The 71,633-nt window shown below is 41.5% G+C and overlaps 4 protein-coding genes across 8 annotated transcripts; 1 reads left to right on the top strand and 3 right to left on the bottom strand.

The window, feature by feature from the left end:
• Positions 1–34,854: 34,854 nt before the first annotated feature.
• thap1 (THAP domain containing, apoptosis associated protein 1) lies at positions 34,855–38,055 on the bottom strand. Its single transcript, XM_038734485.1, has 3 exons — positions 37,925–38,055; positions 36,696–36,885; positions 34,855–36,346 (listed from the first exon to the last, which is right to left on the bottom strand). The coding sequence occupies exons 1-3, from the start codon at positions 37,993–37,995 to the stop codon at positions 35,921–35,923; spliced, it is 687 nt and encodes a 228-aa protein (XP_038590413.1). The 5' UTR covers positions 37,996–38,055; the 3' UTR covers positions 34,855–35,920.
• Positions 38,056–39,132: 1,077 nt separating this feature from the next.
• On the bottom strand, positions 39,133–43,775 carry ccdc82 (coiled-coil domain containing 82). Its single transcript, XM_038734484.1, has 2 exons — positions 42,889–43,775; positions 39,133–42,560 (listed from the first exon to the last, which is right to left on the bottom strand). Exons 1-2 carry the CDS (start codon positions 43,453–43,455, stop codon positions 42,387–42,389), a joined length of 741 nt encoding a protein of 246 aa, XP_038590412.1. The 5' UTR covers positions 43,456–43,775; the 3' UTR covers positions 39,133–42,386.
• Positions 43,776–44,058: 283 nt separating this feature from the next.
• Positions 44,059–65,514, bottom strand: wdr91 (WD repeat domain 91). 5 transcript variants are annotated; one of them, XM_038734481.1, is made up of 18 exons: positions 65,409–65,514; positions 63,352–63,488; positions 63,102–63,281; positions 62,813–63,014; positions 62,595–62,695; positions 60,141–60,250; positions 52,468–52,639; positions 51,712–51,897; positions 50,532–50,707; positions 50,260–50,314; positions 50,076–50,171; positions 49,409–49,503; positions 47,367–47,520; positions 46,950–47,058; positions 46,133–46,245; positions 45,833–45,940; positions 45,107–45,196; positions 44,059–44,778 (listed from the first exon to the last, which is right to left on the bottom strand). In XM_038734481.1, exons 2-18 carry the CDS (start codon positions 63,472–63,474, stop codon positions 44,614–44,616), a joined length of 2,235 nt encoding a protein of 744 aa, XP_038590409.1. In that variant the 5' UTR covers positions 63,475–63,488; positions 65,409–65,514; the 3' UTR covers positions 44,059–44,613. The 5 variants fall into 5 exon arrangements, with proteins under 5 accessions (XP_038590409.1, XP_038590411.1, XP_038590408.1 ...); XM_038734483.1 differs by having other exon boundaries at positions 65,296–65,433; XM_038734480.1 differs by lacking the exon at positions 65,409–65,514 and adding an exon at positions 65,203–65,393.
• Positions 65,515–65,674: 160 nt separating this feature from the next.
• LOC119914933 (sperm-associated antigen 16 protein) lies at positions 65,675–71,046 on the top strand. Its single transcript, XM_038734477.1, has 3 exons — positions 65,675–67,708; positions 69,505–69,609; positions 70,285–71,046. The coding sequence occupies exons 1-3, from the start codon at positions 66,680–66,682 to the stop codon at positions 70,930–70,932; spliced, it is 1,782 nt and encodes a 593-aa protein (XP_038590405.1). The 5' UTR covers positions 65,675–66,679; the 3' UTR covers positions 70,933–71,046.
• Positions 71,047–71,633: the final 587 nt, after the last annotated feature.

Raw genomic sequence — 71,633 nt, 5'->3', positions numbered from 1 at the left:
CATCTCTGCTGTTACACCCTAAATCAGGGGTGTCCAAACCTTTCCTGCAGGGGCGACACAGCAAAAAAAAGTATATAGTCCGAAGAGCATTGTCACATTACATTTCAATAAGCTCCAACTGCATGTCCCCCTGTTTTCCTTCCGGATCAACAGAGAAAAGCTCTGACAACAGGTAATGTCCTTCTCAGCGACAGCCAAATCTTGAAAGTCCTGGTTAAATTCCATGATCAGTGCACAGTCACACATTTCCCCATTCTCACAGAAATGTTTGTGTTTGTGCATTGCCATCAGAGGTGTGAAGTAACAAATACTTCATTACATAAGTAGGTTTATTCCACAGTATTTTAAGTTGTTGCCTTTTACTTTTACTTCTCTACATTTCTAAGCCCAATACTACTTACTAATATACTTCTAGTATTTTTTACTCCAATACATTCTGCAGGATACCTTCGTTACTCACTAAAAAAAAGTGGAGCAGCATTGAAAAACAAATGTGTAACTGATAATGTTAACTCAGAGTGAATCAACGTCGCCCAGCTGATGCGACACTGACATACACAGTGATACTAATCAAGTCACTCTTGTGATGTGAGTCGCAGCCACTTTGTGACAGAGTCGTAACGTGGCTCATAGAGTTTTGCAATATAAACATCTAAAAACTGAAGGGCAAACTTGCTCTGTTTGGGACTGTGAGGTGCACTTTATTGGAGGTGCTAAAGTTAAAATTTGTGGTGAGATTTCTGTCTGTATTAAGTTTCCAGTTTCAGTTTTTTACTTTTGATACTAGGGTACTTTTAAAACCAGGTCCTTTTTACTTTTATTTGAGTAGTACTTTACTGGACGATGTTAACTTTTACTTAAGTAAAATTTTAGTGTGGGTGCTGTACTTTTACTTACAGTAAGTAGTAAAATGTACATTTTCTACCACTTATTGCCATCACTGTCTTGGCCTTCAAAAAGCTTCCCAACAAAATTTTATGTGAACACGTTGTTGTGGCACGAGCACATCTTTTACTTGCAAGCTTTTGATGATCTTGTTCATGTCCAGTAAGATTAACTTTAAAAGTGAGACCTGCCAACCACTCTGCTCAGTTCAACAGTCAATGCCAGAGAATATATAGCTCTAGCACAGTCCCACGACTAAGCCAGCACACATCTGCATGGTCCCTTTATTGCCAATTGGCATATTCTGCTACAGGTATCATCATCATTCTCATATGACCTTAGTGTGGAACTGTGAGATGCTGCTAGCTGCTAGTGGTGTGTTTAAGTTGAGGTCATTTTCCTAAAGAAGAAACTTTCATTGTCAGACTATGTGGTTTCTCCAGCCTCTATGTTGTTGTTGTTTGTTCCTCTTTGTGTTTACTGAGCTCAGAGTCTGCAGTTACATAAAGCTTCTGTCTCAGTGAGGGTCTAACAGAGGGGTCCGGACAGGTACATTCCTCGGCTATCACAACTCATCAGATTCTGCCACACTGTGATGCCATGAGTCGTTTACCACGCTGTAAAAGGTGACGGTCCTACGGAAACTGCTTTAAACTTACAAAGGGAAAAATATAAATGCTTTAGCTATTATAAATGGACCTGCAACTCTTTGTGATCTTAGAATTATAAGATTCTATATGACTTCTTTTAAATTTACTTTTGAGCATTAATAACACCAGGTGTTTGGAGTGAACACAGGAGGATCAAACAGGCTCTGCCTCTTTGCCGCGTCACCTCATGGCTCTGTGACTGAGGTTAAAGAAGCTGAAAAAATAATTAAATGTTGCACAATATAAATACATGTTTAGTCAGGCTACACTGTTGGTTAACCCCATTGAGGTTGTACTTGTATAACGCCTTTCTAGTCTTTTCAACCTCACTCAAAGCGCTTTTACACTACATCTGCATTCACCATTCACACACTGAGCCTAAGGGGGAGCCAGGGATTGAACCGCCAAACTTCCGATTAATGGCCAACCCGCTATACCCCCTGAGCCACAGCCACCCCAACAAGGAGGTAGCAACCAAAACCAAGCTCTTATGAGTGAAGCCATCCAGACAGTAACTCAAACCTGCATTCTTTCTAACAGCCAAGAGGTGGTTTCAAAAAAGAAGTCCAGGTGCATTGGAAATAATGATTAAATGAGCGTTCTTCTCAGCAGATTTATTACCCTCAGTAAACACTTTCCTAATGAGTTTATGGTCTCAGTCGCTCTTTGAAAGTCTTCTTCAACACAGATTCATTTAGTAAATTATGTTCCCATTAAGAGGAAAATAGACCATAAAGCAGGGGTGGCTTTAGGGCAGGACTACCTTGTGATTGACAGGTCACTACCATGGTGACCTGTCAATCAGGATAGAGGTGACTTGTTTCCACTGCACTGTGTAAATTTAACCAGCGCCTTTGAAAAAGATTATTAGGAGTCTGCTGTTCATTTTTTCCAGTAAGTACGTTTTGGTTTTAGCTTGTTTTTAGCTAGTCAAAATTAGCATCCCGGTTAAAATCACAGTTAAAGTAATTACAAATGCACCTAGCTAACCAATTTTGCTTATATATATATAAATATGGCCATGTCCAGTGCCTGGTTTAAAAAAAATCAACATGGATACAGCCAAATGAGGCTTTAAAACACCAGTCCAGAAACCAATGGGTGACTACACAGCGTCCACTTGTTTTATACAGTCTTTGTATAAAACGCCAGTGCAATGGGTGGAGCTCTCTCTCGTAAGTTTTGCCCCACCATGTCACTCTGATTGAGAAGAGGTGGCATACCGCCTGTCTCACATCATTTCAATGTATAGCTTTAAAAGTAGCAATGTGCTGCTAGGTGAGAGGTTGCCTCACTGTTTCACACCTTGTTATTGCTCTTAAGAAAGGAGACCATCAGATTAAAGTATGCACCTTGTTTTCCTTGTTGATGTTAGCTGCACATGTTCCAGTATTTTCCTAGCATTTGTGCAGGTGCTGTTTGCGTGCAGAGCTAGTTGGATGTATTGTCAGCTTTTCACCGGCAGAGTACAGTGTGTGTGCCGGATGATCACATGAGGGCACATTGTTTGGCTGTTTTGGCCATGATGTTTGGCTCTGATGTTTCAAATCGTAGTGTTTACATATTATGGGTAATATCTCCTTTATGATCTGGTTCTGCTGTACTAGTCAAAGGTAATTCAGTATAGCCACCGCTTTTTTTCATTAGCCTGTTGTATTTGATTTTTGTTTTTACCAGAAAAGCTTGACTGACTAGTCTCTTTATTTTTGGTTATTCTTGAGTTGCTTCTGTTCATTTTTGTTTTTTTTGAGAGGGGGCCTCTCACCTGTAGGCAGCTTGCTGTAAAGGACTTTGCTTGTTGCTATGTACAGTGGAAACCACTTATAGTGATTATATCTGTCTGGGTCAAATTGATCATTATAAGTGGTTGATTATTAAAATAATAATAATAATAATAATAATACATTTTATTTGTGGGCACTCAAGGACACCTTACTTAAATTAGCATTTTTTTCGTTTTCTTTATTCCTCATACAGTTTACCATCTAATTTACATTTTTATATGTGAATACTAATTAATGAAACCTGCCAGTTTTGCTATTTACTGATTTAAACGTGGCCCATTCATACAATACACCTGCTTCTGGGAGAGAGCGAGGACAACAATTAGGCACTGTAAAATTCCCAAAACGTCAGCAGAGCAGGTACGGGAGGGCAAATAACTCACTGAGCCACAGCGATTTGATTTCTGGACAAGGCCTATGAATGGCAAGCGATCAGAGAGAAAAGGGTTAACAATAGGACTCAGTTTAACTGGAAATGTACAGCATAAGTTACCGTGAGTAATAAATAGAAACCGCAGCTCTGCTCCTCTCAAGATTAAAGCAGAGCTACTGTGTGTTACAAGCTTTCCCATCAGCTGTGATGAAGAATAACAAACAGTTATGTTCCCCCTACAACAATAGATGAAGTGCAAAAATACACATTCAGATGGATATTTTTTTACAGCGTGGTGTGTAGGGTGTTTCATCTACTGAGAAAGAACATCTGACCTGGAGTGTCCCCGCCTCATGCTGAGACAAGAGGTCAGAGGTCACAGCAGAACACAACCCTCCTCCTCCTCGTCCTCCTCGTCCTCGCTTCACCCACACGCATTACTTCCTGCAGGCATTAGGTTTGTTTTTTTCTCTCTAAATAACAACAGCAGCTCATTCTTCAGTCTGAGGAGCAGATTTGGCTGCTGGGACGTCACTCTGGATTAAACTGTGCTGAGGTCCGATCTCATTTTAGCTCTGACCTCGGGGCTCCGGCACACATCCGACAGTCTGCTTCCAAAACACCGGCGTCCATGCTGGAGGAGGAACCCAGTTAGTAGAGGCAGACTTTATCTTCAGGCAAACATAAAGTCCCAGAGGGTCCTGATTAACTATTTTTTTGAGATATTAACTGACTTTTCATTTAAAGCTGTGACCCTAAAGTGGACGTTGCAGTCCTCAGCTGGTTTTACTCTGATTATCTCATCTCTGACTTGTGTCATGATGCTGGAATTTCTGTCTTACAATAACCAAGTCGTTTTTGTGCCTGAACCTAATCAAACCTTAACCAGTGTTGTCAGATCAGAAAACTGTTACAAATGATGTCATTTGTACATATGGAATATTTTCATGAATTCAAAAGCTAAACACTTATTAAAGGAAATTGTCCTCACCAGAAAAAAAACACAGTATAGGATGCTTGTGCAGCACGTTAATGCAACCCATATTTACGTTTATTGTGGCAGCGACCTCTAGTGGCCGTACAACCATAGCGAAGGAGGAAGTTGGGTGCCGTATTATAAATAGGCAGAAAGTAAGGAGGTGGATGGGGTGGTGTGATGAATCACACTCTACTTTAACTTAGGAGAATGGCATTTGAGTGCCCCGTAAAACCAAGTAAATGTTGAGTTATATTGAGATTTAACTTAAACAGCATTATTGACTGACTTCCGTTATTGAATTACGTCACGTGAGTTCCGTGATTTCCTTCATGTGACTTCGATAATGTAGTTACTTTAACCCAAACTGCGACTGTTTCTGTCACGATCCTGTCCTGGGCTTGTCTGGATTATATTATTTTGGCCATGTCTTCTTTGTGTTTTGATTTTGCTTTCTCTGTGTCTGGGTTTTGGGTTTCAGTCCTGTCTGTGTGTCTTGTTGGGGAGCCTGGGTTTTTGTTCCATATCTTGTTTCCTAGTCCTGTGCCTTAGTTCATGTTGTAGTATTTGCTTCTAGTTCTTTCTCTGCGTGATTTTGGTTTAGTCTGCTCGGTACTCTGTGTTCTAGTTCTGGGTTCTCGTTTAGGTTTTGTCTGTTATGATCCCTGTGTTAGAGTTGGTTGGTGTTTGTCTGTTCACTTGGGTTTCTGTTAGTGTCTGAGTTAGATTCTTGTCTGGTATTTTGTTACATGTGTTCAGTCTGTGTTGGTTATTATTTTGCCCCATGTCTGTCACTACTAGTGTTCCGTCTGTTCCCTCAGTTATTACTCTGTCTGCCTGCCTCTTTGTTCCCCTTTGCTGTCTCTGCCTGCCTCTCTGTTTCCTCCAGTAATCTGCCTGCCATCCAGTCTCTCTGTTTTCCCCGTCTGTCTCTCTGCCTCGTTACCCTGATCCCAGTCACCTGTGTCGCTCCCGCCCTGCACGTTAGTCCCTGTGTATAAATGTCTGGTGTTTCTGTTCATTCCCTGTCCGGTCATTGTCGCATGTATGCCCTGTTGTATGAAGTTGCTGCTCTTGGATGTTACCAGTTTCCTGTACCTGTGAGTTCTGTTTGTCATGCTTGGGATTAATAAACCCTGGAACTCAATCTCAGCTCACAGTGTCATGCGTTTGGGTTCTCCCCTGCTTTGCTCACCCAGCGATCCTGACAGTTTCACAACATTAACCACGTTTAATGTCACGTGACTTGCATAACGTAGTTAACATGTGTGCCATATGTGTTGTTTTGGGAGGCATGAATAAACTATAAATACAACTGCATGCAAGTTAAAAATGATATAATATTCTTTATGTGGTGCATCAATGGTGATAAATGATCTGAACATCCCTTGAGGTGCGGACAGCTCAGCACAACACCAGCATAGCTGGTGCGCTGTCTCTCTGCCTGACCACACACACATACACACACTACGCCCCCTTCCTTAATGGGTCGGGTAACGATTTATTCATGCACTTTAAAAAAATATATTAAAAGCTTCAGCATTATATGTTGATATTTACATCATAATAGGCTGTATATTAACTTACTGGGAGAAAACTGGTAGTTAAAATCAGACATTGAGCACCCCCATGTTTCCAAAATGGTATGATCCTTGTTTCATAACGCCGCTGCGAATATTTGAGGGTGAGATTGACAGTTGAATCAGGCTCCGCCCTTCGAAGCTTCCAATCTTTGACTGTTCGGGGTCAGCCCTATCAGTGTCAACATAAAACAGACCAGGACTAAAAAGGAAACAATACAGGAGGGAAAAGCAACTTAAGAAACAATGTGTGGCATACTGTATTATGTCTCTATTACTATTACTATTTGCTTTCTTTACTTTAGTTTAGGAACCATGTTCAATGTGTGGTCTGCAGTGATTTGTCTTTCTCTTGAACATGAATGTCAACTGTCAGAAGTCTTTATGTACCATAAAACTTTGATTAATATGAAATGACCCTGCCTATATTTGGGGCAGGCGTCCATATGGGACAGATCTTCAATTCCTCTTGCATAAAACTGAAATAGACTACTATGATATTGTTTATTTATTTCAAAGAGAATATTACTTGTATAAAAATTATCCAATAATATCAAATACACGTCATTCATTTGATCTAGCTCCAACAGATGGCTTATACACTTTTATTTTGAAGGCAGCAACGTCACGAAAACAACAACACGGTGCAGGATGAGAGAAGTTAGCAGACAGAGTGATGGACTTCACATTGCAGAATTCTCAACTTGGATTCATTTTTATGAAAAGCTGTTTTGATTCTTTTGATCGGTGGACCCTTACAGACTTAAGGAATATGTTTAAATATATGTATTTCATTGAATTGTGGAGAATCTAATCAATCTAACGATGTGTAGCAGGTCCATATTGACAACATTAATGTTTGTATTAACGATCTAAACAGCAGAAGCAGCTAAAGCGACCCGGCGGGGTTTAAGAGATTTTATACATCCAAAGAACTTCTATAAAACCAGACCAGGCGTTTAATGGAGACCTGCGTTTATTTGTCAAAATGTGTTCCCACACCAGGCCAGTAAACGGGGTAGGCAGCTATTAGTTGAAGTTTTACGGTATATATGGTATTATCATGTGTCATGTGGAATCATGGGTGTAATTTCCACTGGGGATGGTGGTGCGTTCCCCCATTACTTTTCAGATTCCTACTTTTGTCCCCCCCTCACATTTTCAGTTTGATTGTTCAACGTTGATACTAGTGTAACGTTAGCTAGTTAGGGTATGTGTTGGAGATGAGTAATTCACTTGAAATATATTTAACTAGTTAAATGGTTAGGGTTAGGGTTAGGGGGTGACAAAAACAATCGTGACTAGTCGACTAATCTAATAAATATTTAACAAATTAGTCAACTACAAAAATAATCATTAGTTGCAGACCTACTTTGTACAGCTAGCAGGACACACCTTGTGAGAGGGGGTTTCTGCTATTAATGATACTGAAAGCTGCATGAAACAGCCTCTCATCTCTCCTTTTTGCCTTTTAGTTGAAAGTGGACCCCATTTGTAAGCACCCTTTATCCCCTCCCCTGAAACCCACGGTTTACACTGAATAAAGGGCACAGCTATTTTTTAAGAATCCAATCTCTATGTGAATGATTTTAAAATTTTGTCTGTCTTAAAAACATGTTTTATTAGATTCCACTGGGACTGATATGGAATAATCACTGATCAGCTGTTTACAACCACATTTCAATCCTTGTTTTTTTAGGGGATTATTCCTTTTAAAAAGATCTTTCCAGGTTGACAAAGTACAATATTTAAATTGTAAAATCCCAATGTCACATTCAGTTACAAACTGCAGGAACACAGAGAAAATAAAACAAATAAAAAGTTAAAACAAAATTAAATGGAGACATTGATCTGAGAGCAGAAGAGTCAAATATGAAAATGAATCAGTAGATATATTTTTATTCATTAAACCAGTAAGATTTAATATACTCTGTGTGTGTGTGTACGCGCGCGTGTGTGTGTGTGTGTGTGTGTTATTCACAGAAGTGTGTGTAGATGTGTTCAGACAGCTGCCGTTTCCTTGCGGCTACACTCGTCGATGCCTGCAGATATACACACACACACAAACTGTATACAGCGTGTGGCCTGACAATGTGTTGCAGGATAGCAGGCGCTCTGGATCTGTTCTACACTGTAAAAACACAGTTAGACAGATCTTATTAAAGAATAAATCTAGATTTTTTTTGGCCAGTCGATGTTGATATATTCATGTGGTCTTAGCAAGTGGAAGGTCTTGGTCTCAGTAATCCTTCACTACAGTGCAGAACAGCTTTTTCCCCCAAGCTCTCAAACTCAAATTCATCCTCAGCACTGCTCCATTGATCATTGAATATAGTTTATTTCTGTTTACCATTTTTATAATTGCTTCTGTATTCATACATAGTGTCTGCTATGTAGCAGAAGGGAGTTACAAAGATCAGTTTCATTATATAACCTGTTATATTGTGACAATAAATGTACCTACCTACCTACCAGTGTGAGCTAACCAGTCCAGTGTAAGGCCAGAAACATGGTCCACACAAATATGTGACTCCTGGCCCACACACCAGTGGAGGTAACAAATGTCGGTCCACATGGGGGTGAAATGGAGCTAATCATTGAGACAGCACTGGTGAAAATTACAAATGACCTTCTAGTTTCATCAGACAAAGGACTTGTAACTGTCTTGTTAGATCTTAGTGCTGCATTTGACACCATTGAACATCACATCCTATTACAGAAACATTTAACTGGCATTAAAGAACGTCCCTAAGCTGGTTGATCTCAGTTTGTACATGTACAACGATGACTCCTCCATGCACGTCAAAGTTACTCACAGTCAGTGTTGGGCAAGTTACTCAGAAATTGTAATATATTACTAGTTACTTATTACGTCTTAAAATTATTACTTTAGTTATTACTGGGTGATAAAAGTAACTAGTTACATTACTCAGCGGGGGGGGGGTATTCTAACTTTGGACAGGTTTGTGCAGCGGTGTTCACAAGAGGGGAGAGAGAGAGAGAGAGAGAGAAAGAGGGAGTGAGTGAGGAGGTGCTGCTCCTCAATCAAATACGCCTAGTAAAAAATTTGAAAATCAATATGTGGCGGTCCGTGTTGATAATTATTCAAATTATAGGCTAATTATGGGAAACACTGCTTTCACTACCACTCCCCTTCACCCCCAGATAAAGCTGTCTCTCCTGACTTTTTAACTAATAGGCCTATCATAGTCATAACAGCAGCAAGGAGTATGGTTTTTACAAAGCATATAGCCTAGGAATAATGCTTCTTAACACCAGCGACTGAAATAAAAAAATAAAGCAAGTAAATCCCGACTTTTAAAGAGCTGTTTTTCTGCACATGTAGCCCGTTCATAAGAGCAATATTCAGTGGTTACAAGATGCTATATTAAAGCCACTCTCTCCTGACAAGTCCATGCATCAGTGGCAGAAGCTGCCGGAGTGTCTTTCTGTAAGTTTCACGATGCTGTGCTGCTTCAGCAGATGCTTCAATAAATCAGATGTAGAAATGTTCGCGGTTGAAAGCTTTTTGTTGGTTGGAGTTTACACTAGACGACAATGTTCTTTGCATCTTAGACTGTGACACAATAATGGCAGTAGCTACTTACAGCTGTGGAAAGAACGCCTCTCTCCCTCGTTCTCCATTTTTCCTTTAGTATTTGGCTAACAGCGGACATGAACAACAAAGTCAGGTGCCGCTGAGCTGCCGCAGTCGTGGATTCACGTCAAGGACGGTGCGTTCAGTAACGAGTAACGCAGCGTTACTTGCATTAGTAACTAGTAATAATATTACTGTTTTAGAAAAGTAATTAGTTACACTACTTAGTTACTGGGAAAAGTAATATTATTACACTAATGCGTTACTACATATATAAAGTTACTACATATATAAAGTGAACAGGATTGGTCCAAGCTCAGAACCTTGTGGAACTGTGAGCAGTGTACACTGCTATATGGGACTATATTTAAGTTTTTCAATGAAATGAATCAAATTTTCATTACTTCAATGGGCTCAAAAGTCACTTAGAAATAAAGCACACGCCTGTTTTCTCCGTTGCTTGCATCAGCCACTATTCTGCTTTTAATGTGGGGACACCGGATCAGATTCAGCCCTGTGCGCGCTCCCGAGCCTCTCTCAGACTACAGCGACAACACGGCAGTTATCGACATGCAGTCCACTGACACCATAAAACAACCGGCTCACAGCAAAACACAGGCTCCACGTAAGGATACAAAACAACAATAAAGGTGCTGAAGCCCATCAGACCAAACAGGTTCAGATGATGTCGAGTAAGAACAAAGTGAGCATTAGTAAAGCTGGAGAAACACAGAGAAAGTCACGTTAGCTCGCAGGCTAACGCCGAGCAGGTGCTAATGTTATCCGGTGCAAAGTTATATAACATTACCACATACCATGTTACTATCCTGTGTACCACTGTTGATTTAGCCTGCAAGAAAGGATGTAACAGTAAAAAGCAAATGTGGATCGACTTGTTTACTAACGTTAGCCTATAGTGATGCAGCCAGGAACAGCCAGCTAACGCTACAGTAGCTCGGACCTGCCGCTGTTTGCTTTGTAACATTCAGTTTATGTTTATTGTGGTTTTTATATACAGTCTATGGGTTTTACCAGTAACGTTACTCAGGTACACAGTTTCTCCACCTCAGTCGCTGTAACTAACGTGACCCACATAACATAAAACACTGCAACAAAACAGCCACAATAACCTCACTAGTTTCATTCTCATTATCATCCAATACATGTAGCTGTGCTGACATTGCTGAGCCACCGAAAACAGATTCACAGTATTGTGCCGATATGCGGCTCGCTGCGCTGAATGAAAGGTACGGCGTCGGTGTTGGTCCGCCTCTGAGACGGGAACGTTGAAGTAACAGAGCCTGAACATGTCTGAAGAAAAGCCACAGCCTGCGTGCTGGTGTTGCTGCGTTTATTGTGGTATTTCTGTATGAAAGTGGTTGTGTTTCCGATTCTGCTCGCTCATGAATTCAAGCAAGCACGCGTACGAGCACACGCCTGGTTGCAATCTTAGATTCGCACTGCTAGTGGCCGCTGGAAACTACATAATGCCCCTTTAAGCCTTTTTTATTATTGAAAATCGTATACCGTGACATTTTAATTGTATAATCACACTATTCAATACTGTAATTAATAAATGAACATAAACACGGACCACAGACATTAGAACAAGAGGATTCAAGCTAAAACATGTGATATCTGAATATGAGAATTGGGGTCTCATTGGGGTCTCATTGTCATTACGTGGAAGGAAAGTGGAGACACTGGTGCCCACAAAGTCTAAAAGTAACGATGTATAATATATGTCTGTAATATTGGCTGTAAGGTCAGATAAAAACACATTTCCCTCCAGAGAAAATAATTACAGATTCTCCTGTGTGGAGATATGAGGTTTCCATCTCTGTCATTAGCATTAGTGTCGGTCTGAACGCAGCACATTAGCTACAGGTTTTACTGCGCTATAATTAATCCTCTTCACACTCATCTATAATTCATGGAGGTGTTTTTTTCTTCCTGGATTTGGAAGAGAGAAGAGCTTATTTAAATTTTACACAGTTTGATGAAAATAAGATGGTGGTGTGGGGTGGCTCTGTCTGCGTAATTAAACTAGCTTTTAATGTTTAATTTTGTTTTTTAATCTTAATGTTTCCCCCCACTATATGTCTCTTGCCTGTGGGGGGAAATATTTTAAACTTTAATCCTCCAGAAGACAGAAAAACAGTAAAATCCAGTGCAGCCCAGGATAACAATCCTGATATGATATCAAGATTTGATTCTGATTAAAGATGCAGAAAGACAAACATCCTCTGTGTTCAATCCCTTTGTTTTGTTTTGTCCTCATACATATTTAACATCAAAAAGCCTTTTTAGCCATGTAAATTTAAACAAACCTTCGTTTCACATCAATCTGATGACTGTAAAATTAGGTTGGCTTAAATTTTTTAGAGAATTAAATCTGTTTTATATACATTGTTATGCAAAAATAGAATGGAATTCTTTTGATGGAGCCTGGCTAGCAGTTTCTCCTGTTTGCCGTCTTTGTGCTAGGCTAAGCTAAACAAGTCCTGGATCCATCTCTATACTGGATGCACAGAGAATGATTTGCTAGCCTAACAACAAGTGAAAACAAGACTAATGCTGCGTACACACATTCATAGCCAAAGTAGCAGACAGTCTGCGGCAGGGGTCAGGAGTTTTTATTTTTCAGTTTCTGTTTTACTTTATGATCTGAGACCGCGCCGGCTGGTCAGTCTGCTGCAGCGAACGCTGTCTGTGTCTGATTGGGCCAAACCAATACTTTCAATATGCAAGGGGTGTACGAGCGGCCCCTCCCAACTTGGACCGATCTTCGTTTTTGCTGAAATCTGATTGGCTTAACGTTTGCGTCAAGCCCTACCCCCTACTCTGCCTCTGATTGGTTGAACCTGACCCTAACCCTTTACTTAACCAACCCTAACCAATGGACATAACAAGTACTAACCAATCAGAGGCAGAATTATTGAAACTCTGGCGGGGAAAAAATAACAAGCCGCACTACACGTGAAAAAGTTGTTTATTTCCTGCTGCATTGTGTTTCCTGAGTAGAGTAACTCCTCCTCTTGTGGAGACGAGTAAACAACTCTGTGCTTCAGTTACTGCTGGCATTAAAACAAAGACTGTTGAAGCACCTTGGTAGCCCAATGGTAACAGCGCATGCCATATAACGGCAACATCAGCATTCTGATTCCAGCCAGCAACCTTTGTTGCATTTCATGCCCCTATCTCCCCCGATTTGTATGGTGACTCTTCACCTCACTCTGTCCAATAAAGCAAAACAAAAAAAAAGATTTACAAAACCAACACGGTTGGCTCTCTGATTTGTCATACAGCATTGGTAACTTTCTCCTGTAGTGTTGCTAGGTGCCTTTAGCTCAGGATAAGTGATAACCTAATGCACACACAAGACACACACAAAATATGCAGATTTGGACCTCCTGTACAAGATAATAACATGTGCGCACTAGAGATGGATCTAATACTGTAACTTGCACATGCATCTTTCTTGCAGGATAATATTTTGCACACACAACATATAGATCTAATATGTCTAGATATTATTTATAAATATATATATATTTAAAAAAAGATTATTTGACCAGAATGTATCTCTGAATGATCAAATGTGTAATTGAGAAAATAATAGACACTTGTACATGCTGGATCCTGTAATTAAAAACACATCAGGTTAATAATTGTCTTTTCCCAAATGACTGCTTAGAAATCAAACCCTGATGCTTTTCTTGTCATCTGAAGCCCCTGGGAGCAGATCAGAGTCTAATCAACATGGATGTTTAAAAGAATCACTCTCAGAAATGCTCCAACATCCTCCTGTTCTGCGTTACAGAGCTGTGAGTCACTCCAGTGAAGGAACCCAGCGAGGGATGAAAGTGGTATTAGTGCCGGTTAATTCGTCCTGACAGTTGGAAATGTTAAATCCTGCAGGGGGCTCAGCTTAGCGCGCTCGCTCTCTGCCTAAGTAGGTTAAATACAAACCAGTGTGATCAATCTGCAGACACTAAATAAATCCGCACAGCCGAGCCAGACACCGGCTGGAAACTTGTAAGGTGGAAACAGAAGGAAAGTGAAGGAGTAGCACCAATACCACAAGTACCACCAGGAACCTCTTGACAGCCAGAGGACTCTGATAGCCAGGAGCCCCTGCAGCCAGCGGCCTTTGACCACTAGGACTCTCTGATAGCCAGGAGCCTCTGACAGCCAGGGCCCTGTGAAAGCCATGAGTTTCTTATAGGAGAAAGGAAGTAGGAAGAACAGAGGGAGTGCAGAAAAGAGAAAGAAAGAACAAAGATACAGTGGGAAGAAGCCAGTTGAAGGAGAAATGAAAGACAAAAAAATGAGTGAAGACAGAAGGAAAGAAGAGAAGAAATAAAAGGGGAGGAAATAAATTCAGAAGGTGAAAGGGAATAAAGAAATTTGGAAGTAGATGGAAATACTGGACAAAAAGTGAAGGAAATATAAGGAAAGTAAGAAGATAAAAGACAAAGAGAATGAAAGAAAGAATAGATGAAAGAATGGAAGAAGGTGAGGAAACAAGGAACAAAGGGAATAACAGAAGCAAAGAAGGGAAGCATAAAAGTTGAGTTGTTGGGCTTTTAACTTTGTTTGAACTTGAACAGGACTTAAATGTGAAATGCTCCAAATGAACTGTCAGCTCATTTACTTCCCCTTTTTAAGCAAAAACACAGATGTTACTAAAGGCAATGGGGTTTTTTTCAAGTAAATGAAGTGGTCCATTGATAAACTGCACTGGAGTCAAAGTGAAGTAGTTGGCGTGGACCAACAAAAGCACTTTGGTGAAAATTGCATCTACAAAGTAGGAGTTGCCTGAGCAGCAGCATCAGTCCCCCCATCACAGGATGCATTCAGGCACATTATTGAGTGTGGGTCACCTGAATTTGGCAGCACAGAGAGCCGAATGCACAATCACTGTAGTTATGTGTATAAAATGGACAAATTAGACTTAAAATTTAATAACACGCTTTGGGTTGCATTTGCGTGCACAGTAATTAAACATGACCCATACTGTGGCCTGTATGTATTGATTAAAATAGAGGTGTATCTGTTCCATCAGGTGCATGACACGGACTGAAAAACCCAGCAGAAACATTTTATGGAAAAGACACCATAAGATTAGGAAAAGATCATGGTTTAGGGCAGCGGCGTCGTTAGCCCTATAGCCCCGGATGTTTTTTGAAAAGCCCCGGATCTCAGAAGGATTTTTAAAAACAAACAACAAAAGGCAGAAAATTGAACTTTACTCGCTTAACTAACCAGGGGCGTTTCCAGGCTCTTTCTCTCATTGGGGGCTTTGCCCAGCACAGAAATCTTTCATGTTTTAACCCCCCACCCCCATTGCCGCCTACCCAAAGTATGTCTATAAAGCAACAGTAAATTATATATGTAGCCTACATTTATTATGAATTTTATAATTACTACTGATAATAATTAATACTGATAACACTAAATTGAGGGGTCTGGGGGTCCTCCCCCTGAAAAATTTTAAACACTAAATTTCCTGAATTCTGGAGACATTTTCTGCACCAATTTATGGTGGAAATGTCTTTAGCTTTATAAAGGGAAGGACAAAATTTAGATGTCAGGTGACTATTCAGAATCTAAAAATATAATAGAATGTAATGCAGTAGCTTATTATTATTTTTAGTCTGGCTATATATCGGTTATTTTCGCGCATTTGGCGAATTATTATTTTTTTGACCCACAACACAAGAAACAGCTCGAGCAGAGGGGGAGGGAGTGGGTGCTCTAAGAGATATGATTGGGCCAGTCCAATGTCAGTATAGGCCTGATGCTTTATGGGCCGATCGTTGGCCCATTTTTTAAAAACAGTTAGGCCTATATAAATAAATAGTTTGACTTGTAGCCTACTCGATGAGAGGAGCGCACTGCCCTTCATCAGAGGAAGAAAACCAAAACTGAAAACACTTGTGATCAGACAGAAATATCACCAAAATTCCACATAAATGTTCACTTAAGCACCTCTGAAAAAGTGCAGATCACATCCGCTTTAGAGGGAATGAAGCATCCTGGAGCAGAGAGACAAACAGAGCAAAGTGTCTCTGAGCGAGTGGGAGAGAGACAGCAGGACACAGAGGACAGGTGTTAGTGTCGTCAGGTGTGTCATGATATTCTCTCACTACTTTGCGGCGTTACCGTTTGTGTAACAAATACACTGACTTGACACTGACCGACAACATTTATATTTAAATGTATTGATTACAATTTTGCTAGGGACAATTTAGAAGTCGCGGATAAGCCCTGAATCTGTGAGCAATGTGCGCTCTTTCTCTGTCTCCCTCTCTCTCCTCTCTCTCTCTCTCCTCTCGTGCTCATTCTAAACGCAGGCGGGCTGAGTAACTGTAAACAAAATGTAGCAGTATTATTGCGAGTAGCCCCCCTTCTTTGAATACCTGCGAGACAGGCTGCATCATGAAGATTATTGCATATTAACATGGAAAATATTTTTGTTGCTGTTGTTGAGTTACACTCAGGGCTACAGTCAGTACATCCGGGGTAAAGCCCGAAATAATGAGCGAGAGAGAGAGAGAGAGATTATTGTTATTATTTATTCCCCTGCAAATTAAAGAGAATAAGATGATCCAGCTGTAGCTCTGTGTCTGTCCTTTCTACTGCACCTGAAGCTGTGAGCTGCACTTTATCAGAGGCGCTGAAATGAACTTGTGTGGATTTGTGGTGAGGTTAATCACCGGATAGGCAGAAGAGGCATTATATATATTTCATTTCAAAATCTATGTCCCCCCCCCCCCTCTTTCCTGATGTAGCGTTTTATTTCACATTGCCTTCCTGGCTCAGGCGATTTCGGAGCTGGCTCATATAGGAGGCGGTTTACTAAGTGACCAGTCAATCACTCACACACTCCACATCAGTCGCGGACAAAACGTATACAAATGTTGAGGGAGAAAAAGTTGCTTGAGGCCGGTGCAGCTTCTTCTTTTGAGCTGCTGTTACTTCTAGCTGAAGGCAGCAGTGATGATGTCTGCAGCAGAGGTGGGTACATCTAATGTAGGACTACATTTTCCATTTCATACCTTAACCAGTCTGTAATCTGCATTTTGCTTCATTAACCGAAATGAGCTCATCCAGGCTGTGCGCGCAGTTACGCAGTAAAGCGCTGTTGGGCGCTTGCCACAGTCACAGAGCAGGGCAGATGCAAACATTTAGAAAATCAGGCAAATATCTTTTCAGTTTTAGGCTTTATTGTTCTACTAATACAACTGAAATCTAGTGAGCGTACACCATGGCACTGGTGGTCTGTTGGAAAGCAGCCAGCGTCACTCTTTCAGGAGCCAGCAAGTGAAACACTGACTTTCCACTGATATATTAAAAGTGTCCTGTTGTTGAACAGAGCATCGCTTTGGACATCAGCCTGTTTCTTTTCTTTAATACACATGGGTTACTATCTGTGTTATAGCGATGTCCGACGGTGAGTCCATAAACAGAATGTCGCAGGTGAAACTAGTCTTTCACTCAGCAGCTACCAGCTGTTATTTATTTTGGAGATGCACAGAGAGAGAGAGAGAGAGAGAGAGAGAGAGAGAGAGAGAGAGAATATGGTGGTAAAATAGTCATGTTGGGTTTTATGCACAGCATCCTCTGTATGCAGGTTTACCTGCTTCAACAAGGAGCTGCTCTGGTGTTACTGCCACAATAATTCTTTGCCTTCTGAACATTATTTAGATATTTAGATGCTTCAGGAATAATCACATTGTATTGGCAGCCTGTGCTGCTGCAAAACAAATGGTTTGGTTGGCTACATCTCCATAATAAAAGGCACAGGTAACAAAAGTTGGCTGGGCAGCAAAAGTGATATTTTAAAGTGATCTTCATGGAGACTTAAAAAGGAAAATAATTGTAGAAATAGCTAAATTACAGATAATCAGCTTCATCACTGCATTTGCAGGAATATTTTAATGGGCTATGGGAGAACATCCAAACTAGAAGCACAGAAAGGCCGGGGCAACTGGGGTTTGAACCCACTACCTTCTTACTACCACCATGGCACCAAGTTACAAGGTCATAAAATATCAAAATGTTCTTAAACATTCACCACAATTCAGCAACAAGGATGATCAAACGAGTAATCAGTCATAACATCTGAAGGCAGAATTGCCAGCCTTCAAGTCATTTAAAAGCAACCAGTGAAACCGGCTCACAAAGATTCAGCCACCTGCGGGGTACCTGAATTTTGTGTGTCCCTTTACATAAATAATTTCCACAATAAATTGATGCAGAAAAACACCAGAATGCAGGAAATTAAGTGTTTAACACTCACAGTTTTTTGGGGGAGTGTCCCCAGACCCCCCGGTTCATGTCGCAGTTTTGTTGTTATATTATTAGAATTAGACACATGACATTACACTTTAGCAACATCAAAATGAGATAGTTAATAGTGTTGTTGTGGGTTTTGTTGTGCCGTATAAGTAGAGGATGTTTACTGTTGCTTTATTGCTTTACAGACTTAACTTTGGGGTGGGGTGGGGGTCAATTATTATGCGAAGATATGAAGACCACATTCACCCTGGTTCAGGGTAAATGTTGACAAACACAACGTGTCTCCAGTCACACACCCGTGTGGCTTATTCACACCTTCAAGTCACAGGAGAGATGTAGGAGCTTTGGACACACTGGCATTTACAACGACAAAATCTTGTAGTGAAATCAAAACATTCAGTGGAATTGCAGAAATCGGTGGATGGAATGAACCATATCTGTCGGTGCATAAACTGCCCCACAGAAGAGGCGTGCTTTTTAGACACTTATGAGACGGAGTCAATGGTACAATTGTGCAAGGCTGCCCACTCTCAGGCACTGAACATGAGACATAATTAACACTTTTCACACGCTGTTAGGTCACACATAAATTTTAAAGAGGTTACTCACCACACAAAAGACTAAATCATGCCTGCATGTGTGCTAAGCAGGGATGATATTAAATTAAAAAGGTTTATCTACAGGAGAAAATCTGAAAGCAATATAGAATGCCTTACTGCATGATATTCTGTTAGACTTTAATATTTGGAATTGTTACCTGCTGCCTGAATTTTCTGTTTGCCTTTATAATAACAAAGATTTCCACCATAAATTGATGCAGAAAAGGCAGACATTGGTAAAGAAAGTGTTTAGTGCTCAAAAGTTTGATTATATTTCAAAGATAAAGAGTACATTGATTTGTTCAGTCATGATTTGATTTAATGCCTTGCATTCATTTCTTCAATCAATGTTTGATTTACTTTTCTCTAATCACTCAATTATTGAAGGGCATTTTTATGTCATTTTGTTTTGTTTTAAGGTAAAATGAAGAATATAACTGTCACATTCTAATTTAAAAGAAACATGTTTTGAAATAAAATGGACTTGACCTTTTGTGCTTTACAACGATATTGAGTATAATAATGCAAAACAGAGCCTGGTCTGAATGGGTCCATAACACTGAATTTGGATTTTGGTTTGTAGAAACCATCTGTGTTACTATAAGGCGAATGGCCAAGAGCTTATTTGAAACTCTATTTTGTTAGCTGCGGTGTTGTTGCTGTGTGGAGTTCAGAGTTCAGAATCAGAAGGCAAGAGGCTCCGGAGCGTGCCACAGCCTACTAAATTCAACCTGATTTCTTCATATAGGAAGAGGCATACAGGCCACCAGAGGTATCTGAAAAAGCTGACAAATGGATCATTTTTATGTGAGGTTACAATCCGTTCACAAATAGGCAAAGTGATTAATTGCATTAAAAACTACAACTAGCCCTTTCGCCATAATCACTAGTAGAATAGATTAAGCTTCATTGTCACTGCACGCAGTAAGCACCAATACAATGAATGCAGTTTTGTATCTAACCAGATACAGATAGAAAACACTAGCAAGTGCCTATAGACAGAAGTAAATGAATATATTTGTAGAATGAGTAGTGTGTACAGAACATGCAGAATGAACAGTTCATCAGTGGGGTATTACAGCAGAAGGGATGTGACAAGATAAACAGAAAGCAATATACAAATTGGGTGGATGCATGTAGAGAATGAACAGTAAAACAATGAGTAGTATGGTTAGTGTGATAGACCATAGACAGTGTGTGCCGAATGTAGAATGAGTCAGATATACTATGTACAGTAATCACTTACGTAGTGTAGTAGAAAGAAAAAAATATGTAGCTTACAGATCAATGTTCACTAACAAAGACCGTAGAACGTAGAAGATTAACAATGGTTTATCGCTTGTAATGGAGCCGAGATGGATTGTATGAAGAGAACGGATCGAGTGCCCGGAAGGTGGGCTTAGGGATGTAGGGATGGGGGAAGGGGTCGAGGTGTGATGGATGAAGGGTTGAGGGGAGGACAGGTAAGGAATGAAGGGGAGGAGTCGGATCCACGCCGATGGATGCGTGAGTGGAGAGCAGACCGGTGTCTACTGGCGAGAAGGTGTGCAGGAACCGGTGGAGTCGAGACTCAGGGTGGGCCGTCTCTTGGTCCGCGGATGTGCGGAAACCCCCAAAGAACTTCAGGTGGAAAGGTGCGCATGAGCATTTCTGATATCGTTTAGGTCGTAACGGATGTAAAGGAGGTATGCTGGTGAGGACCAGCGGCCGAGGATTTGATTATGTTGTCTGGGATTCCCTTCCTGGAGACGGTGGAGGCTGCTCTGATGCGGAACGGATGCCCAAGTAGAATTTGTGGAAAAGCCGGATTTGGATAGAATTTTGCGGAGGAGTTGATGACACCAGAAGAGTGGCTACTTCCCTGTCTCTGTGACGAACAGAGGATCATGGGGGGGAAGCGTGGCTGGCTATTATCGAGTCTACGTAGAGTTGTATGGTTCATACGGAATAGGGTAAGAATCGAGTCGGAAGAGATAGATGGGTTGCGGCAGACCGGATTGGTTAGTTTTGCTGCGTTTGGGGTGATAAATGTGTCTGTGGATGGTATGGCGATATCGGGCTACATGGCGTATAGACTCGGATGGTAGTTGAGGCTGGAGGTGGCGGACTCTGGGCAGCGTGAGAAGCTGAAAATGTCAGTAGGAACGCGGATTCTAGGACTCTGTCCGCGTATGGAGTCAGGCGGCCCAATCTCAGCGAGACAGAGTGTCGGCGATAGTGTTTTCGTGGCCTGTGATATGGGAGGCTCCGATGACGAATGCCGCTGTGCTGAAACCGAGGTGCATGAATTGCATTATGTCTGGGCAATGGGACCATCTCTATTAATTATGTCTACTACTGCACTAAGTCTGAGTATATTGTGATAGTTTCTTAGACAGTTTAGACCCCAAAGAATGGCTGCGATAGACTAGGTAGGAGTCGTCGATGGTAGGGGAAGGAGGGAGGGCTTGAAATTCGGGTAGCCGGTCCGCTGTGGACCGACTACCGCCGTGGTAGCCGAAGACAACAGAAGGGGCAGTGTCTGTGAAGGGCTGGATGACTTCTGGCTTGGTGATGTGCTTATTGTGGAGAGGGGGATGCCGTTCCAGGATGAAAGGAAATATAACCGTTTAGCTTCATTGCATGCGCCGTCTAGTTTGATGTGGTCATGGAGAGATGGGACGGAAGTGGCTATGGAAAGGAGATGTGTCGGGATGGTCCGGGTGGTGTAGGTAAGTGGCCTAGTAGTGAGAGAAGACGGCGTTTGGTGCAACGGTGGCCAGAAGGAAATTTGAATTAGCGAGGAAATGCGATGGGTTTTCTCAGGGGGTAAGGATGCCTGGAGTGACCCTGGGACTCCGACTTTGTGGAGTGCGGAAGTCGAGATGTTGAGGCCATGAGATGGTGGTGTAGAGGGTGGCAAAAGGTGAGGGAGTCATCTGTGGCGTTAATATATGTTAAATATATTATTCAATATATATTAATTAATTTAATTAAGTTAGATCTTATGTTTATTTATATTTGTTTGTTTATTAGCGATCTAGTTACAAGAGAAGGCGTACGTGTCGACTGAAGTACTGTATTGACTGGAGACGTTACGATTATGTATGATGCCAGGCTGTTTCCGTTGATACCGTAAGGTACAGAGTGGTAGACATAGAGGGTGCATGCTGAGACCAGATCTGATGGTGCGCCGCAAAGGTTGCCGTTCGAGGGCCGTGCTGCAAAGACGCGGCAGTAAGCTTGGGTTCTAGGGTGCCCCAGTACGTCCCTTGGTTGAACTGCTGGAAGTGGCCAGCGGCTTGAGAAGAAAAGAGGACGTGGTAGATGTGGAAGCCGCTGCCGCAGGGTTATGCGAGGATGGATTAATCGGTGGAGCGAGTTCGATGTGGTTGCCGCCGAGAATCTTTTTTCCTGAAGAGGGTGACATGGGGGATGGTCTGGCTGGGCTCGCGGGGCGCACCTGAGGTGTGAATGAACGGGTTATGTGAGGATGGATTAATCGGTGAAGAGAGTTTGGTGTGGTTGCCGCCGCACTAGAGGTGTTGTTTCTGGCTAAAGTGAAGTGATTAGACGGGGGTGGAAAAGTGGAAAGAACCGGTCGGCGCAGCAGTGGGTGGAGAAAAGGATGCGTTAGAAGAGAGAAAAGTCACATTTGATGCATTTGAGATATGGGGACGGAGGGATGCATGTGCTCAGGTTGATAGTGACGCTTGAGAAGTAGAAAACGGATGGAAAAAGAGGTTGGGGCGCGTTAGAAGAGAAAAATTGCATTTGATGCATTTGGGATATGGGGAGAGGGAGGTGGGTAGGGACGGGGGTAGGTAGGGGGAAAGTATAGACAGGAGGAATAGTCTGGTCGATGGCGTTTTCGTAGATCTCGTGTGTAGGTGCGGTCTATGGGCGGCTGCAGTAGCCGGTATCGGGGGTCTCGTGTGTGTATGCAGTCTGAGCGGTTGTTGTTGCCGCCGGTATCGGGGTAGGAAGGACCGATGGTGCCAGAAGAGATGGGATAGGGAAAGTAGGAACAAGGGAAGAAGAAAGGATGCGGGGATGGAGGGATTCATGTGCTCTGGGTGATTGTGACGTTTGAGAAATAGAAAACGAATGAGAAAGAGATTGAGGTGCAACTGAATTTGATACAACCTGGCCCTGTGTGAGGGCTGATGTGGGGTTGTAATGCTTCTTTCGCCGGGGGACGCGCCACGGAGTCGTTGGTGTTGCCTCGGAAGTAGCGCTGGCGAAGTACTGGGGAGCTCACCGTTGGAGAGTTGTGTGCGAGTCCTTGTAGAGTTGGAAAAGTTTCGATTTATTGTCAGAGTGCTGGAAGGAGATGTTTCTCCGGTTGAGTTCTTTCTGGAACCAGACGACTGTCCATTCAGAGATGTTTCGAGTGGAGGGATGACTGGGGTGCTGGCTCGGAGGTCGCTTGGGCGCCGGGACCTTGAGTGGGCCGGCAGACGGCGGCTAGTCGAGGCTGGTTGCTCGGAGCTCCCCCTGGAGCTGCTGGCGGGCGAATGCCCGACAATATTCGAATTGTCGGGGATCGTAGGCTGAGATGGAAGCTGAGTAGCTGAATGCAGCCGACGTTTCGGTCGAAGTTGTTCGGGAGAAGGCGAAGGCTCCGGTGTATCTGACGTTAGATGCTCGTCGAACGTGTCGCTGTCCGAGAGATTGAGAATGAGTTCTGAGTCCGTCGTTGCAGGTAAGTGGTTTCGTTTGTTTGTCACGCTCATGAGTAAGCCGAGACGAGGGGAGGTGTGGAAAAGGAAAAGGTGTGCTTAAGTACTAGGTGTGTGGAAATTGGATGAGTTTGAGGCGTGGCCTTAGTTCCCGAATCTAGTTTATAAAACTTCATTTGTATCTGTAAACTTCATTTGTCATTTGTATCTGTGATGCGTAACATTTACTACTTTAAAAAGTACACTACTTAAAAACAATTTTAACAGGTGAAAAACCTGCTGTCACTTAGGCGGGTGAGGCGCAATAATTGTTCAAATGGTAATTATGGGGCAATCTTTCAAAGACAGGGTCAATCAGAATCAGGGCGTTAGATTTGTTTGTCCACAAGAAAACTGTAAAATGTGAAGTAGTGAGAAAGTCCAAATTTTATCACGTCTAGTTTTTAACAGTCTGGATCAAACACACAACAGGACTTTGGCTATTAAATAGTCTTTAACGAGATGTATATTTGCATTCAACACTTCTATTTATGGTTGAAAAAGTCTCATCATGTGGTTTTAATGCACCATTATTTATTTCGGTTGATGTCATGTTTGCTTGAGCTTCATTATGGAGAAACCTCTTGATGTACATCTTGCTACCTGCTCAGCTGGGACTAGGAAGCGTAGTCAGACAGTCGGACGGATGTTGGAAGAAAAGGCCCTGCAGCTGCTCTGCTGCATGAAATTACAGAGAAAAACACTGCGAGGAAATTTATGCTGCTGCCTCTTTGTGTTCACGCTGTGAGAGAACAAGCTGAGCGGAAACTGATCAGATCTGATCAGAGCCACGCTCAGGACGAGGCCAGCGGTGCAGGGCTGACTGAGTGTGTGTGTGGGGTCGGGGGGTGCACGTTCACACAGCCATAAACTAATTTCATCCAGAGTCGTGGTCGCAACTCGTCTAAAAATACTAACGCCTAACATGTTGTTTTATCTTCAAACTGGAGGTCAGAATCAGAATCAGCAGCAGCTTTCAGTTCTTTACAGGAGCTGTCCTACATTTAGAATTCTGGTACAAGATTCTGTTTTTTGTGTCTAATGTTTTCATTCAAGTGACGTCTGATAACATTTCTATAGACTGACTTCCATGCAGTTGAATTCCTTTTGTGTCTATATATTGTGATACATTTTGTATCTACACTTCAGTTTTTCAATACTGATTTTGAAATCAGAGAATATCTAACATTTTTCACACATGGTGTTTTTCATTCTGGACGGCAAAGGTCATCACTGGGCCGCTTGGCCCACTAAGCTGCGATTAGTCAGTCAAGGTTGAAAATGATATTTAGAGAAAAACTTCAGGCGACAAGCTAAAACCAAGTAGCAACAATATGACAACATGCCAATAAAACTTCAGAAGGAAACAGAAATGGGACAGAGCTGAGAGAGACTAAGGTACCACTGACACCAGAAATACATTTTAAGGACCTCACCTCTGCTTTTACATGTTTGTTCACTTTACAAATCACACCATCAGGAAGACAGTATACATTTTTATTCGACTTTATTAGTTGCAACCCACAGAAGACAATCCACAAATGTGTCCCATTATCCACAAATATCTTACTATCCACAAACATGAATTATTTTATTTGTATTGCGTAAAATCATATCCACAACGTAGGAGGGAAGTCAAAAATGCCACTTAAGCCCCAAAGAGACAGGAAGCAATCCACAATTGTGCAAAACCAGTTTCACATGTAAGAATGGATCCACTTTCATAGGAGTAAAGGAGTAAAGAAAACCAGAATTCATATTTAAGAAGATAGAATCAGACTGAGATATTAAACCGAATAATTGCTTGACAATTAATGTAATCGCTTACAACTGATCTACTAAACACTGCAGCTCTAGTGAGCACATTTCAGATAGAACCAAAGTAGCTTTGAGGGAGATTGAAGAAACAGCAACATTCAGATGCTGAGCTGAAGAGACTGAAGATATTATTCATTTATCCAATAGAAACAGATTGAGGCCTGACCAATCAGCAGCCTTAGGAGAGAAATAGCACCTTTATTTCCTGCAAACTTTATGTTTGCCGTTTGTGCAGTTTATCTTGTAGCAGATTAATGTTCCTGAATTAAATCTGACAAATCCCAAGGAAATGAGTGACTGACACAGATGTGAGTGTGTGTGTGTTGTTGTTGACATACATATTCAGTGTTGATTTGTTACACTGTCTGTACCTACAGATTATTATTAGCCACAAGGCTTAGGATGACACACACACACACACAAATTATTTATTATTTTATTCACATATATTTAAGTCCTAAAACTAACAGACTAAACATAACTTAGAATCCTGTTTTGGGTTCTTGTAATTTTATGTACAATGTAGATTTATTTATCATTTTTATAATTTGCATTTTTAACACAGAGACGTATAAGGAGATGAAGTTGTAGTTCTCTTTACACTGCTCAAAATATCAAACATTATATAAAAAATGATATACACTAAATGGGTGAATGGATAATAAGCCATAGAAAGTTTGTAGTTTGTGGTACAACAGCGGATATCTTTTCTCTATCTCTTGCCAGATGACACCAGGGTGAACAGGTTTACAAGGTTTAAAAACAGACACCTATTTCCAGGAAAAATGCCTAAAATAACATACCCAATATGAATCAGTAATACGTCCTCAACCATTAGGCCTAGATGCATAATCCTAAAATCTATATTTTAATAGCAATATCACCATCAAAACCATCATCCAACTTATTATAATGCAACAGTATATCTTCTAATACACCTGGAATACAACTGTAACTGTAAACTTGATGAAAATAAACTAATATACAACAGATATTACACAATTTTCAAAAATATACCAGGAGAATGTCCATGTTTTGGCCATATTTACAGTTTATATGTTCACTTTTATTAGGAGTTTTCTTCCAAACACTTTCTGTCCATACAACCACGTTCCAAATAACATAATGCTTCCAAAACACTGAGATATTGATAAAAGAGTGAATATTGATCAATATTCCAATAACCAAAAGCATTCCCATGCTTTAAAGGCCCATAACTTGAGAACATCCCACAGGGCTCTATCTCTTTGTCTTCAACAAACAAATCGTTTGGTATATTGGACGTCTGTGTAGCTCTTACTGGTCGGCCTGTAGACGATGATAAAGACTGTCTATTTCAAAGCAACACTTCACTCCCAACAGCTCGGCTATTGCACAATACCAAGATGCCGGCCCTGGGCAATCTTTTCACACAGAGAAAACAGCTGGTTTTGGACTGAAAACAGCGAAAACTGCACCTCCAGTCACCAGTCTGTCAAGCTCCTCAAGTTTGCGGATGACACCACCCTCATTGGGCTCATCTCTGGTGGGGATGAGTCCACTTACAGGTGGGAGATCAACCATCTGGTGACCTGGTGCAGACCTGGAACACTCTGAAGACCGTGGAGATGGTCGCAGACTTCAGAAAGAGCACAACCCCACCCTCCCCCATCATCGTGTGTGACTCCCCAGTCAGCACTGTTGACTCCTGGGCACCATCATCATCTGGGAACTGAACATCACCTCCATCATCAAGAAGGCCCAGCAGAGGATCTACTTCCTGAAGCAGCTGAAGAAGTTCAGCCTGCCAAAGACAATGATGGGGCACTTCTACGCCGCCATCATTGAGTCCATCCTCACCTCCTCCATCACCATCTGGTACGCTGCTGCCACTGCCAGGGACAAAGGCAGGCTGCAGGGTATCATTCGCTCTGCATAGAAGGTGATTGGCTGCAACCTTCCTTCTCTCCAGGACCTGTACGCCTCCAGGACTCGAGCAGGAAAGATTGCAGCTGACTCCTCCCACCCCAGACACAAACTGTTTCAGACTCTCCCCTCTGGCAGGAGGCTGCGGTCCATCAGGACCAAAACCTCTCGCCACAAAAACAGTTTCTCTCCGATAGCAGTGGGCTTCCTGTACAAGGCCCGGGTCCCCACTGTCAGTGACTCTAATGCCCCACTCCCCACACTCGCACTCTCCTGACCCCACACTTTACAACAACGTGTAAACTGTGTAAACAACTGTGCTTTATGCTTGTGTTGCCAACTTTTGCACATACTTGACAGCATTGTATTATAGTATTATTGTATCTTTTTATATTTTTTGTATACTTGTAAATTTTTTCTGATCTCCTTACTTTTTATATATTTATATTACTATTTATGTTATGTGTGCTGTAAGCACCAATTCATATCATGTGAAAATGTACCTGGTAATAAACCCGATTCTGAATCTGATTCTGAAAACGGCAAAAGTAAGTCAGCAGTTGTAACTGTATATTGGTGCATTTGTTGTTATTAATATCTGGCTAATAACTCTGTGAGTTTGGTGATTTGGGTGATATGAGTTCCACAGCTGATCAGAGTTGGAGCGTTTGTTTAGTCTCCTGGGAAGAGATGAAAAGACAGCATTGCAGCATTGTAGGTGGGGTTAAGTGGTGTCACAGACCTCCTCTCCTGATGAGGGATGGTTTCTCTACTTGGGTATAAATGGCTACTTTGACTCCTCCATCAGACCATCTGTCCTCCCTGTCCAAAATATGTATATTGTTGTGCTTAAAAAAGTGTCCCTTTTCCTTCAAATGTAGATAAACTGCTGAGTCTTGACCTGAGGAGTTGGCCCTTCGTTGTTGTACAGGTCACTGCATTGGACAGCGTGCACTAGATAAGAAATGTTAAAGACCGCTGTCATGACATCTACTTAAAAGTGATTCGGGATTTTATTCAGACATGAGACTAACATGTAAAATTACCAGAGCACTAATAGAACCAGGTGCATGTCTGAAAGGAGCTCTACAGAAGAAAACAACTTCATGTCAGTTAGTTTATTAATATTAATGTTTGTATGAACACAGCAGCTATAATCAACTGACACAAAGTGATCATTGTTCATATGGAAAACTAATATCAAATATTTCAAGACATCTGTAATTTGAGTGTGAAACAGATGACAGACAGACCTTGAAGTAGTGAATATATGAGAGTGTGTTGTCTGCGTTTTAAAGTCAGACTTTGCTGCCTGTTTCCTTACAAACTTTCTCATGACATCATGCAGGAATTAAACTGTCAGACGTGACTCAAACCAACAGCACACACCTCTGCTGTGTTAATGTTGATTCACACAAAACACACACATATAGAGGAGGTGAAACCGCGTCGTTATGGTAATGATGTGTAACAGCAACACCCTTTAAACCCCAGAGGAGTGATGTCACATGGTCACCACCCGAGAGTGCGTCACGGTGACACCAGCTGACAGAAACACCGGCACATTAACAGATTTCTGTTTCCTGAGCTGATGAATACACACTGACACCCTCTGAACCTGGACTATGTGTGGAAGGTTTTTCAAGATATTCTACTGACTGAGCTCCAAATACTGTAGTTCCAAGCCATGATGGATTTATGAGGCCAGGTTTAAGAGTGAGCAGAGACACATTTGTAAACTCAGTACAGGTCTTAAGCGCAAAGTCCTGATTTTCAATCTAGCAATTAACAAAGTATGTTGAAATTCTTTTACTATACTTTCCGTAATAGTGGTAATACACCAAAAATGAAAACAAATGACATTTAAACCTACATGTTGTTATTAACTCTATGGGATTGTATTTGCACCCTTACAGCAAAGATCACTTTGTTTTAGTGATCTGATAAGCTCATGCATGATTTTTAATTGTGGAGAAGGCAAGGTGCTTCAAACCTCCAGATTGTAGTCTGTATGTAGCCAGAGAGGAGAAACCAGGGGTAAGGTAAATCAGTAAATCACCAGTTGCAGTTCATTGCTCTGTGGCTGCAGTAATGATTGAAGGTGACTCAGAGGAGCGTTACATATGTATGATCTCGCATGTCCTCGACTCTGGATTTTGGCAACTGGACGGCCAGAGGAGACTCTTAAGTGGGGAAAACAAGCTGAAACTGTGAAAGGATTTTGAACAGAGAGGGGGACTTGTCGCCCCATGCCTAGTGGAAATTACCCATGTGCACTTTGGTGTCTCTACCTGGCTGTATACCGAGGTGTCAGCAGTTAGATTCAATCATCTTGCAATTAAATAATTCTAGTGAACAAATTACATCATTCTTGAGTATAAATTAAGTCATTGTGGAGCGCAAATGACTAATTAGCGCAAATGACTAATTAGGAATATTCTACAGTTTGACATCTGGTTTTGGTGTCCTCACGCCACTGCTTTGCTCAGCACATCTGCAGCATCATTGTTGTTTCCTTCACCCTCTCCCTCCTCTCTGGGATTTGAACCGACAGCTCTCTGCTCACTGTTAAAGCTTGTTTCCACCCTCTTCCCCCTTGTCTTCCTCCCCCACCCTGTTTCCTCCCCCGAGGCGCTTTTTAGTGTTCATGAGGATCATTGGCAGAGAGATCAGACAGTATTATAGATCTGATAGAAGCTGCCAGGCAGATTTGAGATTTATGGCAGTGTTTATATTTATATACATCATCATCATTATTATCATGTTCGTCCCGCTACCCTCCATTTACTCCGAGTCCTTGGCTCGGTGCTCGAGGCTGAATGCTGTGAGTCCAGACTGAAGAGAATAAAACGTGAGCTGTGTAGTTTCTATCTGGGTCAGAAGATGAACAGAATCACATCAGCAAAGTCTAAACAGAAGAATATTATTTGATAGAAGAGACTCTGATGTGCACACACTGTTTTCTTTAACCTCAGGGACCCTGATTTCCCCCTTAAATGACATTTAATTTTGTTTGTTCCTCAAAATAACATTACTGCCAGACACTGATATATGAACACACTGTACTGTATCTAATATATATTTACATACTGTATTTTAATCTGATATCTGTTCACTTCACTTACAATAAAATTGTGCTACTAGCAGAAAATGTATTATAAACAATATTCATATTATGTTAACCATACAGTCAACATGTGTATTGGACATGTTTGATATTACATTGCTTAATATATGGACGTACATATGCTATACTTACAGTTTATCAACTAAAATAGTAGAAAAAATGAAAAAAATATTATCCAACATGTTTCTATTACACAGAGGTAAAGGAACCTCATGAGAAGAAGGTTTACAGATCTTCTTGCAGCTAAATGATGTTACACTGAGTGAAATTTTCAAAGCCGGTACTAAATAGGTCAATTGTCATATGCCCCTAAACAAATTTCGATTCCCCAAAACGACAAAACTTTAAATATTAAAGTATTATATATTTCACACAGGACTTGAACACCTTCCTCTGGATTAAAGGCCAGAATTTATTTGACCCGTCTATCCATCCCAACGATCTTACATAGATTTTGTCGCTTTTAATACTATTATAATATGGCCACTAGAGATAGTAGCCTAACAAATTCAAACATTTTTTAAATTACCCATTTTCTTCTTCCCAGCAAGTTTTTTTTTTTTTGCATTTGTATATTTAAAATAATCTTGTTATTTATATTGTTTGTGTTTCTTTTTACTGCTAAACAATTGCTTTAGTAATACTAGACATTCCAGTGTGTTAAAGAGACAGTCTGTGGCATGTTAAGCATCTTTACTCACAATCATATAATTATATACATAAATAAAGCAGGAAAACAACTCAATCTAGGCTGTGTTACAGACGACCCGCATGTAAAAAGTAATTAATTAGAAAAAGTTCTCTCCATAAAAAAGTACCGTATGTAAAAGCCAACATTACCTTGTTTTTTGTTTGGTTGCTGGTGGCAGCAGCAGCAGCAGAGCATGCTGGGAGAAGCAGGTCATCCAGGTGTTGTAAATCAGAGTAGTCAGACTGCAGCCTGAGGTGCGTTACAGTTAGGACAGGACGACCTTGGTGCTGCGCCAGGGGTCGGGCAGAGCCTCAGCCCAAACACGTCCACCTGGATCAGATTCAGCCCCGCAGAAGTCTGTTCACCTGAGGAGGGTCGAGGTCAGTGAGCAGGTGAAGTCTGCTGTCCAAACTGAAACTCAGCTGAGAAAGACTGCCGTGTCCCCTAGAGCTGTACGTGCTTCACAACCGTTTAGAGTCGTGACCCCCCCCCCCCCCCCCCCCCCCCAGAATAATGAGAATAAGCATTCAACATGTCTGCTTTAGGCCCGGAAGAATAGATAAAAAACATTCTCATTTTACAGAGGTAACTGTTAACATGTATAATAACAGAGTATATAGTGTTTTGAGTTCTTGTCCCCTGTGTTGAATGTCATTAAAAGGTTGGTATAGCTGAGAGCTGCTTCCTGTCTCTTTCCATGCTGCTTGCCACAATATGTTATTTTATTCTCCACAACCATCTGGTGGCCCCTGCAAATGATCTCGTACTAGTAAACTTTGTCCTGAGGCTGGTGCTCTGGGAAAGATCCTGGGGGTCACATAAATCTAAAGGGTTTGCCCTCTGGGGAACAGGAATGGGGTCAAGATGTTGTTTATTTGAATCCTCATTAGTTGTTGATTGATTCCAAAGATAGATCTGAGGGGTCACGAGGTGATCAAAGGGATATGAAACATTTACACACAATTGCACCAATATTTAATTTTTTTATTTGCTTGCGTCTAATGTTTGCTTTTTCTCGCAAATTCTGGATACTTGCACCTGTTCAGGCCTCTAAAAATAGCCAAAATGTTTGGGGATAACGGTTTCAACAAAACAAAATAACACCAACCAGCAACTTTATTTGTGTAACATGTGTTACTTATGTGTAATTGAAAGTGCGGTGTGTGCATCTTGTGAACAAGTGTACTGCATGTTGGCATTTTTAACAAGGGGGTGCACACTATCTACTCTCCTGGTGCACTCTGTGATCAGTGATCAGTGATCAACACCAGAGGATACCACTGCTTTCTGACATGCAGCTCTGTACCACCACCTGCTGGCCTGAAGTATCACTGCTGTTTTTCTTCTCCCCATGAACAAGTCACATGGTTACCTGACTTTACTGAGTTCAATCCAAATGGAATAAGTAAACACACCATCAGTTTAACAGCCAGGTAACTGCTAGCTCACTGACTGGTCATGTCATGTTGGAGTTACAAAATGCGTTCCCAATCAGAAAGATTAAAGAAATGATGGAAACCTTCACTCCACCAATCAAACATACCTTTAAACATCATCACAGGTAAAATTCATCTGTTCAGTTTATTTTTAAGGTGTCTGCATTACAGAATGTAACTTGTCCAGAGTGCTGCTGCCTGCCTCCCTAGCACCAAGAAGGTGGAACACATTACACCGGTCCTTAAATCCCTGCACTGGCTTCCTGTGTGGAAGGATCAACTTTAAAATCCTTTTACTTGTCTCTAAAGCACTACATGGTTCATTGTCTCTAAATATGTCTCTGACATACTGGACCCCCCAGGTCACCTGGGACAGGTTTACTCAGTGTTCTCAGGATCAAAACCAAGTGAGGTGAAGCAGCTTTTAGTTTCTATGCTCCCCACCTGTGGAACAAGCTTCTGTAATGCCTGAAGTCTGCTAAAACTGTCAGTTTATTTAAATTGGGGATTAAAACATTAATTTTACTGCAGCATTCCAATCATTTTAATCAGCACCAAATTATTTATTTGCATGCTTTTGTTTTTATAGTCTTTAAAAGTAATTCTAATTATTTTTTTTGTTGTTATATCTTTGAATGATGTACCACTTTACTGTAGGGGTCACAAAATGAGTACAAATGATTATGTAATTAGTAATGAATGAGTTACTAGTGTTGTGCCATTCACCAGCTAGTTCAGAGATAATCAGGATCGACACACGTCGTTTCAGATATTAACTAATCATTACCTAATGATTCCTTACTATAGGCCCCTCCAGTCTGTTAGTTACATGATTATCTAGGGGAGACCGGGGATGGTTGTAACGTGGGACAATTCTGTCCAATCAGAAACAAGTTATGAATCACCTGATTCACTCTGCACATGCTCAGTTTAGACCTATTCCACAGGGGGGAAAGTAGCACCCTGTGGCAAGCACTGCCTGCTTTGTAGTTCAACTCATTAAATCCTATTTAGTGTGTGTCTATGTAGATATCTTTCATGCAAGTTGTTAGTGCTAATGTTTTAGCAGTTAGCTGTGAGGTAACAATGAAAATGTTACAACCTTCCCAATAAAATGTTTAGTTGTATTTATATGTTTTCTTTGAATTTCAGTCTGTGTCTGACACAAACAGTAATGTTTAATTGTTTTATTATTACAGTCAAATGTTAGTGTGAGACCTGTAGGCTTCTCTGTGGGCCCGTGAGACCTGCATTACATGAGTACCATTATCTATCACCACTGAGATTGTGCACAACAAACACACAGACTACTATTCAGTTGGTGCACATTTGCACATTTTGTTAAATTGTATTATTATGTTCACTAGCATGACTGTGAGCCACCGTCACACACAGACAAATAACAATTTAAGTGTTGATGATTTCAAAATCATGTTTTTCTGCTATTCCTTATAACATGACATTTCAGCCGGTGTATGTTGATTAAACCATGCATTTTCTGTCTGTGTTGCAGAGATAACAGTTACACCATTTAATAGCAGACATGTCATCAGTTTTGAACATACTGGATTAAAACAGCTCTGAGATAGAGAAAAATGGCAAAAACCTTACAATAATCCCTGGTCATAGCTCATAGTCCCCGATTCAGAATTACTCAGGAGCTGCTTAACTTCATTAATGATCAGTTCCTTCTGGGATCGGTTCTCAGTAACTACTCACATTATAATTATTTCTTTTTTTGTTGGTTCTAGACTCTGCAACATCGCTGCTATTGCTGTTGTTCTTACAGAGATCTTTGCGTCACAATCTTAAAGGCAGTCGACAGATTTGAAAGCCCAGACGTGGGGTTGCCAGTTTTACCGAGCCCCTTCCCTCTGCCTCAAGAAAACAAAACTACTACTTCACTACATGTCTGAGAAAAATATTTATTTTATTGGACAACTGCATACAAAACGCGTTGAGTTTAAAATACGATTTATTCTTTTGGATTCATTTACTCAGCAGTTTATTGAGAAGTTAAAGTAACTATTTCAAGCAGATAAAATATTAAAATGCTGCTAACATGTTAATTAATAAATTATTGTAGTAGTAGCTACCTAGTTAGTCCATGAAGAAGGAAGAATACAAAGCTCAACAGCAGACCTATTGATGTGGAACCAGGCGTAGTAATGGGGTGGAAGCATTTGACATTTCAGAGAAGGAAACATTGGGGATAAAGGTGTGGCAATTTGCTGACTCTGTAAAACACATTCCCTGTACACTAACATTTCATTGACAACAAATCTGAAGTAACCGGTCAACTTGTCACCCAGGTAAAGTTGACGCCACAGCCAACACAGAGCCTGAGTGGTTGAGGGTGTGTTGTTTCAGGTACCGGTGAAAAGATGAAATATGATCCAGGAAGTCCAGTTTAAGAAACACATTCATGGGTTTAAAGATTTATTAGACACCAGAACACTGTGCAGCAGGTTAATCTGACACAGGATGTAACAACTCTGGAAGGTGATGACGGTGGCAATCTTTTTATCTCTTGTTGTGAAGATCAGGAGGTAAACACTTGAATACAAGGCAGAACATTTTTGTTGATCAACGGCACAGTAGTTTTTATTTGCCTGCAAACTGACTTTTGAGTATATTTTATTTTTTCACCTTCCCAGTGTGAAGACACTACATACTGGTTAGAGGCGGTGTGGAATAAACGTTTTCTCATCATGTTTATGTGAAGAAAAATACTGAAAAAGAAAAGCTATCAATTTATGACATTTTCTTTTAGGAAGAAACCTTCAAGGCAAACAACATAAATAGAAGTCACACTTGTTGTTTTTTTATAGTGCCCAACTTCATCCCCAAATCCCACACCAGGATCTGTGAAGGACTAACTCAACATATTGGGAAATGTTCATTTGCTTTATTTCTACATGAGAAGATCGATATAAATATCATGTCTGTGTGTTAACTACAGGACATGGTTAGCAGTGGGAGCCTGACTCTATCTCAACTGAAAATACACCCGCAAACACAAACAAACAAGCAGTTTGTGATTTTAGTTACATGTTGAAACTATTTTTTGAAGAACGTCCATTTTTATCCATCTGCTCAGTATGTCTGTGCAGCGTCTCTGCTGGTTGCCTAACAACATGTCTGCAGGGAGTCAGCCTCACAGCACTCGGCTGTTTTCAGAAAAGAAATAGTTCCAGCGCGGAACTGCCACTGACACCAAACCCAAAATTTTGAACCATTCATTTAAAGAGGGAGTTGACTCAGAGTCATTTCACCGCAGGCCAAACAGTAGAAAAACCCCCAAACAAAGTGAAAACTGAACTCTTCCACATTCTGCTTTTGCGTTCCTGAACAAGTAATTCCTTCAGCTCTCAGCTCGGGGCTTTGCAGCCTTGCTCAGCAGCTCCAGCACAGGCAGATCTTGAATGTGCAAGAGTTTTTAATCTGCCTCTCAGATGGACCACACTAGTCTCTCCTCTCTCTGCTCCTCGTTACTCAACACCAACCAGTGTGCTGTAGATGTGTTTCGGTAAAATCACGTATCCCTCTCCGAAAGCTGCTGGCGGCTTGCGGCCGGTCCTGGGTGTCTCTCGTGCCGCCTTCAGCCTCTTTAGCTGTCTCTCCTGCCGCCGACACTTCTGCTGCAGCGTCTTCAGCTTCTTCCTCAGACCCCCCAGCTGCTCCTCCAGCTGCTCGATGCGCTTCTTCTGCCGAGCAGAATCCTCCACTGTGTAGTTGTGGTCGCAGGAGACGGCCACCGTGTCGCCCCGGGTGTCGGGTAGGCTCCTCCCGGGCTCCTCCACCACCACCTCCTCGTCCTCCTCCTCGTCCTCCTCCTCCGCCGCCGGGTCAGTAGTCAGAGGCAAAGAGAGAGGGAAGTGGATCTCTGAGGGGAAAGGGTCCTCCAGGGACTCTGACTGTCAGACAGAAAACAGAGTTCTGACGCTGGGACATATTTAAATATCAACATGACAAATGTTAACTATACTGTTGTATTAGTATTAATTATTACACCTGGCTGTTAATAGGTCTAAATATTTAGTACCAACAAATCTCTACATAAGAACCAGTTTTTGTGGTGCAACCTATTTTGAATTAGTGATGTGGAAATCTCCACTTACATAATAAGAAAGATTGAACTTCACCTGAAACAGCTCATTCAACCAGCTCCTTAACTAAAAGTTGACAATGTCATAGTATTGTCCTTATTCCCGATCAAATGTGTGTGGACTCTGCAATGGACGGAAATGGTCCGAGCTGCTTCACCTTAATGCTGAGGTTGAAGAAGAGCGACGGCACGGCGTTCTCCTTCAGCACTCGGTTGTTGCACTCTCTCTTGAAGCAGTCTTTGGTGAAGTGCTGCGAGCAGATGTTGCTGTACTTTGTCGGCTTGAAGTTGTTCCTCCTCATCGCCGCCACCCATTTACCACAAATATCAGGACGTGCCAGGGGGAACCTGGGAAAATCAGCCAATAAGCAAAATGAGAAATACTTCAATCACCTCCGGATTTGTTCCTGCTGCAGGAATTATTTTCATCAACAGCATATTAATCAGTTCCTAGTCTGATGATCAATAATGTTTGGGTTATTTAAGTAAACTTTATGTCAAAATTCATAGCTAGGCTACAGCCTGGTCCAATCAGAAATCCTTTCCTGGCAACCATTCAAGAGGTGATCTAGTCCTACATACAGAAATCCGTTTAATAAAAAAAACAACTTTAACAGCTGATTCACCTATTAACTCTCACCTAAATGTCAGGGCATTGCCAAACCTTTTGGGGATAAAAGACAGACTGCTAAATGAAACTGAAAAGGGGAACTTCAACTGAATACCGATTGCTCTGTAACTCTGTCTTGTTAGTACACGTCTGGTTCAAGTCGTCTCACATGTCCAAACCTACAGGGGCTTCTCATGTTAACCCTGTTGCAGTACAGAAGACTTCAACACATAACTGTAACCGAACTCCAATCAGAATTAATAGAGTTTATTATTCCCGTATTTCTGCATAAAGCAAAATGTTATCGAATATAGTAACTGTCTATATGAACCAGTATTGTGTCCTGGTAAATTCGGCATATAAAAACTGTGAAACAGTGCTTAAGTTAAGTTTTTACTAACATCTAAACTGGGATGTTTGGGTGTAGCCACGTGATCTAACTTGGCTGTGTAAACTTGTTAGTAGAGGGGAACTGTGCGACTGGCGGGCGAACTTGACACAAGACCTACAATTTTTCTGAGTAAAATGGTGCTTGGTGAGTTGTCTGTGACCCGATTTTACCACTTAATTGTACCGACACAAGAAATAACGTGTGAGATTGTAACACCCCTGTACTGTTGAAGAGGAGCAAGGAAGCTTTTATAAGGCAGCTTAGTAAACGCAAGCTGGTAAACTCTCTCTTGGTACTCTTCGCCTGTACATCACAGCGCTTTTCCATCGTGTCTGGACAGCTAATGCTAACTAGCTCACGCGCAGACACAGTTTAAGTGAACTTACTTGTGAAAGGAAATGTTTTTGTCTTTGTGGTAGCGGTTCTTACAGCCATACGCTGAGCACGTCTGAACCATAGCTGCTGCCCGAACGACACTCACTGAGACCCGGATTGGCACTCCACGAAGCTCCGCCACTGCTCCTCCTCACCTTCCACACAGGCTTCACTGCCACTAACAATGATGGCGGCATGGGTCACGTGACCGACGTCTTGCGGAGGCAGAGCTCGCTTCCAGTAATATCTCACGGTGTCCACCAGGGCGACATCTTTTTTTTTTTTTTATCACACTTTTTTTTTTTTTTATGGTTAGAATACATTTATTTTATTTTTATTTTTTCTTATTATTGTGATTTTGTATGAGTAAGCACATCGTGAGCATTGTACAATCCAGAGTCAAATTCCTCATATGTGTACACGTAACCTGGCAATAAAGCTGATTCTGATACATACAGTACTCTAAGAAGATTCTTTCAGGAAAGTGTTGCACATAGGCCCAACAAGAACCAGTTCATTTATTTTGTATACATTTTTGGGGAGATAAATGAGACTTGCCTGTAAGTGAAAAGATTTATTGATGCTTTATTTAAACGATTTTCATCAGATGTTTTTTGTTAATCTACTCAGTATTGTATACTACTAAAAAAACTAAAACAAAATGGTTTTTGTAGCTGTTTGTAAACAAAGATTTATGAGAGAAAAATAATTAGCTCAGAATTTGCTACAGATTCCACTGCTACCTCAGCACGAAAAGGTCAGATACCATTAGCTATACCCAGTATATTGTGGACAGCAACACTGGCACCAGCAGTGTCTGCTGCTAATGTTTGTAGATATTTTAACATGGTTTGTGACATGATGTAGAGGTGTGTTGCTCTTTAAGCCAGCTAGCACTAGCAAAGGTAACAGGAAAGCAAACTAGTTTTAATTTCAACAATTGTCAGAAAGAAAAAAAATGTTTGACCATTTTTTTTAAAGTGCAAAGGTGCCGATATTTTTGTTTGGGATTGTGTGAAGGCTCAGCCAAAGCATCATGGGAGCTGTAGTTGTTGAAAGCCAAGCAAAAGCGGTCATGATTAAATGTTGCTGTCCTGAGGCTTCAGAACTCAGTTTATCATGCAGTTTTCACATATAAAAAGAAATGAGGAATAGTTTACGGCTAGGGCAGGCTGATTCACGGGAGACGCAGTAAAGATGCGATGATTTCAAACACAAATTTTGTTGGTCAAAAAACAAAACTTTATTTATAAAAGAGTTGTTTTCAACAGGGCAGGTTGGTCTGAAGAGCTTTACACAGCAACAAAAGACCAGAAATACACTGGAAAACAAGTAAACACACAGCACTGATATGCAACTGTGGCGCGTGTGTATCATCAGCATTCTGTATAACATACTGAGTCCAGTAGTTGAGCGAAAAGCAAAAAAAGGCCACAAGGCTTTTAAACACTCTGTAGGTTCAGTTGGAGCAGCTGCAGACTGAAAACTTGACATATAAAACATTCACAGTTTATAAGCTCACAGCTTATCTGTGGTTGTCAAAGCGCACAAATCTGCTGAATTTATGACTAGGACGTCTTTTTTTTCCAATCTGCATGACTGCCCTTAGGAAGGAAACAACAAATGACGGGAATATTTAAAAAGAACAAACTTCTGATAAGGGACATTTTTTGTCAAATTCATACATTAACACATGAATGCAGCAATGTAACGGACATTAGAGAGGAAGAAATAAATAGACAAAGAAAGTTTTCTGGTGGGCCATCCAAATGAATTCTATATACAGGAATACTGCATTTCTTTTCCTGTTAACATTTCCATGTTAACATTTACAAAAATGATTGATCAAGTTTAATTAAATGCCTTCAACAAGTTCAAAAAGTAAACTGCAATCTGTTTTCTGCATTTAGGAGAAATGTCCACAATTTCTCACGACATGTACGAACATAACAGAAAAAAATCCTATTTTTGTTTCTTTTACAGAATCTTATTTTGATAGGTCTGTCCACCTTCCTGTCAGCTGTAATGCCATTTAACTTGAAAAGGTTCCATTCAGTGACGTTGATAGGTGTTTTGAGGAGGAGTCTGAGGTTGGTAAGAAGTACCTCCAAACTCTTACATTATATTTCAGCTACTTCTATGTTTTTCTGCAATAAACACACCATCTTTGGTAGTTCTCAGAGCTTTTAATTGCATCCCACAGTCTTCATTCTGCACATGAAGGCTCAGATGTCATCACAAGACATAAGTGTGGACTTTTGGTCGAGACATTCGACATTCACATTCAACGCCAGAGACCCTCTTTGAACCATGACCAAACTTCCATAGTTAGAGTAGATCATGCAGTAACAACTAACTTGGAGCATGAGATGCAGTTGAAAGCTCTGGAAAAGCTAATAAGTGGACCTTGAGATTTTCTTTAGCATTTAATGTCCCCCAAGGTCAAGAATGGACATCCACACTCACTGTCTGTCTGTCAGAGTTCAAGCCTCTCAGTCCCATCAGAGCATTTTTGGGGATAGAAAACTAAGAGTGAACACCTAAACCTAAAATCTTTGCATTTTTTTCAGTGCAACGGCTGATTAAACATTTTCAGACATCTTGGGTAAATAATGACCTAGGCCTGCAACAATAGACTATTCTCATTATCAATTAATCTGTAAATTTCAATTAAATTGTTTTTTACAATAATATATCTGAAAATGTGACTTTCCCAAGACCTAGGTGGCTTCTTTCATCCAGTCTGAACCTATTCAGCATTGTTGCCTTTAAACTGTAACAAATAAAAAGCCAATGTATAATAAAGTGTACACGTGTTTCAGTCCATCATCATCTGACCTCACATAAAAGTCTGCTTTGCAGAAACAGTCTGATTGAATCTCTTGTTTGAACTAAAAAGGAAAGAGACGCAAAGTGCAACAAAAGAGTGCTGTTAGTGGGGTATGTTGAATGTCTCTAAATACTAAAGTACCCAGAAGCCTCAGCAGCCATCGTCCATCCACACCTGTGAAATCACGTCATCATCATCATCTCCAGTTTTATAATCCTCAGAAGGCCTCATCGCTGCAGTCAGGAACAAAACAAGAACTTGATGCTCTCTCATTGGATGTTTCTTACAGCAATGATCTCTGGGACTCATAGCTGAAGAATCATTATGGACACAGTCTGTTACCTTTTGACTTTTTATCAGTAAAGGAGCATTTCTTCAGTTCAGCGTCACTGTTTGTATTGATCTTCATTTGCCGCAGACAGTCAGCTGACAGGGATGAAGCCCTGCCCGGTGAGCTGCTCTTCCTTCCAGCCTTGACATCAAAAAGCGCCTCATGGAATACCGCTCGTATTTTAGCGTCATCTGCCAATTCTGAGCATGCCGCTGCTGACCTACTGACACGTGCCCGTTACAAACAGCATGTCATTAATGTCATTAGTCATAAGTGGGCGCGAAAGCTCACTCTTGTACTGCGCAATCATTGTGTGACAAAATCATCTTAACTCAAGGGCTACTTACTAGCATTTTGTGACAACCAAGACAATAAATTCGCTGAAGACCATAAGATGAGATTGAAAGCTCCGGAAAAAGCCAGTAAGTGGACCTTGAGTTAAAACAGTATTGTCACACAGCATGTCACGGATGTCCACTGGGAAATAAAACAGTAATATTAGAATAAAATAAAGACTATGGCTATTTGACATAACGCACTAGCATCTAGTTAGCATGAATGGTCAACCCTGTGACAAGCAGCAATGTCCCACCTCCCAACGTAAAAACACTAGAACATATCATGAACCATTACAGGTTAACTCTTTTGCATTCAAACGAGGCTGCACTGATTATGCTAGCCAAGAATAGATAGGCATGTAGCTAAAGCTAGCTCCAATAGCTTATAAAAAAAAAAAGCAACCTTCAAGTTACAATTATGACTGAAACTCACTTCTCTGAAAGCTCTGATGTGTCAGACGTGTTGCTAATAATACAAAATGCCTGAAAGTCAAACAAATAGGGACACCTTTTCTCAGCCAATGAACACCACTCAAGGTGATGATACCCAAATATCATGGATGTGGTGTTATATTGTCAGCGGAGTACGTGACATGACAGCTATCTGAGACCCAACAGCTGGGATTAGTACTATTAGCAGTATTTTGGGATTCAGTAGATTAGCAGGGGCGGCCCGCTGAGAATGATCGCCTGACACTGAACCAGGAGTGACATATCCATGTGCCGCCTTTCGATGTCAGCAGCTGTCCAAATCATCTGTACGTCTTTTTGCAGCACCTTACTAATGTCTGTTTCTATAGCAACAGATAAGACTGTGACGACCTTGTAACTCCAGTTCTTAGTGTTTCTGTTTTGCACTTTAAATGTCGCGGGAGAAACAAACTGTACAAACTAACAGTTATGAGTCACTTCAGGTTTAAGCTGTTCGTTCTTCACATTCAAACTCGCTCTCTGTCCTCCATCACGGTGTGGATCTACTCCTTGTCCTCCTCCTGCTCCCCTGCCTCCTCGTCTTTCTGCTCCTCCTTGTCTCCTTCATCACCTTCCGCTGCCTCTTTCTCGCTGCCGTTTTGTCCCCCGCCTCCATCTTCATCACCGCCGGCCTCGGCCTCAGCTTCTTTGGACTCTTCTTCGTCGTCGCCCGCGCCCTGAAAACACAAACACATTTTAGACTTTAGATTTGACAGTGGGCCGCTGAAAGGTGCTGCAGTCATGACCTGTTTCAAAATCAAACAGCGGAAAGTTTCAGTTGACAGTGTTTAGATATAACGCTAAAAAAGGACAAGGCCCAGGGGAGATTCAGGACACTATGTCTTTAAATCATTAAATCAATACTTACTAACTTTTAGAACTCAGCCTTTGATCCGGACAGTTCCATCTTTCCAACTGACTAATCTTAGATTAAGCTTTTATGTGCACATTTTAGTTTCAGTCTAAGGTTAGGGGACTGTGTGTGCTGGAGGTCCAAAGGTATACCTGCTTCAGGCGGCTCCTCCTCCGGTTCAGGACCCGGGCCTTCATCCTTTGGGACAGCGCCAGCAGCTTGTTGTGTCTCTGCCTCTTCTTCGCCTTCTCCGCCTCCTCTTTCCGCTTCTCCTCCACATGGTCCGAGTCCGACTCGTCCTGCCGCTGCAGCCTGCTCCGCTTCCTGGGCTGCACCATCCTCTTCGGCTTGCTCCTGCCCTCCTTCTCATCGTCTTTCTCTTCATCATCATCATCCTCCTCCTCCTCCCCGGGGCTGGAGGACGAGGAGCTGTCGTCGCCTCCCAGGAACGAGCGCTTTCTGCGGGTCACTGAGCGGCTGTCGTCGCTGGAAGTCGCCCCGGAATCGCTGCGGTCCCGGTCCTCCTGCTCGCTGTCCTCCTCCGGGGAGCTCTGGAAGTCGGACTGGGATTCGGAGGACGAGGAGGAGGAGGAGGAGAAGGAGCCTTCGTCACTGTCGTCCAGGATGGAGGCGGGCAGGCCGATCTGGCGCTTCTTCGATGCGGCCACCTTGGTTTTCCGCATCGACGCGAACATTTTCCGCTTGTACAAGCTCTCCATGTCTGCACGCGGTACCGGAGACCAGTGACATTAAACAGAAAACTGGAAAAGAGAACCGGACCGAGTGTAAACAAGCTAACGGTGAAGCTAAACCACTTAGCTTAACGTTAATTTATATCGTCTGCGCGTCACAACGACAGCGTATTTTTTTCACAACATGGCGTCTGGATTCACCGCCATGCACTTTTATTTCAGATTCTATTCACGGAAACGTTCTGCCTGGATGTGTTAAAACAGAATTTACGAGCTAAAATCGGGACATTTCAGAGGTGTTCTTCTCAGTGTAGCTAGCTGTGTTATTGTTGTGGCTCACGCGTCTTCTTCGCTGAAAGGAATTGCAGCAGTGTTAGAGCGCCCCCTGCAGACTCCACGATGATAAAACCTGAGAGCCTTTATGAAATAGAATAGAAAAACTATGATTAAAGATGCTAATTGAAGCCAAACTAAGCTACAATGAAGAGCTAAAAATAGCCTTTACCAGCTACAGCACCCCCCACCCCCCCACCCACACACACTGTAGTGACCCACCTGAATGTGTTTTACTGTAGGTTTGAGAACTCACACCCCTACTGACCCCTCCACACCGACCCCCACACTTGTATGTATGTATATAGTTCTATGTTTATTTATATTCACCAATAAAGCACACATAGGCCTTTTCACAGAAGACATTTTGACATGTGACAGTATGAAAAGCACACGTGTAAATAATCAAATGAATCATGGCTACGTTTACTGTACGGTTTAGTCTGAAAGCTCTTATCAGCCAGCAGCAGCAACAGGCAGCCGCTTTCAGCAAACAATCTCTGATAAACCCACTGCACACTACTGCACAGCAGCAAACAGCCGACAGAGGGGATACTGGTGCAAGAGTTGGTGGAGGCCAAACAAGAGTTAAAAGGGAAGTGAATATTGGACTCACATTAATCAGGTGGCCAGAAACACAACACTCGCAACAGTCTGCTCTCAGATTGAACTTTCAGTGGGATTTTAATGTTAGTATGAATTTGTAACAGGTTGGTGAGTTTTCAATCCATCACATCATGAAACAGATAACATACGGTATTTATGAGACTGGAATAATCTCTACAGTGACTGAGAATACTGAATCAGTCCCTTCATCCTTTGACCCTCAGATGTCCTCTTACAGGTTCACCATCAGGACTTCTGTGCCAGGAGCGTGCTCAGTTTGATCTTCCCGTCCATGGAGGCAGTCAGGCAGGTGCCGCAGTCCACCGCCGAGCACCAATCAACTGTCACCACCGGCGCTTTGTGCCCACCCAATGAGAGCACGCTCTCCAGAGCTGGCTCCCCATTGGTCAGCTGAGGGGGGGTGAAAAACATTATTTAAATGAAAATATGAATTTTAAATCAATCAAGTGTTATAAAAAGTTCTTAAAATTACAATTTGTGAGTTTTACAAGTGAAAACATGACAATTACTGATCTTCATCCTGTAACTTCTTATTTTAAACAAGCTGAATAAAAAACAACATATCATACAAAAAGACAATTATGATAAATAATTAATCTAAAAAAATTACAACTTAAACTGACTGCAAACACAAATTTTAAAGATGATTTTTGAAGGTAAAACCAGAACAGTTAAGTGTGGATGAGAGGTGGACACAGGGTGATGAAGGTGTATTTACTGTGTATATGAGTCCTCCGGTGTTGGAACAGGTCAGGACATGTTGTCCTTCAGAGTCGAAGGCAAAGAGTCGACCTCGAGGAACCTGAACCTGAATAAGAGTTTATTCACAAATTAAGGCATTTAGACAGAGCAACTATGGAGGGAGTCTGGCTCGCATTATGTTCGGATCTTAGGTAGGTGTAAACACATCACACAGCCTACAACGTGCTGGCATCATCCATGCACAAAATAACCTTATAGGCTACGACTATTTTTGTTTTTAGCCAATATAAAATGTAGCAAGTGAGGAGGCTGAAAGAGACGCGCCTCTAATGAGTATGCATCTATTCTGAGCCATGAAAGCGCATGAAAACTCCTCAGATGTGCTATTTAACAGAACTGTGTGAAAAATGAAAGAATTACAGGTGGGAAGTGAATGATATACAGTAAGAAATAACAGCATGTGTAACGGTGTGCGTTGCACTCATCTGTGCTGCTGATCTGCTGTCAACAAGGCATCTAATTTATCTAGTGACAGAGTAGCTTACAAGCCATTACTGCAACACACCAGGACAAACTGAAACATTATTTTTCAAAGAAAGAAAGAAATAACTTCATGTTTTACATTTGCTGAATTTACAGGAGGGGAAAAATAAAAGTCTGTCATAGAAAAGAGAGATCTAGATCACTTTATGGATACAGATCGCATAACAGGTGTAAATGGGGGTACGGTAACAGTACTTACCTGTTTGTACCCACTGTACCCTGACAGGACAAAGGGCCCAGTGGCATCCTGAGGTAAAACCTGCTCTGACTGCTTCACTCCACACCGATGGATGTTCCACTGGATGAACTGAACACACACACGTTTATTCACTTAACTGAAAACTGCAATGGCGGTTTCTTTCCAAACATACAACATGCCCTGCAACAATAAAACATGTTTTAAAAAGTCCAAGATTGAAATGACACTTGTTGGATCTGTAGACATTCTGTGACCATAATGGGTTTTCCACAAAATGAACACACTAACACATACACACACCTTGCCATCTTCTCCGATGCTGAAGACGGTGTTTTCATCGTAGCTGAACTCCACACTGTAAACCTCTCCGTCGTGAGCTCTCCAGCTCATAGCGCTCTCATACCGCTGCATATCTGCAGGTGTAAAATGGAGTGTTTCAGGCGTCATTTGTGCCCACTGCCCTCAGACTATGCAACAGCAGTGTTATACTAGATTAGTTTTTTATATTCTATTTACAATTTCTATTACATTTCTATATGTATACAGATAAACACTAAGTATCATTAATTAACTATATTATATATTAGTCTGGTGTACACTGTTTACATATACGGGCGCTGTGGCACTATACCAGTACAGACCCTTTGCCATACGAGACTTGCTGACTTTGCTGCTACTAATCACATGTCTTTTATAGTTCGACATGTGATTAGTGTATATTTGGTGTATAGATATTTTTATTTCTGTTCTTATTTTAGTTTTATATACCTCTTATTATATCTTGTCTTATCTTAATATTCTTTGTTGAGAAGAATGTATCTCTAATCAATTTCATGTCAATCTTGCTAATCATCACATGGGATAAAAATAAAGATTTAACAGAGTGGCCGAGACAGTAATCATATGTCAAATTTGTTTACATCCAATAAAATAAATGCTATTTTCATTGTTTCAGGAACGGGATGGGACAGGAGTCCTAACACTGGGATTGGGAAGGGACAGGTTTATTTTTGTAGGAGAGGGATGGGACAGGAGTCAAAATCCCTTTCCGTGTCACTTAGTGATCGTAAACCTTCAGAGGAATCTATAATAAAAGTAGTTAGTTGTGTCCACTGACCAAACAGCCTGATGACTCCGTCAGCAGCTCCGGTCACCAGCAGGTTTCCATTGTGGTTGAAGGCTGTGCAGTTAATGGCTACTGGTTCTGGTTCTAAAGAGAACTGAAGCTGAGAGACAGACAGAACATTAATTATACACGGCCAATTCTCTGACCAAACTGTCAGCGGCCAAGTTGCGTTATAGGTAATGTAGGCGCCAGATGGTGACAAGAAAGAAGAATGCACGGAATAAAACAAAGTGGTTCTGATGCATTGATTCTGATCCTTTCTTAAAAACATTTTTGATACTTTTTATATTGTAACTGTACACTGTGTACATTGTCATAGTGCAATGCAAAATCAGTGGAGTACTTTTTCAACAGCCGGCTTACTACATATTAGCTACATAACTATTACTGAACTAGCTGGTTAATTACCTGTTGTTTGACCGTCTTGGTGTCCCAGAGCAGCAGCTGTCCAGACACTGGTATAGGAAGTCGAGGAACAGAATCGCAGCTCCCAGATCGACTGAGAGCTGCAGCTGAACAGACAAATGATGAACCGCTGGGACTGCAGGCTAAAGACAAGATACTGAGAGACAGAGGAAGCACACATTATTATCAGAATTTGTACTACAGCCATAAACATTTATTGCTACGTGACAAAATGTAAAACAAGTAATAGTTCCAGCATCTAACCCTAAAATCACAAACTGCCGTTATTAGCTAGCCTTTGGTGTTTAGTGAAATGTCTTGACAACCAAATACCCGCAGAACTAATGACATTCCCGTCAATTTCAGCTGTACTTAAAATGCTAGCATGCTGACATGCTAAACTAAGCTGGTGAATACATCATCTGATGCACCTGAACACGTCATCAGTGATGTATCCTGGGGTCACTGGGTGTTTCAGGCCTTTTAACATCAGACACCCTCGCCCAGGCGACCCAGCTGTGGTTGATCAGGCGGCCACAGCTTTTGTTCAGGTGGAACTCGCTTATCCCTATGGACCTCCCCTCCAGATCCAGACCCACCTTGAGGCATTCAAAACTCCGTTGGTTGTGTTCTTGATGGCTCTGCTCCTTGCAAACTTGTGATGCCCACTGCACTAAGGCTCGCACTCTTAGGTCCTGCCCGTGGCTGCTCTCCTGCCTTGACAAAAGCAATTGCTTGGGTAACGTTTCATACTCTGATCCCTGGCTGGTGGCTTTGTTATAAGTTTCAGCATGATTGTGGAGCCAAGTGTATCAGCTCTAGTCCGAGTGCTTTTGGCCAGGAGCTCAATCTGTGCTTCAACATCCCTTTAGCCGAGCACAGTGGGCAGTTTGGAGAACCCACTTTTCCCCAGTTAAAGAGGTTCGCTTACAAGATGTCGTACACTAAGTGATGCGGTGCGGCTCCGCCTGCCACAGATCTGTCCATGTGACTCTCCGGTCCATGGCTATTGCGACCCTTTGATGCAAAACCTGTCTATGACTCGGCCCTGCTTTTATGACTGATCTTGACTTCGCCAATTTGAAGCTCATCCAAGCCCACAAGATGAGTTTTTCCAGCCCTTGAATGATCCACCAGCTATGGACACTGCCTTCTGGCTATCTCCTTCCATTCAGTTCTCCACAGGGTCATTAGCCTTTTCCCCACAATGTTCCACAGCTCTGCCAAGGGGGTGGGGTGGGGTTCATGGTTTAAGGTGTTCTGGTTACCCTCTTCCTCTGCGCCAAACCTCTCTAGGGCTAGACTGGTGGTGATAGTTGTCATCGCCTTCAGCCTCTGCTCCACTTCTCCTTTCACAGACACTTCGAGCACTTTATTAGATAGGTCCTCCTAACTGCTCCCAAACTGTCGTCTTGCAGACCTGTGGCTACTTTTGCTATTGCTTTTCTTGCAAATCTTCCCACCTCTGCATACAACTCTCATAGTCGCTTAACTCTCTAATAGTCACCGTCTTCTTCATGGTCATCACTTTTGCATGTTAACATGTTAGCATTGACATTGTCAGCATGCTGCCATTTGTATTTATGTTAGCAGGCACACAAGTCATCCCTGTGCTTAAGTAACCCCACAGAGCAGCTAGCATGGCTGTAGACTCTTAGTCTCGTTACTTTTCTGTTTGGATATGGATAAAATAAATCAGACACAATGTGGTAATTAGCGAGCTTTAGAGGTGTGGTATTTTTGAACTTTGGACAGAGCCAGGTTAGCGGTTTCACCCTGCTTCCAGTCTTTATGCAAAGCTAGGCTAACCACGTCCAGATTCCAGCTCCATTCTTAATCCACAGACCTGAGATTAAGATTGATCTTTTCATCTCACTCTGAGAAAGTAAGTGACTAGAATAGGCAATTTCCCAAAATGTTAGGCTATTAGGCTATGTTTTTGTACTTATATTGCCATCCGAGGCCCTCTAACATCACATCACTTTACAGTTCCACAGTCAGAACAGTTACTTAATACAGGGCAGTAGACAGACAAGCAGGTTTACCGTGGATGAGTTTCATCGATGTTCATCTCATAAAGATTCTTCTTAGCATCTGTATCATACAGCCGCACTGTGCCAACACCGCTGCCTAATAATAACTGACAGCACAAAAGTTTTTGTCACTTTGGAAATGACATTTCATTGACTTACATACATTCATAACTTGCAATTTACCCAATACGTGCTTTACCCTAAGACTACCCTAACCCAAAGGCTTAAACCTCAGTCCCCACTGTCATTGCGTGACATATTTGTATCCCCACAGTTAGACTATGGGAGTGGCCAGATATCCTAACTTTATTAGAATCAACTTCAACTAAGACCACTATGAAAATAATATGTTAAATGTTGGTGTTTTTTCGTTTCATGCTTCAATTTTATGCACAACATCTTGTTTGTGTTATATGGTATTTATACTCTTATTTAATTGTATTTTATTTTATCTTACTGTACTTGTATGTGGATATGTCAAATCACTGGTTGAAAGGGTGGGTGTGTGGTGATGAGTGCAAAAATATAATAATAAGATTTTTAATATAACATAATTTGGCCAATTGCTACAAAATACTTTTTCATTTATCAGGTAAATGTATTAATAGAAACCTGATTAGTGCTGTTCATGCTATTGTCTCTATACTCAGTTAATGTGCAGTCTGTCTCTTGTTTGTACCAGTCTGTCAGGTTTGGTGGCCCATTCCAGAGACAGTAGAGGAGACTTGGACATGATGGTGGCTTTGGTCTGCATGATGGGGTTGAACGACCACACCTGAGAAAGAGAAGGAGGAAGAAGGCTAAGTTATGTACAATTCTTCTCTATGTTCATACAAACCCATAAGAGAAATGATGCAGATCACCTTGATGACTCCGTCCACATCCAAACTGGCAACCCGGCGACCAGAGCAGTCAACCCTGGATAACAAAAGAAGGAGGGACGGGTGGAAGAGAAAGCTGACTTTAAAAGCTAGCCAAGTCCACCTGCAGTTACAATCTTAATTTCCTCAGATGGTATTGAATCTGTTACTTTGTTCAGAAACCAAGCAGTTTCAATATTGTGAGAAGAAGGAGTGGGGTCATTCTGGAGTCCCTTCCCCTGTTTGACCAGTTAAACCAAATGTTGAAGGCAGACCTGCAGTGCATGATGGAAGAGTGGTGTTCTCCATACTCCTCCTGGCTTAGTTTGATGAAAGGCTGTTCCGCTGACAGACCGGCTCCCTCTGGTCCCCTATTTGAGGAGTCAGGAGGTTCACTAGAGGTCTCGGCAAGTAGCTCTGCCTCCCCCGCCTCCCCCTTCTTCTCTGGTGTCTGAAGACAACACATGGAAGGTTGTCAGTGTAATGGAGTCAACATCCAGTCCCAGGAGACATTTGCAACAGCCAAACTTCAACATAATTTAGTTCATTTGAATGGAATAGCTGCTCATGGCTTATTGAATTATTTTAAGTGCCTGGTAAGACCAAAAAATCTTTTTGTGCTTCCTCGTAAAATAGGTGGTGCTGGAAGTTTGGTGTTGTAGTGACTGCTTACGAGATAGCGAGCTAGCTAGCTTGTGGCATAACGGCACCGGCCAGCCAAATCTGATCGCCAAACTAGCTGGTGTGCTACCACTTAGCCAATTACCAGTTAGCAATAGCAAGCTATTTGTAGCATGGATATAGCATGGAAGACCGTACACCCAGCTTTTGTTTGTCCACAAACAGTTCCAGCATGTAACTCTATGTAAAACTTAAACATGTCATTTTTCCATTTCTTTTTGGTTTCATTTAGTTAAACAAATCAGATAAATCATATCCATGTCTGTTTTGTGTTATGTTCAGCTAAGCTAATCACCTCCTGGCTCTAATTACATACTTAGCATACAGACATGAGTCTGGCATTGTCTTCTCATCTTATGTTCGGTCTCCAGGATTAGAGCAGTCGTCCACTTATCGGACAGTCGGTGGTTTGATTCCCCGGTTCCCCCAAACTGCATGTGGAAGTGTCTATAGGCAAGACACTGAACCTCAAATTACTCGGCTGTGCCGGTGTGTTAATGTGTATGAACATATTCATTTCTGTCTCTGGTAAGGTGAGCAGATTGTGCCTTTGCTAATCTGTGTATGTTCTGCAAAGCGCTTTGCGTGGTCAGAAAGACTAAAAAGTCAAATACAGACCATTTATGTTCGGCTATAATCGCTTATTTTGCAAAAATGTCAAACTTTTACTTTAATTAAACAACTAACTAACTAAACAAAAAATGTAAAAATGCATCAATCTGGTGTGACCACAATTTTAATGCTAATCCGTCCCCAGTACTACCCTTCAGGTACCTGTGATGGTGGTTTGGAGAATAGCTCCTTCCTCTCTTTCTCATGTTCCTGGATTCTCTTGTGTCTGGGGTGTGTCGGCTGGTTTGCCGACTGTTGGGACTGGGAGCTTGCAAGTTCACTGGTTAATGCCTGGCTGGAAACTGGCTTCACCTCCTTAGCTTGGACTGCCTCTTTTGACTTTGCAAGCTAGAAGACACAAAAAATATTGATACATCCCAACTTTTTCAGCGCTTAAGCAAAGGTTTGTATGCACAGTTTGTGAATAAGGCCCAGTGTTCTCTACTATGGTTGCCAGGAGAAGATTACAGCTATAACTTAAAGACCAGCCATTGGAAGATGGTCAGTCCAGTACTTGATTTCCAGCAGGCTTCACACAGATTAAGGGGTTTTTAGTTTTTGTATGGCCATCTTAATGCAATGGTAATTTCAAAAATCTCCACTCAGACTGGCAGGATGAGAAGGTAAATGATCTCTTGAGGGTTGAACTTCTCTAAAAACATTCTTGACTTTGTATTAATACAGAGAAGTTGGGGGATTCTCCATTCACTTCAGTATACTCAGCATTTCCCTGGAGCAGCAAATAGCGCACGTCAGAGGAACTGAAGCTAAACACGCCATAGCTCTGTGGCCAAAAAAAAAAAAGTTATTTGGAAATTTAGCAGCTGACATGACCTGATTTCAAAAAAATTCACATTCCTGTTTTGAGTCTCACTGAGCTGTCAAACTTAAACATTTAAACACCAGCCCTGCTCTTACCGGATTTGTTGGTGGGTCCTTCCTGCCCACTGCTACCTGGCTTGGTGAGGACCCAGAGGGGAACTGAGGTGATTTCCCTGGAGTGCGTCTTCCCTGAGGTAGGAATGTAGAGAAGAAGTTTCTGGAAGGAGTAGTGGTGGTGCTGACAGTGCGCTGGCTCGACACCAAGTCCCTACAAGGGCAGAGGGAGAGAGCAAAAACGTTTAATAACAGAGCACTGAATGAGACCAAAATGAATCCAAGCTGCAGTGAAGACAAGAGGAGTATGTAGAGACTGACTGGTAGGAGCAGAACAAAATCTTGTCCCAGTTCCATCCATTAACACAGCTCATTTTTGGGTCGCCGTACGCAAAGCCTCCAGAAACAGAGCGCTACAAGTCAACACAGTAAAATAACTTCACTATAGAACAAGATGTTCATCACTCACACAAACCCACTACCAGAACAGAAATATAAAAACCAACAGCAAAGGTGTGGAGTGATGTTCCCTTTGATCAACATACATGTTCTGATGTGTTTGGTTGATGTTATGGTTGTGGTCGTTTCATGGTTAAGGTGAGATTATTGTGTAACTTCAGTTCTCCACCCCTGCTAAACTGACGCTCCACACAGACACAGAGTGTTTGCATGCTAACTAAGTCCTTTTAACTTGGCACCGTCATCCAACACAGATCACACACATACTTTGATTTGGCCTCAAATGCAATCACACACACAGAGAGGAAAGCACCCGCTTCATTGTGCTTTCGTTGTCTGCCACTCGTGTGATCAGGCTCGTCCACGCTCAACATATGCAGGTTACAGAAATGTTCTTTTGGGCATTCACCCACCACACATACATCTCTTTGTCCTTAAGTTAAGTGCATTTTAGTTCAGTTTCATCCTGCGTGGTTAGCTTTTGTTGATATTTTAAATTTGTGTATAGACATACTGTTTTTTTTATGTTGCATAAGAGTGAATATATCACCAACCTCTTTTATGTATAACTCTAAATCCTTCAACCTACTAGCTATTGATGGTAATTAATGGTATAGTTATTCACTTAATTATTAATCAGTTCCAAATTGATAATTTAATATATTTTATGAGACTAAATTAATTTTAATTTTGGTTGTCAATTGTCTCTTCTTTAAGGTGTGTGCCCTAGGGTGAATTTAACAAGCTAAAATCTATTATTTACTATTAAATAATAGTAATAATAATTATTATGATTATATTATTTAATGTAACTATTGATGCCATTTAAACCCTAATTTCCAACAAAAGACAATGTTTACACTGACAAAAACTGCATCCACCCAACTGCAACAGACAGTGATGTTGTGTAATAGCTGATAGAGATGAGTGAGTTTGGTTGAGATAAAAGAAAATAGCTCAGCCCAGCACTCTGGGTTATATTTCCAGGAGATGACTTATCAAACACCAACACAACAGCAATGAAAGAAAACAACAATGTGAACTTGCAACAAAGAAAACAAACACAGCTGCTATTTTTTAATGTAAAATACACAATTGACAAAGAAAACGAGAAAGACAAGGACAAAAATGAAGACAGTTACATTTCATGTCTGGTCAGCAAAGCAGCTGAGATTTCAGATGCATGGGAAGAAAGACGCTGCAAGGTGACAATGACAGTTGTTTTTAGCCACATTAGTGGCGTGGCAATGTTGGTCAACATTCGGTCCAGACTGAAATACTGGTCCAAAAAACATAAGGGAACAATTAATCATCACAGTATAACATCAAGTCAATTTAATTACAGGCATATCAGTCTGTCCAGTCAGATTCTGAATCAGTGTCACGTGTTCTTGTGCAAATAAAAGTGACAACAGGTGCACTGGAGAGGCAACAGCAAGACAACCTAAAAAGGGAATGGTTGTGCAGGTGATGGCCACAGACTGCTCTCTCCTTATCTTTCCTGACTGATTGTTCTCTAGTTTTGTGTTTTGCTAGTGTCCTTGTCACTGCTGGTAGCATTAAGTGGGACCAGTAGCCCACTCAGGTTGCACCGGTAGTCCAGCTCCTCCAGGAAGGCATATCCATAAGTCTCAAGAAGGTTTGCTATGTATCCCAGCACAGTGATGGAACATGGAGGATGTACCAGGAGACGGCCATTCCATGAGGAGAGCTAGACAGGGCCGTAGAAGGGCATCAACCCAGCAGTAGGACTGGTATCTGCTCCTTTGTACGAGGAGGAACAGAAGGAGCACTGCCTGAGCTCTACAAAATGATCTCCAGCGGCTACTGGTGTTTCTGACCAAACTGTCAGAAACAGATGAGGGTGGCATGAGGGCCTGATGTCCACTAGTGGCATCTGTTCTCTCAGCCCAGCACCATGCAGCTCTATTGGTATTCACCAGAGAACACCAGAATTGGCAGATCTGCTATTGGCGTCCTGTTCTCGTCACAGATGAGAGCAGGTTCACACTGAGCACATGTGACAAGACGTGACACTGTGCTGAACGTTTTATATATACATTGTGCATTCAGACCGGTCGCGATTGCCTATCGGCGCTGAGACTGTCTGGACATCACCGACGGCTTCAGAGTGTTGTGTGGATAGGACCAGGCACAGCGGAAGGACTGAATCCCCGCTGGCCGACAGACAGTGGCTGAGCTACGGGGAGCTGTGGAGAAGAGAGACGGGGCAGTGCCTGAGCTTTTGGATGAATAAACACCTGAGCATGCCCAGACGTTGTTAGTGCACACAGGCACGAGGGGGCCATACACACTGACTCCCATTATGAGTTGCATAATGAAAGTCACACAAGTTGGATCAGATCCAAGGTAGTTTTAATGGTCACGTTACAAAAGGGTTGTAAAATGAAATGGGAGACTCTCTTCTGCTACATAGCAGACAATATACAGTATACAAAAACAATCATAGAATGGTAAACAGAAGCAAACTATAAACTTTATTGCATGGAGCAGTAAAGACTTAAATTAGCAACTTAAAAGTCTGATAGCTTGGGGGGAAAGCTGCTCTGCAGTCTGGTGGTGCGACTGCAGAAGCTTCTATCTCTCTTCCCAGAATGCAGCAGGGTGAACAGGCTGTGGCTGGGTGGGTACGGTCCTTTAGTATCCTTTGAGCTCTGTGTAGGCACCTCATTTCACCTCACCAATCACTGATGCTTGGTAGATGGTCTTACCAATGATCTTCTGAGCAGTTTGGTCACCCACTGCAGAGCCCTCCGGTCCTGGGCCGTGGACATCCCATGCCAGTTAGTGATGTTTTCAGTCAAGATGCTTTCTATTGCTCCTCAGTAAAAGCTGACGGAATTTAGCCGTCTTAAGTTTCCTTAAGAAATATGGCTGTTTCTGGGCTTTCTTCACTAGCGTGGAGATGTGAGTTGACCATGGCACAGGTTTTTAGTACACAGCCAGGAATGTTATCAGACCCAGCAGCTTTACTCATATTCACTCTCAGCAGGACTCTCCTCACATCTGCTGTGGATACTGACAGTGGCCGGTCCTCTGGAAGTGGAGTGGACTTTACAGCTGACTCCTTGTTGAGATCAAAGCGAGCATAAAAGGTGTTTAGTTCATCTGGTAATGTGGCCTCACACATGATGGGGGAGCTCCTGCATCACAGGCTACCTGTGATGTTTTTGATGGCCTGCCACATATCTTTGCTGTTGTTGGTGTTGAGGTCTCTTTCCAGTCTCTGCTGATGTCTCTGCTTTGCCTCCTTGATGCCAGCTTTCAGTCTCGCTCTGGCGGTGTTGTATGCTTCCTTGACAACCGACCGAAAAGCAGCTTTTTTGGCTCTGGACAGAGCCCTCACGTCTCCATTCATCAAAGCCTTCTGATTGGGTCTTAGTGATCACCACATCATCAACACATTTGCTGATGTATGATGTCACTAATGATGTATGTTCTTCAAGGTTGATGTGGCTCTCCTGGGTGGAAGCCTCTCTGAACACACTCCAATCCGTGTTGGCAAAACAGTCCTGTATAGCTGCTGTAGCCTCATCTGTCCACACTTTGACTGTTTTAATTGTTGGTTTGACCCTTCAAATCAGCTGGGTTTAAGTGGGCAGGAGAAGCAGAGAAATATGTGTGTAATATCTGTGTATTTGTTCCTCTGGTAGGGATGTGGACATGCTGGTGGAATTTAGGTAAAACAGTTGTGAGGTCTGTTTAATTAAAATCACCAGCAACAATAAAAACACCATCAGGTTGTTTTGTCAAGTGACTGTGCTGATGACCTCATACAGTTCCTATAGTGCTTTTTGTGAATTTGCATCTGGAGGAATGGAAACAGCAACGAGAAAATACTAGTGAATTCCCTGGGAAGATAAAATGGCCAACATCTCAACAATTAGAATTCCACATCTGGTAAACATTGTCCATCCACCGTGATTGCGTTGGAGCACCAAGCATCATTACTTTAAACAAACAGTCCTCCTACCCTCTTAATCAGAAAAAAATGATAAAAACAAAACAAAAATGTAGCGTAATTTAAGGGAGCTACTGGTCACTGCATCTACACCCACAGCAGTTGCCATGGATCAGCCAGTGATTTCAATGTTTTTAATTTGATTTTCAGTCTGATTTTGAATCCAGCGCTCAATCAGTTTGTGATTTTGGTTTCCATTTGGTTTTCCATTTCCAGTTGTTACTTCATTTTGTTGTCAACTAGTCATACAATGTACAGTAACGATTTTGAACTATTTTGTTCATCGAGATCTGATGTGTGATTTAAGTTTCCTTAATTCTTTTGAGCAGTGCATTTATTGGATGGGTTGTCGTGAAATTGTGTCCAGACATTCATGGTTCTCAGAGACTGAAGCCTACTGAGGGGTTCAGAGACAAAAGTCTCAACAACTGTTGGATGGGTTACTGTCCAATTTGGTGCAGACATTCATGGTCTTTGTTAACATCGGGTCAACATTTCTAGTTGAAATTTTCGACACGGGAATTCCATCTTCACATGTCAAATGGAACGCACCATAAGTCCTGCAGCCTAAACAGTGGACGAAATGTAATGGCAATCTGTCTATTCTGTGACTCCTCAAATAATCTTATTACATTTGTTGAGTAAAAGGTTGGATATTTTACTTTTGGTCACTGCTGCAGAAGAGACAACCACACCAGACAACCACAGAAACATTTACCTTCATGACTTCTTTGAAAAACAGTCTGTACATGTTACCACTTGGGGTCATTATTTTCAAGCACAGAGTTTATTTAATTGGTATGCCAGTGACACCAAACTATATAGGCGTTAAGCTTGATGATGCCTTTTTTTTTTAAGAAAACACAAGGTAGACATGAATACTGCAGTGCTTTATTCTCATGAGTAAAAAAGAGTATATTAGGCGGTTTAAAAAAAACGCACATGAACAGTCGGCATGAATGTAAACTGTCGCTATTCATTTTATAATCGGGTTTCCTCATCCGCTCTGATATATTCTGCCATAGTTGAGAATTCTTACTAAACTCTCGGTGGTTCAAAAGAGTAAAGTAAAACTCTGGGAATTTAGAGTTGCACAAAATAAACTTCTTTATCATTCTTTTCTATAGTAAAATGTTAAATGCCATGACTTCTGCCTCCTGCCAAGGCCTGAATCCAATTGTGACTTTGTTCCTTTAATCACCAAATCATCAAACTAATTCGTATCTACTAGTGATATTTTCATGTTTTTCTGTGCTTGACATCTCATAATGTTGGATGCAAACAAAAGCCAAATCTGCAGTATGCCAAAAATACCCGGATGGCGTACTGATTCGGAAAAAATCTCCAGTACGAATCGGACCAGTCTACCTCACGTTTCCCATAATGCAAAGTGCTAGAACTGTAACAACAACCTGTCTGTTGTGTAGAGGACAACAGAACTTGTTTTACAATTATCATTTGCTGTTTCATCACTAAATACACTTCTAACAAGTTTTGAGGCGAGAAATCAACTGTGTAGATTTCAAATATCAACAGTTTTAGGAAAGTTGTCGCCGTTATGGATGTTCTGTGCCCAGTGGAAATAATTGCCATGCTTGTGGTCTGAAAGCCATTTTAAAGATTTTAAGATTCCAGCACTTGCCCATAATATCTGTCATACCCTTACTTCCTCAGCACTAGTCTACTGCAATGGTCTTAAACCAGAAAGCAGTCAACATGCTCCAACTAAGATTAAATGCAGCTGCCAGATTTTTAGTTGAAGCCAGAAACGGAGATTACTTTCTTTTAGCATCACTACACTGGTTGTCCTTTCATCCCATTCAGATAACCAAAAACCTGAGCACAGCCTCATGTCCTCCTCAGCTCTAGGGTGACCGGTCTGAGAAGCTAAGGCTCTCCAAATCACTATGTTCCTTTAAATCACTTGAACTAATTTGTATCTACTGGTGATATTTTCATGTTTTTCTGTGCTTGACATCTCATAATGTTTTACTGTACATTAAAGTTTCATGTTGGCAGAATTTATCTTAACAGTGTCTGTATTTGTCTGCCCAGTCAACAGTCCTCTGCTCGCATGTGAAGATTTTAAAAATGCATCGTACTGACAACAATTCATCAGGTGAATTGTTTATTTGGCAACATCAACTGCATCACATCACACAGTGTAAAAACAGCAGAAATACTGTATCGTTAACAATAAGTTAGTTAAAAGCTTTTTAAATATATATTTTATATGAATAAACACAATAACGGCAGTGTCGTCTGCTTTAAAGTGCCTCAAAATTCTTCTAAAAGTGACTCTGGGATGGAGATACAGTATGTGAGGTTTCTGAAGGACAGCCTGTTACAGCTTCACTTGCTGAACAAAAACGTCCTCACATTCCTCCCTCCTTAGCCTTTTTCCTGTCATGACACTGCTGTCACAGAAGATGATTAACTTACTTTAAAATGAGAATTCTTATTTTAGTCTCATACATCTGACTTCTCTGGCATTACTCAGAATTTCAGACCTTATTTTCAAAACGCCTGATTTATCCTCAGAATTCACAGATAAAAAATCTCAAATCATACTACTAAAGTCTCAGTAGCTATAGCAAATAACTTTGGCACGAGGTCCACCCTGTCATGGTCTAAAATTCAGCAAACAAAAGGCTCGATTCTATACAAATCGACATATTTGACTTCATAGATGAAATTCTTCAATTAAAACAAATTCAGTGAGGTAAAATTTAACAACATGCCAGCATGCGAAAGTGCTAACAGCAGAGACATTTCCTGTGTCCGTCCTGTGTTTAGTGCTAAGAAATAATAATTAAAAAAAAACACATCAGGACGAAAAACTGCGATGGATAGATATTTAGCTTTGATTAATATTTGAAATGACATTTTAGAGATAAGATTTAAGATGGCTACCATCTGTAAAAACACATAATACAGTTTTTGTTTTCCATTTAAGTGCTTAAACTGATCTAAAACCAGAACTTAGTTTAGGCTATACATTTTAACCGGAGCCTGTGTTTTAAACTGTGCGTTTCCAAAGATTCTAAAACATCAGAATAATAATTTCCTTTAAAGCATGGCAGCCATCTTGAGTACCAGACCCCTCAGGGTCAGGGGGATCAGCCATGTTAGAAAATGACTTACTCTTGATCCAATATATAACTTTGATAAAAAGCATAATGTCGTCGACCGGACTTGAACATTAAAAAAACAGAATGGCAGCCATTTCAGTTGTAGTCAGTCATTGGTAAAGAACGTGATGTTAGTGTCTCACAGCTCAGTGTCTCCTAGTCGGTCCATGTTCTGGACGTAGACCGGCAGCTTGTGGTGGACCATCTCGTCTCTGTCTCTCTGGTCCCGATTCTCTGTCTGCAGGGCAAACAGCTGGAAGAGATGAGATGAGACAGACAGGTCAGAGCCCATCTAAGCGAACCTCAGCATGGCACTGTAGAGATCAATATCATTTCACCTCACGACTGTTCAGATCACAGGCTGCGACTGCTTAAATGTCATAGTGAGCCTTGGTGAGGAGACTGGAAGGGTCTTTTTGAATCTCATGATAAATGTTACAAATAGTGGAACATTTTCAAATAATAATGATGATGGAAGTTTTTAAAACAAAAGGATTAGAGTTTTTAAAATAAGTGACCAAAATGATGTGACTTTCTAAAACTTTTCCACCTAAATAAGGGCATAAATGGTGTGACTTTTAACCAAATGAAGTTTTTGTTTTTGAAATCAACTGAGCTGTCAGGACTTCCATCACAGCCCCCAGCACAGCCTACCTCCATCATTGAGGTCATTTCGTCTTTGAGCTAAAAGACAAGAAAACGTTGAGGAAACACAGCTGCACAATCGCTGGATGTCAGGAAGCCAACATCTCACTGCACGGCCTTTCAAGTGTTCTGGTCTTCCCTCTGGTGTCCTCCGGCTGCTCTGGTTCAACTCTGGGTGATGAAGTTGCAGAGTTTCCTGATGGACTGATAACTTTGCTTGTGGCTAAAGTAAACACTTACTAATGCTAACAGTAACATTAGCTGCTTTAGCTCTAGTTAGCTCGGTTAGCCGTGCAGCTAGTCGTCGTATCAGCTGACTCTGCTCGGTCCAAAGCTAACTGAACTAAATAGCTAACGGCGGCTAAACATCAGAGGGAAGACCAGAAAATATTTCCTCCACAAAACATCACCAAAATCAGTATATTAAGTTGTTTTTGTACAGCGATCAGTGAGCCCCGACCCCCAGAAACAACCCGGTCTGGTGACCTCTATCGCTGCGGTGCTCAGAAGCACTGGGTGCTCCCCAGGGCAGGCTTCTGGAAGTTGGCCAATCAAAAGAAAATGGGCTTTTAAGGAGGGGGGGTTAAAAAAAATTTTTTTCTATAGAGGATGAAATGAGGGGCTGCAAAGGGGCCAGTATTCTAAGGCTGTATTCGAAACCGCCTACTATACTAGTAGTACATACTGATTTGGCCTAAATGTAGTATGCAGTATGCAAACAAAAGCCAAATCTGCAGTATGCCAAAAATACCCGGATGGTGTACTGATTCAGAAAAAAATCTGATTCAGACCAGTGTACCTCGGACTCCCATAAATGCAAAGTACTAGAGTTGTAACAACAACCGGTCTGTTGTGTACAGGACAACAACGAAACTTGTTTTACAATTTTCGTACGCCGTTTCATCACTAAATCCACTTCTAACAAGTTTTGAGGCGAGAAATCAACTGTATAGATTTCAAATATCGACAGTTTTAGAAAAAATGTTGGCGAATTGAAAATGTGCTCGAAGGTTTTCAGATTTGAGAAGCTATGCAAGTGCGTAGTTAACGTTTTAGCTTAAATCAAGAGACATCTGGCTCGTGATGGACAGGCTTGTATAACTTAGAAGCACTGTGATAAAAAATAAACAACAGAAGTAGTTTTAAAAGGGGACTCTTGTTGCTTTATTATTAGCATTATTCTGATTAGACATTACATTGTTAGTGTAATGTTAGAGTTGTGCTTACAGTACTTGCTTTTTATTTCACATAATTCTTATTTATGCACCAAGATACCAAAGCAAACATCTGGTACAGATCAACTGTAGCCTTGTTCTCTTTACATAAGATTTTTTTAAAAGGTAGTTTTATTTTAATTTTTTTAAGTGGTAGTGACATTTAAATTCCTCCTATTGTTCCTATTTTAAAAAACCGGCTTAGCCAATTTAACAGTTTCATACTACATACTGTATCCTCCAGTATGTAAAACTCCGAATACAGCCTAACATAAAAAAAAATGTTGAGCAGTGAATCATGAAAACATAATTAAACAATGGGACCTTTATAACCAGATAATGGGACTTTTTCAACTAAATAATGAAACCTTTTAAACCCTGATGATGGGACCGTTTGGCTTAAATGGTGGGACTTTTTTTAACCATAATTATGAGACATTTTCAACAAAATGGGGGGAGATTTTAATAACAATATGGAACTGACTTATGATGCTAATCTTGGGAATACTTCCTTGTCATAGAAATCTGTATTTTTAACCCTAACTAACACGACTATTTAAATCTCACTTGACTTTTTAAAGTAAATTGAATGGAACTTGTTGAACCTTTAAAGGGAATTGCTTAAACCCCATGAGACCTAACGTTTGCATTTAAGTTTTGTCTAACAGAAAAATTATTGTTGGTTAAAACCTTCTAGTAAAAAAGCAGGAAACATTTTATTAATGGTTTTGGTCTCACCAGCTGGCGGAGCTGTTCGTTCTCTTCTGTCAGGCTGGTTGTCTTCTGGACTTCGGCATCAAAACTCAGAAGAACTGGCTGGGGTGAAAACCAGTTATGGACTGGAAACCAGCAAATCCACAGTTTAAATGACACAGAGGATCAGAATGTCATCTCCACTATTAAATCTAACTACAAACGGGACATTACACTGTGAACTCGTAAAAGGATATGCATACACTGGAAGAGGACAGACAGGAAGTTATGCAGTGAAACCAGGAACGTGTCAGCCCACTGGCGCGAGAAGTATGGAGAGAAGGCGGCGTTCTGCTCAGGGGCGGGGATAAATGGCAGGATGAACCAGTCACGCCACTCGGCCTGACCCTGCAGCTCCAGCGCCTGCTTCTGGAAGAACTCCTGGGTCTTCTCCAGGTTTCCTTTCTAGGAGGATGAAAGAAGAGATTTTAACCGTTGCTCTGTTTCAGATTTGTACTGTCTGGTATGTTGGATTTCTCTACAGGGTGTTACCTGGATGGTGTTGATGACGTAGTATCTGTACAGGCTGGTTCTCAGTTTGTTGACTGTGGATCTGTAAACATCCTCCAGTCTGCAGAACAGACGTCTGTCCAAGTAAAGCCAGTACTCCTTCAGACCAAACAGGTCGAAGCTCTGGACAAACTGCTGCAGCTGATCGATGATCTTATCCACCTGCAGACGGGGACGTTTTAGAGTAACGACAAACCTAAAAATCATCCCTTTTAAGAAGAATAAGTCGTACCCTGAAGCCTTTTTCCTTGTCGGCTTTGATCTCGCTGTCCAGGTGTTTCAGAGTGCCGGTGAAGCCCCGATACATCAGATACTCTTTCACGTGTTCGTCTGTCCTCTCCACTGCCGACCCCATGGTGACCTCTGACCCTGTGAGTTATACAATATGGTTTTCCTGTGAAGTTAACACCATCCATCCATCCATCCATCCATGTTCAACCAAGCAGAAAAAATATCTTGTTGGCGTGTCTTCTGTAATCCTTCAGTGAAACAGTGGTCTCCTGAGGCAAGATCAATTTGGCAGTGGTGGCCTAAAGGCTGAATCGAATGCCATTTTTTCTCTCTCTCTCTCTCGGAGTCTAGGTTCTGCTCGAGCTTAAAAGGGAGCTTTTCCTTGCCACTGTGGCCAGGTGCTTACTCATGGAAGGAATTGTTGGGTCTCTGTTAATAATATTACAAAGAGTACATTACATTTATTCATTTAGTTGACGCTTTTATCCAAAGCGACTTACACTTGCTATACATGTCAGAGGTCGCACGCCTCTGGAGCAACGAGGGGTTAAGTGACTCGCTCAGGGACACAGTGGTGGATGGGTCACAGTGGGGGATTGAACCCGGGTCTCTCCCCACCCACAGTCTAGACCTGCTCTGTCTGAAAAGTGCGTTGCGATAACTTCTATTCTCCCTATTCTTTACGGTATTGGCTGATTTCTTCACTTGTTTCAGGAAGTTTTTAGGACTACACTGAAATAGAAATGACTTGACATTTTTGATCATGTGAAAAGATAAATTAAAAAAAAAAGATATTTTGGGAGAAAATATGTTCAACCTTCAGAGAGATCCTTCTGGAAAGTGAAATATTTTATCTTGGCAGATAGAAAAAAACAGGCAGAGTTGTTGTTGTTGTTGTTGTTGTTGTTGTTGTTGCTGACAACAACACTTGTCATCAACTAAAAGCTGCATTCAACTGAACCTCCCAGGCAATGGCTGGACATATAAAGGAAAATACTTGACTTTTCCCCCTCAAGGACTGGAGCAGGAAAATGGATCTTCTTCGCTGCAAACAAGGATGCTCTCATATTTGGATAAAACTAAGGACACTATGTCAGTAAGAAATGTGGCCCACTTGCTTCACCTGTATTGTTGAGGCTGCCTTGTCTTTCGTGAAACCCCTTAACGTTGTTCTAAATATCAAAAATACACCTAACATTGCAATCACCAATACCGAACAAAATGTCATAAATAACCAATAAAAATCTTTTACACATCATCACATATTTATACCAGCCCACCGTAAAAAGCTTCATCTAACGACTACATCTATTGATTGGTGACTTCACCCTGTGTAACAGCCCAACTGTCTTTGGTCCCAACACACTTCAGATTCGACCCTGAAGTACACAGTGTGCACAGAGCAGTGTTAGCATATCGTGCTTTTCAGCAGTTCAACTGTGAAACGGCTCTACATACATAAAATGTGCTCTCTCTGGATCTAACGGTTTCTTTAGTGAATCATTTTGATTCCTTCCGCTCTCGGGTTGCAATAAAACAACCATCAAGCCAAACTCGATTCAGAAATCTCACCAAACTGGACACGTGTCTAATGAAGGAAAAGACTGCACTGACTCTAACATACACCAGCAAACACCAAACGCTGCTAAATAAGATCATTCAAGATATAAAATATTAAAGGTACACATTTTGAAGTGTGACAGAAGTTCCTGTTTAATTTTACTTTCAGCAACGAACGACCTGGTCAAATGTTTTATATTCTCACGAATATATGAAACACTTAAAGGGTTCTACATGCAGAGTTAACATGTTAATCGCGTTTATACATGAAAGGCATTCAGTCATGGCTTACTGTTTACGTGCCTCAGTGGATAATCAAGATTAGTTTGAATTGAGCGAATTTTTCCTGGAGTTCGGTGTCCTGGTGCGAGACAACAACACGTACCGCCTCGAAGCAAAACCTTCAACCCGCGAAAGCGGCTTCAACGTTACTTAGATCCATGTACTACCCGGAGCACGCAGGCTGATTCTGAATGTGATAAAATAGAAAATACTTACAGCAACAACGACAAAACTCTCTTCCTGTTGTGTTTGAGAGTCATGTGACGAGTTCATGTGACGTATACAGCCTGTGTGAACTCGGAGCGCCCTCTGCAGGCCACTACATTTTGAGCGTAAACCCCAAATGAAATGTATTGCACTTTATTTTAATTAGGAAATGTTTAATTCACAAATTAATTTAAAAACAAATTCCCATGTTTAACATTTGTTTTATTCATTTATTTGTACTTTTCATATTTACAGTTTTTGGTCCTGTTAAAAAAATATAGATTTACACATATCAAATTCGATTTTATTGATTGTGTCTTCCAACTACAACTGTTAAAAACTCCTGTTATGACAAAGTTTTTGAGAAAAAAAAAACCTTGGCAGAGGTGATGTAACTTGCTACTTCCTCTGTCCGGGAGATATTTTGTTACTCATTCACATATGTCACCCCTGCAAACACTATTTAGAAAAAAATATGTTGCTGATACAAAGTGAACTTTCTGCACTGCCAAACTAAAGCACCATTTTTAGTTTTGCATATTACAGTAACATAAATGCAGATTCTTACTTTTCTTTAAATTGACATTTTACAACACGTTAGTTAACACGTTTATCTGCTTTTTTAAGTTATATACATACACTGCTGTTTACACATGATTTCTTATTCAAAGCGCCAATATTCAACATAAACAGGAATCTTAAAATGTTATCTTACCATTAGCTTTCATTTAAAGTTCATGTTGAAAACGTTGTGAAGAAGCGGAAACTAAGGTTTACTTTCGAAATAACGTTGGTTTTAACATAACCAGGAAAGAACTTGTGCAGGCTACAAGTTTTAGACTACGGTGATGTCGTTTACATACATGCTGCCTCTACATATTTCCACCTACATATTTAATTTGTATATTTTTGTGTACATGGCCATGCCAGCATTTATGTAATATATGTAATACAATGAAACAGAGTTGCGTCAGTTTTCCTCTCAGTTCCAGTAAATAAACAAACAACAAAAAAAGGGTTAGGGTTAGGTATAACTTGAACTACTACCAGTGTAAACAGCCCAACTTTAAGTTATCCTATTTGGTGGTTCACAAAACATTTATAATTATGAATAGAAGTGCTTTAAGCTAATTAAAAAAACTAAAGAAGAAAATGAAAAATATGAAAAATACTTCATTTGCACAATTCATAGCAATGAAATACTTAAAAAACAAAACAAAGTTGGGGCGTCACTATGGTAACATATGGTAAACAAAAAGTGGAGGTAGAACTCTGCTGCTATGCACAGTGTTACTATGACAACAGGTAAACAAGCAGCTGAAAGGGCAGGAGAGAAACTGTCAGCGAGGAGAAAGCAAAGAGCAGAGGAGATGAACAAGGAGGGTTTCTCAGAGGAGGAGGAGAGGAGGAGTGTTGAAGAGGAGGAATATGAGGAGTTGATGAGGAAGGCTGCTTCCTCCTCTGCTTCCAGAAGAAAACCTGCACCATCATCCAAACAACAAATCATCCCCAAAATTCCAGAGGCAGTGGATGACTTCCTGAGGAACTTCCTCCGGCGGGCCGGTCTGAGCCGGACTCTGAACAGCTTCGAGGCAGAGTGGTACGGCTCAGCTCAGAATCTCCTGAGAGAAACTCTGCCGATGGAAGTGACAGGCGTCTTCTTCATCCCTGACGCTCTCACACACAGGCAGCTCCTCCAGAGCGAGCTGGAGACGGTCCGCAGAGAGACGGAGCTGCTCAGAAAGGAGCTGCTGATGGCAGGAGAGAGCCTGGTGAGGACGCAGAGGGAGAGGGATTTCCACCGGCTACAGTACCGACGAGTCGCTGAGGACAAAAACAGGCTGATCGAGGACTTCAAACAGCTGAAGAAACACCTGGAGTCCTACGAGCCGGTGCTGAGGCAGCTGGACGACAAATATCAAGCAGCCCTGAGGCAGAAAATGCTCATCAGTTTAAGAAAGGACAGAGTGCAAAACACCAGAGATGCAAGAGTGAATCAGGAAACAGTCCAAATCAAGAAAGAGAACGTCAAAAGGAGCAGTGCTGATAAATTACCAGCAAAGAGCACCACAGCCAGACATCCAAAGGACTCAGAGTTTCCCGTCTGCAGCAGGCTGGTGAACCCTCACATGACTCAGGGGAATTTTCTAAAATGGAAAAACCCTGGTTCCTTCAGCCTGTCCTGCTCCATCAGAGCCCACAAGCTTCCCATCAGCTGCATCGCCCTCCATCCCCGAAAACGGATCCTCGCCTCCGCCTGTGACGACCGCAGCTGGAGGTTGTGGGAGCTGCCAGCCAACGGAGAGAAGGTAAGAGAAATGCATTCACGGATTAAAATGTAGAAAGAAAATGTCAAGACACGAGACAAGGTAAAAATGATTTTAAAAAGAGAGAAGTTACAATCTGGGATTAATTCAAGAAAATTAACGTTAGTTGAGCTACAAAAAAACCCTGCTGTAAGATGACATGACATGAGGTTAGAGGTAACAGACAGGATGTCTTCTATCTGTGAAAGGTGAAACAAGGTGTGGTGACAGGCAGTGCAATAAAAATGGTAAGATGTTTGAAAATGACATGCTAAATTATCAAGAAATTTATAAAGGTGAGATTAAATGATGTAAATTAAATGATAAAATGAGACAAACAAGCTTAAGATAAAATAAAATGACATATGACAAGGTGAGATGGTGATGAGACAAAGAAGAGACGAAAAGACATTTAAATATGAAACAAGACTTGGTAAGAAGAGACATGACATAAAATACTATCCAATGAAATGAGATTAGATGAGAAGGGCGTCATTTTGTGTTGAAAAGTGGCGGGGACATGAGGGCTCAGATTAGGGGTGTGAGGATACATTTGGGTCATGAGACGTGACGATGCACAAGAACAAGACAAGAAGATTTTTAGCACTGTTAAGATTAAATATTTGATGCTGAAATATATGTGTGGGGGGTCTGGGAGTCCTCCCCCTGAAGATGTTGAGCATTAAACTCTTCATTTCTGTAGTAATCAGTAGTTGTTTTTGGTCGCTTAAGTTACTTCCTTGGACAATGCACGTGTTTCTTCTAGATTTAAATTGCATTGCATGTTTTCTTATTGCACAAATAAAAATTCTCAAAGCAATTCCATTTGTTATTTAACATTTCTTGTTGCAAGCTATTTTTTTTAGAACATTTTTAACAAATGCTTTCAAAAAGTGTCGGGGACAAAATCAGCCAATTCAAAAAGTGGTGGGGACATGTCCCCAGCGTCTCCAGTGTAACTGACACCTATGACAAAAAGATTTAAAAGACAATTAATTTAAAAAGATTTTTAAATAGCAAACCAAGATGAAACAAGACACTATGAGATGAAATATGAGATACGAGAAAATGTCCAATGAAATGAGATATTAGATGAGAGGCAAACAAATGACTTCAGATGAGACAGGATAAATCAATTTCAAAACTAGAAAGTATTTGTTATAATATAAGTCAAACAGAAATGAGAGTCGAAGATACTATTAGATAACACGACATGAGACAAGAACAGATACAATACAAAGAAATGTGATGAGATTTAATCAACTGAGAAAATATTAGTATGAGATGAGTTAGTAGATAGTATAAATGAGATAAGATACTAAAGAAGAGATATACATCAGAGGCAATGGGAGATAATTAATATCTAATAAAAACACTAGTTGGGATGTATGGGATGAAATGAGAAAAGACGAGATACTACATGATAAGTTACGAGATGAGATAGGATGAGACACAATGAGTTAAAAGATCAGTTACAAAATGTAAGGTGTAAGATGAGGTAAGATGATCATATTTGAGATGAGATGATGCTAAATTAGGCAAAATGTGTAAATATAGATGCAGGGCCAGCAAAATGAGATGAAATAAAACAAACTGAGATAAATTAGGACGACGTCCTACATGGAATGGTAAAAGAATGAGATATGGTGGAGTTCAATGATGAGACCATTAAAACGACTTGTTATAAAATGAGAAAGCGAGGCAAGTCAGTAAGATCATAACGTTTTGTTGACAGGTGTGGTTCACTCTGATTGGCTGGTGTAGTAAAATGTGTGATGTCATGTTATATGTGTTACCAGGTTGGTCAGATGTTGCTGACAGGTGAGGGTCACTCTGATTGGCTGTCTGGCTGCAGTTTTCATCCTGATGGAGCAAAGCTGGCAACAACTAGTGGGGACACTATGGCAAGTCTCTTTATTACACTGCACTACAGTAACAGAAAGGACAAGCCAAGTTTTAGGGTACTTTCAGACCAAACGTGAGGCGATCATTGGCTGTGGCACGATTAGATTATATTAACTTTTTACTTGTAATTTTTGAGATTAAAATGTTGATTAATCTTCACCCGCACTTCTCAGCATTGAGCCACTGTGTTTCCAACTTCCACTGTGGTTGTTAGCTTCAGTGGGCCCCTACAGCTCTGTGATACTGCTAATTTCAGAAAATAGGTGTCTGTTACTTTATTCCAGCTATAATTTTACTTCACTGTGAATAAGTTAGCATAGCACAGGCCTGATCGATTCGAAATCCATTCAGAAAACAAACATTTTGTCAAGTTGTTGTCTTGCTGACAGCACGAATTTAATTATCGGCAGCATAATGTAGTTATTTCAGTATCATTTTGATCCATTTATTTCAATTAAATCACAGCAAAATGTTAATTTTGGCTTCATACCGCTGTAGTAAAGCAGGTTGTAACATGTAATCTGTGTTTTACTCGCACTGTTTGGGAACAGCAGGCGAGTATTCCAGCGATCAGAGTCACGCGATGTGAAGATTAAATTTGCGTTGGTCTGAATGCACAATTAGTTAAGTTTCTTCTTGTCCTGGGGTTGACTCTTGGATTTTTCATCCTGCAGGTGCGGCTTTGGGATTTCTCGCGTGGCTGCTGCCTGCTCGTGCTGTCCGGTCACAGCCAGCCTACCTGGGGCTGCTCATTCCACTCGTGTGGTCACTTTCTTGCTTCCTGTTCTGCTGACAGAACCGCCAAGCTGTGGGACCTGAACAGCCAGCGTTGCCGCCTCACATTGCGTCGCCACACTGCCTCTGTCAACAGTGTCTGTTTCCTGCCCATCTCCAACCTCCTCCTCACCTGCTCGGCTGACAAAACCCTCGCCATGTGGGACGCCAGGCTAGGTGTCTGTACCGCTACCTTCTATGGACACCAGCACCCCTGCAACCACACCGCCATCAACCAGGCAGGCAACTTCATGGCCTCCTGTGACTCATGGGGCATAATCAACCTGTGGGACATCAGGAAACCTGCGTTGGCGATGGCCACAGTAGATGCCGGGCCGTTGGCCACCAACCAGGTGGCGTTCAGTCCATCGGGGAAAACACTGGCTGTCGCCAGCAGCGACAGTCTAGTCAGACTGGTGGAGGTGGATTCCTGCGTGGTGAGCAGCATGTCAGGACACAGCGACGCTGTGCAGAGCGTGACGTTCGACCACAGGGGTGAGACTGTGGTGTCAGCAGGGAGTGATGGGGTGATTAACGTCTGGTCGTGACATAACGTGAATGAAACCAGCTGAGAAAGTTTTTGATGATCAGAATTCTTAAATGTTGTTCTCATGTGTTTTTTGAGAGTTTACTTTAAGAAATAAAAAATTTCTTTAAAAAAACAAACGTTTCCATTGAACAAAAGAAGCCACCTCAAGTCATAGTTTGTGAAGATGAAACTTCATATTATCATCTGGTTGCAGCTGTTTACATTCACCCCAGATGCAAATTCAAAAAATGCACTGTGAAATGTTTGGGACGTATGCGTGTATGTGTTCTTCTCTCAAATATTGTTCACAAATCTGTGAAAAATCTGTGTTAGTGAGCACTTCTCCTTTGCAGAGATAATCCATCCACCTCACAGGTGTAGCATATCAAGATGCTGATCAGACAGCATGGGGACTGCACAGGTGTGCCTTAGGCTGGCCACAATAAAAGGCCACTCCAAAATGTGCAGTTCCATCACACAGCACAACGCCACAGATGTTGCAAGTTTTGAGGGAGCGTGCCGTTGGCATGCTGTCTGCAGGAATGTCCACCAGAGCTGTTGCCCGTGAATTGAATGTTAATTTCTCTACCATAAGCCATTTCAGAGAATTTGGCTGTACATCCAACTGGCCTCACAACCACGTGTAAACACAACAGCCCAGGACCTCCACATCCAGCATCTTCACCCCCAAGATCGTCTGAGACCAGCCACCAGTAGTGA

The sequence above is a fragment of the Micropterus salmoides genome, unplaced genomic scaffold, assembly GCF_014851395.1.
Source record: "Micropterus salmoides isolate LMB-PRFRI ecotype aquatic unplaced genomic scaffold, ASM1485139v1 Ms_hic_scaffold_20, whole genome shotgun sequence".
NCBI lineage: Eukaryota > Metazoa > Chordata > Actinopteri > Centrarchiformes > Centrarchidae > Micropterus > Micropterus salmoides.
This window is presented reverse-complemented; position numbering and strand designations above follow the sequence as displayed.

Coding starts and splice junctions, on each gene's coding strand:
- thap1 (XM_038734485.1), bottom strand. CDS start 37,995: ATGGTTCAGACGTGCTCAGCGTATGGCTGTAAGAACCGCTACCACAAA. Junction 36,886..37,924: donor AAAAACATTTCCTTTCACAA/GTAAGTTCACTT, acceptor TGATTTTCCCAG/GTTCCCCCTGGCACGTCCTG. Junction 36,347..36,695: donor TCTTCAACCTCAGCATTAAG/GTGAAGCAGCTC, acceptor TCTGTCTGACAG/TCAGAGTCCCTGGAGGACCC.
- ccdc82 (XM_038734484.1), bottom strand. CDS start 43,455: ATGGAGAGCTTGTACAAGCGGAAAATGTTCGCGTCGATGCGGAAAACC. Junction 42,561..42,888: donor GGAGGAGCCGCCTGAAGCAG/GTATACCTTTGG, acceptor TTGTGTTTTCAG/GGCGCGGGCGACGACGAAGA.
- wdr91 (XM_038734481.1), bottom strand. CDS start 63,474: ATGGGGTCGGCAGTGGAGAGGACAGACGAACACGTGAAAGAGTATCTG. Junction 60,251..62,594: donor ACGAACAGCTCCGCCAGCTG/GTGAGACCAAAA, acceptor CATCTCTTCCAG/CTGTTTGCCCTGCAGACAGA. Junction 46,246..46,949: donor CGGAGTCATCAGGCTGTTTG/GTCAGTGGACAC, acceptor TTACACCTGCAG/ATATGCAGCGGTATGAGAGC.
- LOC119914933 (XM_038734477.1), top strand. CDS start 66,680: ATGCACAGTGTTACTATGACAACAGGTAAACAAGCAGCTGAAAGGGCA. Junction 67,709..69,504: donor TGCCAGCCAACGGAGAGAAG/GTAAGAGAAATG, acceptor ATGTGTTACCAG/GTTGGTCAGATGTTGCTGAC. Junction 69,610..70,284: donor CAACTAGTGGGGACACTATG/GCAAGTCTCTTT, acceptor TTCATCCTGCAG/GTGCGGCTTTGGGATTTCTC.